General features: G+C 47.9%; 3 protein-coding genes across 3 annotated transcripts in view; 2 read left to right on the top strand and 1 right to left on the bottom strand.

Annotated features, from left to right (window-relative positions):
• The first annotated feature begins 21,099 nt into the window (after positions 1-21,099).
• On the top strand, positions 21,100-35,497 carry LOC103088422 (calcium release-activated calcium channel protein 1). Its single transcript, XM_007448706.1, has 2 exons — positions 21,100-21,443; positions 34,485-35,497. The coding sequence occupies exons 1-2, from the start codon at positions 21,141-21,143 to the stop codon at positions 35,091-35,093; spliced, it is 912 nt and encodes a 303-aa protein (XP_007448768.1). The 5' UTR covers positions 21,100-21,140; the 3' UTR covers positions 35,094-35,497.
• Positions 35,498-39,020: 3,523 nt separating this feature from the next.
• On the bottom strand, positions 39,021-50,191 carry MORN3 (MORN repeat containing 3). The gene is made up of 6 exons (XM_007448707.1): positions 49,849-50,191; positions 45,851-46,008; positions 43,823-43,982; positions 39,977-40,161; positions 39,658-39,738; positions 39,021-39,278 (listed from the first exon to the last, which is right to left on the bottom strand). The coding sequence occupies exons 1-5, from the start codon at positions 49,991-49,993 to the stop codon at positions 39,664-39,666; spliced, it is 723 nt and encodes a 240-aa protein (XP_007448769.1). The 5' UTR covers positions 49,994-50,191; the 3' UTR covers positions 39,021-39,278; positions 39,658-39,663.
• Positions 50,192-70,449: 20,258 nt separating this feature from the next.
• The window catches only part of TMEM120B (transmembrane protein 120B), a 45,898-nt gene continuing 45,713 nt past the window's right edge, over positions 70,450-70,634 (top strand). Inside the window, exon 1 of the mRNA XM_007448705.1 lies at positions 70,450-70,532. Coding sequence (XP_007448767.1) covers positions 70,464-70,532 — 69 coding nt within the window. The 5' untranslated portion in view covers positions 70,450-70,463. The remainder of the gene's footprint in view (positions 70,533-70,634) is intronic.

The raw sequence follows: 70,634 nt of genomic DNA, 5'->3' as shown, positions 1-70,634 counted from the left end.
TGGACCATTTATCTGCCCAATGAAATGCTATCAAATCATTAAAAAGAATAAGAGCTCTATGTATACTGATGTAAAATGATTTCATGATATCCTTAAATTAAAACAAGGTGCAGAATAATACTAAATTGTGATGACCACTTATGTAAACCAAAGGGGATATATCTATAACTACATTTTTTTTTTATATGCACAGAAAATTTTCTTTGGAAAGAAATACAATTTTTGAATGGGGAAAAGAGAAGAAAACTTTTTCTTTGGTACAGTGTGAAATTTTTACGATGTATATGCATTAGTGTTGCCTGATTTTGAACCTTATAGATTTAATTTCATTTTATATGTTGCATTACCTTTTGAATTTTATACTATGTAGATGTATTACCTACTCAAAATTGAATTTCATTTTATTTGTGCTTTTTGAGCCTATGAGTTTCAAAATCAGGCCAATCTAAACCAAATAAATATTATTTAGTTATAAATACATAAGTGGTAAAGCATAAATAAAAGCGAAGGAGTGATTAACACAAAATGCAGGAAAAAACTCAACTCTGGGGCAGGGAATATGAACAGTAAAAGGTACTGGTGATTTTCTGTTTCTTAATCTAGATGGTGGACAGCTGAGTGTAATTCTTTAAGAGTACATAAATATTTTATAAATTTGATTGTATTTATGAAATGTTCCACTATTTAAAAATTGTTTTTAAATTGCTTTCTTTCTCTCCCACCCCCAGTTTCTCCTCTCCACACTCCCATCCCCAGAAAACTTAGCAAGTCTCTTGGGTACCCTCCTAGAAATGGTTTATGCTCTTACGAACATCTACATGTATCTTCTTTCATTATTGTGTCACACAAATATACACTGTCCTTTCCCCTTCCTTTTTCACTTAATGTGATCTGTAGAACTGCCTCATTCTAAAATATTTAAGGATGAGGTAAATCTGAATGTTGTGATACAGAAAAATTCAAGATTGGTTAAGAATCAAAATAAGTCACGGAATAACATGTATGTAATGATCCCATTTATGTTAAAACAAACTATATATAGGTAACGTATACATATGCAAAAGAGAAAAAGAAAGAAAGGAAGAGAGAGAGAAAGAAAGGCTTGAATAGAATAACAAACCATTGTTTGATCACTTCTGAGGAGAGGAGAAAATTTTGAGGGGGTTATATAGTCTATACTTATATATTACTTGCATTTTTAACAACCATTATGCCCTTTTAAATTTATCAAATATTTCAAACATAAAGAAATGCATAGAAATAAATATATATATACCAAGGATTTGTGTATCCAGCACCTACCTTTTCCAAACCTTAGAGTTTTGCCATATTTTGTGTTATATTTGCAATTTAATAAGTACTCTGGGACAACAGATCACACACTGTTACAGTTAAAGTGGTTGTAGTTCCCAGAGACTTTCGTTTGTTTTGGTTTTTGTTTTGCTCCTCAGTCCTTGTGGATTGAAGTATCTGAGTAAGAAAGAGCAGAATTACACATGGCCTTAGTGTCGGGCTTTGGTCATTTGGGGAAGACAGGTTTATGACTAGAGTTTTGCGTATTCTAATCTCTCTCTTCCTGCGTGAGAACTGGAAGGAATCTTGGAAATAACAGGTGAGTTAATCAAGGGGTTAACGCCAGGAAGAGAGTCATAAAAGTTCAAAGATACTTTCAAAACTTGCATCTTTGGATTGATGGACAAGTGTATTAACCAATGGAACTCAAAATGCAAGCATTACTTCATCATGCTAAGTTATCATTGGTTGGCAATACCAGAGGGCTGGACAGCCGGGCTGGCAGTTAACCCTTTCAGGGACGATCATGCCCTTTGCATTCACTTCATTTTGAAAGATGAAGCAGGGACAGATGAAAAGCCTAGGAAGGTCCCCAAACCTTCAAGTGCCACCTTTGGTTCTCATCCCAGAAGAAAGAGTTTCGCCCTGCAAAGAAACACCCGGGGACAAATTTCCTGGAGAAAAGTTTTGAACTTTTAAAATGCAGAATCAGCTGACTTTGCTTACTAAGAAGAGAGGGGAGGAGAGAGAAGTTTGATTCACTTTTTGTGCTGTCAGAACAGAGACCAATGCTGGAGATGATTCCATTAATCTTACAGAGCGATCAGTCATTGAGAGGATTGAATTGCATTTCCTGCCCAAAGATGTAGAGACAGATGACCTTTGCAGCAGCCCTCAGACCCCCCAGTTCACAGCTGGAGAGAGGATGTGTCAGCATTAACTTTCTGTCTCACCCTGCCCTTTGTTCAAAATTCAAACCCTTTGTGTTCAGGCTGCTGCAAGGGTTTTTATAGTTGTTGATGCTGCTGGTTTTGTTTTTTGTTTTTTAACTTCCCACGTCTTGTAACTTCTGAGAAACAAACTCTATTTGGCAGAAGGTAACATCTGGAGGTGCCCCAGAGAGGGAACCAGAATAGACGTGGGGGAATATTAAGAGGGGCCATTGGGGCTTTTGGTTTTCATTATTGCCCCTTCCTGGGCTCCCTGAATGTTGCAGGCTGAACTGGATGGAGCCAGAAATGCAGCAAAACTAATAATAATGCTTCATGTTTACATGGTTCTATTACAAAAAAGCTTTTACATGCGTTACCTCATGTAAAAAAACTGCTAGAACAGAAGTATTTACATAAAGGAACATTCTAAATTCCCAAATGTGGGACTTCCCCAGTGGTCCAGTGGCCAAGACTCCACGCTCCCAGGGCAGAGGGCCTGGGTTCAGTCCCTGGTCAGGGAACTAGATCCCGAATGCTGCAACTAAGAGTTTGCATGTCGCAACTAAGATCCCCCCACGCAGCAGCAAAGATCCTGCGTGCCGCAACCAAGACCCGGCGCAGCCAAATAAATAAATAAATAAATAAATAAATAAATAAATAAATAAAATTCCCAGATGTAATGAGCTACATGACCTTGGACCAAGGGCCCAAAGTGAGCCTCAGTTATCCCACCTATAAAATGGGGGTCATGGTATCAAATGTATAAGAGATAATACGACAATTGAATGAGCCACAGTTCTGCAGCAGGGTGGTCAGTAAATGGTGTCTTCATTAAAATGAAGGCGACCACCTGGACTTCATAACCCTAACTAGTTGGAGAATCAAAATTTGGTTTTCAGGACTTCCCTGGTGGTCCAATAGTTAAGACTCCGCGCTGCCTATGCAGGAGGCGCGGGTTTGATCCCTGGTCAGGGAACTAAGATCCCACCTGCCGCAACTAAGACCTGGTGCAGCCAAATAAATAAATAATATTTTTTAAAAAAGAAAGAGTGGATTTCCCGGTGGCGCAATGGTTAAGAATCCACCTGCCAATGCAGGGGACACGGGTTCAAGCCCTGGTCCGGGAAGATCCCACATGCCGTGGAGCAACTAAGCCCGTGTGCCACAACTGCTGAAGCCTGCGTGCCTAGACCCCGGGCTCTGTAACAAGAGAAGCCACCGCAATGAGAAGCCTGCGTGCGCACCGCAACGAAGAGTAGCCCCCGCTCGCCGCAAATAGAGAAAGCCCACGCGCAGCAATGGAGACCCAACACAGCCAAAAAATAATTAATTAATTAATTTTTAAAATAAAAGAAAGAAATTTAGTTTTCAGGAATTCCCTGGCGTTCCAGTGGTTAGGACTCTGCCCTTCCACTGCAGGGGTCACAGGTTCGATCCCTGGTCCCGGGAACTAAGATCCCACAAGCCGTGTGGCAAGGCCAAAAAAAAAAAAAAGAAGAAGAAATTTAGTTTTCCCCCAAGAGGAAGGCTGCCTGAGATGAGTGCAACAGCCCTGCTTTTCTCTCCAACATTCTTTCTCTCCCCAACAGGTCTCCTTCAAAGTCTGAACACGCTGAACTATTTTGAGTTCTTTGAATACACCTGCTTTCTCTCCTCCAGACCTTTGCCTATGCTCTCTCCACTCAGAGCACTCTCTCCTGCCAGCCCTCCTCCTCTTATTTATAATAGAATAATATAATAGCTATTATTTATCCTCCTGGCGTCATCCGAGATGGCTTCTCTTTGCTGGCCCCTCATAATGCTTATCACATTATTTCATTGTTGCTTATGCTCTCACCAGACAGTGAGCCCTAGGAGGGCAAGGACCCCGTCTCTCTCATTCATTGATGTATCTTCACGGTAGCACAGTGCCAGCACCTACTCTAAAAGTGTCTAATGGAAGTCCAGTCCCCTAATTTTCCTACGCTAGTCCCCAAATTCCTCCCCTTCAGAAAGCTAGGAATAAAAGTACTAAGATTTTCTCTTTTCCTAGCGATCCATTGTATAACACCCTTTGCAGATGGCTTTTTAACCCTCCTCGAAATGACAGTCAGTAATTCACCAATTATTTATTAAGTGCCTCCTAGATTCATACACAGAGCGGACTTTCTAGGAAACCCTCTTCTTCACCCCACAACACCTATCTGTGGCTGAGAGCAGCCTTTTTATCCCGGTGAGGCTAGGATGTTCTGAAATGAGATGGACCGTTGGCTCTTATCCCCAGCCTGCAGAGAGAAATCTTGCCCATTGCAGATTGAGAGCAAGTAAGTTTGCCCAGTTTACCTTAGCACAAAACCCTTTCTCATCCAGAGCACTTCTCACAATTATAATAAAATGCTCATGTATTAATAGTCTACTGTCTGTCTGTCTCACTGAAAGGAGAAGTCTCTGAGACTTGGTCTCGCTCACTGCTTATCCTCAACCCCTAGGGACGGGCTCATAAAATATACTCAACAAACATCTGTTGAATGAATGAGTCCTACAAACTCCAAAATATGTATTTTTTCAGCTTGATAAGCTAAACCTTAAAGTGTACCTCTTTGAAGAAGATGCAAGGGTTCTAAGAGGCCCTCGTGAAGTGCAACAGACAAGGTGGTGGCCTGGGGGAGGCAATGCTCTACGCTTTTCTAGCTCCAAAGCCCAGGCTCTCCACTCTATTCCAGACTGCCTCCCGGGTTCAGGGTTCATGAGATCTGCTGTGCAGAAACCGAGCCGCTGGGCCACCAGGGGGCAGGGGACCAGCTGTCAACGCTGGCAGCTGAGGCCTGCAAACAGGCATCCCACCCCAGACCCCAGACCCTCGGAGTGTGGGAGGCCCCTCAAGCTGGTAATGCTGGATGGGGTGGGGGAGGCCCTATTTGCATGTGAGTGTGGCTTTCGGTGGGGTCGGGTGGCACTCTGTCACTAGCCACTTTCTAAATCTCTCAGCTTGATGGCCTGGAGGCTGAAGACCTAGGGCAGAAGGGGGTGGGGTGCCGAGCCAGCTCTGGGGGCAGGGCAAGGACTGGTGGGCCCCTGGGTCACCAACAGCCCCAAAATGAACTAGGCGGCCTTCATCTTCTGCTCCTAATCTCTAAAATCGATTCGTCAGCCTGAGCCTCGACTCCAGTCTCAACGTTAGCATCTCCCACAAGCGATCGCGCGCTTAATGTCTGCCCCCCAGCAAAGCATAGACACCTGAATACAGCTTTGTGAGCCCTCCACTCACCTGGGTCAACTTACCAGCCTTCCAGATCTTCAACTCTTGGAACTGGAACAAAGTTTGATGCTCCTTTTGTTTCCAACGCGAGGCACTCAGTAGGTGCACAGCAAAAAGTGCATGATGGGTTCCTGTGTTTTTCCAGAGTTCAGACTTAGCCTGTGAGCTGTGTGCCTTTGGGGAAAGTGACTTCACCTCTCTGAATCTCATTTTTATGATGGGAAAAATAATAGATTGTTGGGGGGATGAAATGAGATCATGGAACCACCAGCCATAACACTCCATATTTCCTTTTTCGGCTTCCATTTGCTCTGTAGCACTGATCACCATCTATCATATATTTTATTTATTTTGTTTATTTTTTTTTCTCCTCCCACTAGGATGTCAACTCTGCAAGGCAGGGATTTTATTCTGTTTTGTTTGCCTCTGTACCCCCAGCCTCTCAAACAGAGCCTGGCATGTTGTAAGTTTTCAGTAAATATTTGTTGAATAAATGAATGGATGGATATAAAGTGATTAGTACCCAATAGGTGCCCCATAATGGTAGCTATCGTTAGTTTACCATTCTGATGGAATCTAATTGAAAGCATCTGGAATCTAATTGAAAGCATCGTAATTGGGACAGGGGAAGTTTAACATTGTAATAGGAAGTTAGGCACTCTGGCTGAGAAATCTGTCTGCACCATTTACTAGCTGTGTGATCTGGAACAAGTAACTTCACCTTCCTAAGACTCAGTTTCCTCATCTGTAAAATGGAGGTAATAATACTACCTCCCTGGTAGGATGTGAGGATAGAATGAGATGGTAAATGCAAAGCACTTAGTAGAGTGCCTGGCACATAATAACTGCTCAATAAACAATGGTCATCATTACTCATTACAGTAACACTCAGACTAGGGGTAACTTCTGAGACAATTAAACAGTTTTAAGTGCTTAGCTCTAAGCACTTAAAATAGGTAAGGGTCCAGCAAGCTCAAGTAATGTTTGTTAAACTTTATCCGAGAGTTCCTCAAGGAACAGGATTTTGTTTACATTGTCATGATCTTGGCCCCCAGTAGATGCTAATTAATGTTAAAACATGTTGGAAAAATTACACACTGAGCTCGATGAGTGAGGACATAGAATAGCTATTAGAATAATAATATCAATTGCCTACTATGTGCCAGGCATGGTGTTGGGTGCTAGAGATATGGCAACGAGCTGAAACAAACATGGTGGTCACAACTTTCAGGCTAGTGAAACTCAGCAGAGGGGAGACTTTGTACCAACAGTTGCACAGAGAGAACATTGCAACGGATCGGTGAATCACAGCAGAGAAGTATATGAGGCTACGAGATACATAATATGGGCGGGGTGAGGAGAGGGTTGACCCAGGCTGGGATTGAGAAGGAAATCAAGGAGCTGTTCCAAGGAAGTGAGGCACAGAGCTGAGCTCTGAGGAGTTAGGCTGAGTGTGGGGGAAGTGTTCTCAGCAGAAAAAATAGCAGATGCAAAGCCCTCATGATGGGGGAGTACATACAGTAAAGGAACTGAAAAAAGGCCCATATGACCCAAATGTAGTGAGCTGCTGGTGGGGGTTAGCGATGAAATAAACTGGAAAAATAAGTAGGAACTTTAAGAACTAATTGGGCAGTATCTGATAAAGCTGAAGGAACATGCAGCCTATGATCCTGCAGTTCTGTGCTAGGAACCTTCTAGAGAAACTGACACAAGTGCACCAGGAAGCATGAACAAGGATGGTAGCCCCAGCTGCATTGTATGCAATCTCAGAAAACTTGGAACAACTCAAATGTTCATCGACAGGGGAGTGGACACATTACAGATATGTCTTTCTTGGGTTCCTCAGAAAGCGGAGTCTGAATCAAAAGTTTGCAGTACTACTTTATTGGGAAGTGCAGTCCAAAGAAACATGAGTGCAGAAAAGGGGGAGTGAGGCAGGGAAAGAGGGTGAGTGAATGAGAGTACCGAGAAGAGGCCATATTTACTATGGCAACTTAGGACAGTTCTGGGGAGAGGAAGAAGGGAGAATTATCTGCTGGCTCCTGATCAAAGGTTTGCCCCATGGGGTGTAAACTTCCTTCTTCAGCATTACCCACATGTGAGCACCTAGGCAGTCACTCAGTGTCACACAGGGAAGCCCAGATGGAGGCCATTTGGTCAGAGCCCACGCAGAATCGGTCAACATAGTAATTAATGGTTAGGATGAAACAAGTGGCCAAAGGAAATCACCTGAGAGGGGAGGCGGAAATGTTCTGAAGAAGCCTGTGACAGGTACCTTGTAAGGTGGAATACTGTGTAGCAGTGAAAAAGAATGACCTAGAGCTCCTTGTGTCTACAAGATGACTCTGACCAAAAAATGCTGAACTGGGAGGCAAGTTGCAGAAGTAGGCACAGAGTAAAGTTTACATAAAGTTGAAAAACAGGCCAAAGTAAACAGTGTATATAGAAAAGCAATGTTACAGTAAAGGATAAATCCGAAACTGAGGACAGTAGTTACTTCTGGGGAGTGAGTTGGAGGAGACTGGGTTGGGGCGATGGAGAATTTCAATGAGAAATGCTGGTAATGTTAGGGTTTTTCTTGTTACTATTCTTTTTTTTTTTTTTTTTTTTTTTTTTTTTTTTTTTTTTTTTTTTAGTGGAACACTTCACAAATATGCATGTCATCCTTGTGTAGTGGCCATGCCAACCTTTGTATTGTTCCAACTTTAGTAGACTGAGGTGAGCACTTTTTCTTTTAATTGTGGCAAAATACATATAACATAGGATTTATCATTTAACCATTTTTAAGTGTACAGTTCAGTAGCATTAAGTACATTCACATTGTTGTGCAACTGTCACCACCATCCAACTCTAGAACTTTTTCATTATCCTTGTCTTAGTTAGCTTGGACTAGTATAACAAATTTCCATAGACTGAGTGGCATAAACAACAGACATTTATTTCTCACAGTTCTGGAGGCTGGGAAGTCCAAGGTCAAGGTGCCAGCAGATTCATTTCCCACTGAGGACTCATTTCTAGGTTTGTAGGCAGCTGCCTCCTCCCTGTGTGCTCGTGGAGCCTTTCCTCGGTATGTGTGTGGAAAGGGACCTTTCTCTCCCCCTCTTATAAGGGCAATAATCCCATCATAAGGATCCTGCTCTCACAACCTAATCTAAACCTAATCACCTTCCAAAGATTCTATCACACTGGGGGTTAGGGCTTCAACATAAGAGTTTTGGGAGGGGCTTCCCTGGTGGCACAGTGATTAGGAATCCTCCTGCCAATGCGGGGGACATGGGTTCAAGCCCTGGTCCGGGAGGATCCCACATGCCATGGAGCAACTAAGCCTGTGCACCACAGCTACTGAGCCTGCGCTCTAGAGCCCACAAGCTACAACTACTAGAGCCCGTGTGCCTAGAGCCTGTGCTCCACAACAAGAGAGGCCACCGCAACGAGGAGTAGCACTCGTGCAGCAACGAAAACCCAATGCAGCCATAAATAAATAAATTCATTAAAAAAAAAGTGTTTCAGGAGGAAGTAAACATTCAGCCCAAACAATCCCAAACAGAAACTCTACACCTAATGAGTAAATAACTCTCCCCAAATCCCCATCCACCCAGCCTCTGGAAGCTACCATTCTGTTTTCCATTTCTATGAACTTGACTACTCTGGGTACCTCACATAAGTGGAATCACACCATATTTGTCCTTTTGTGACTGGCTTATTTCACTGAGCACAATGTCTTCAAGTTCCATCCATATTGTAGCATGTGTCAGAATTTCCTTCTTTTTTAAGGCTGAATACTATTCCATGGTATGTATATAGCACATTGTTTTTCCATTCATCCACTGATGGACATTTGGATTGTTTCTACCTTTTGGCTATTGTGAATAATGCTGCTGTGAAAGTGGTAAAGTTTTGTTTCTTAAATTGATAACAATAGTATTATTTTAAACCATATATATGTTTATTTCCTATTTTTTTAAGCTTGGAACTGCATAGTATTCTTCATTTTTATACTTGCTCACAGTGGCACAATCTTTATTACTTTGCATGCCAGTAACTCCAAAAAGTAATTTCACAACTTCATTTTACTATGCCAAACTCCATATTAGCCATTTCTTATCAAAACAATCGGTACATTATTAAAGTTATCTTTGTAAATATTCAAACGAACTAATCATTAACTGTAAGACCCCAATAAAAGACAATGAGCAAATAGTGAATTTTTAAATTATTATTAAAAAAGAAGGGAAGGACGCTGGTGATGGTGGCATAACAGTGGGAATGTACTTAATGACACAGAACTGTACACTTTAAAATGGTTAAAATGGTAAATTTTATGTTATGTATATTTTACCACTATTTTTTTTTTTTAACCACATTTTAGGCTCCGGACGCGCAGGCTCAGCGGCTGTGGCTTACGGGCCCAGCCGCCCCGCGGGATGTGGGATCTTCCCAGACCGGGGCACGACCCCGTGTCCCCTGCATCGGCAGGCGGACTCTCAACCACTGCGCCACCAGGGAAGCCCTTTACCACTATTTTTTAAAAAAAAGAAGAATGGAAGGAGGGAAGGAAAGTGTCAGATCAGGCAAGGTCTCGTGACTATGGTGAGGATTTGTTTTGTTCTGGTTTTTGGCCGCACTGCATGGCTTGCGGGATCTTCCCCGACCAGGGGTTGAACCCAGGCCACTGCAGTGAGAGCCTGGAATCCTAACTATTAGGTCACCAGGGGAATCCCTTATAGTGAGTATTTGAATCTTTAACAATTTCTATGCATTGCCTGAATTTTTATAAGAATAGATTATATAGAAGTCCAGGCAAGGAGTTACACCAAGGAAGGAGACCAAATCCTTCACTGATGGCTGGAAAAGTCAGGCCAAATGGGAGGGTGTGTAGCCTGTCAGAGGCTCCTGGCTCACTGCCAGCATCACCAGGGTTAGGACTGAGCTGCTGCCCTCTTGCCGGAGGTGTGAATGAAGGAACAGCTGCCAGTAGGGGATCAGCAGTAATCAGACAACAGGCATTGACTGAGCACATGCTACAGGCAAGATCCTTCCTGGGTGCCCAGGGGATGGACAGGCAGGTGAATGAGGGGTGAGTCTACCTGACCTTAAAAAAGCTAGTTCCCAGGTGAGAAGATAAGACTGGGAAAGGTACCTGCCAGTACAAGGTGATAAGGGCCCCCTCTGCACTCTTAACACACCCATGTTATAGGCTTATCTTTGTGTGTTAGAGTTATTTATTTACAGGCCATTTTAGCAGGCAGACTGGGGACTCCTTGAGGGCACTCATTGATTCAGACATTTATTTAACTACTGTGTACCCAGGCACTAATTTGGGGCAGGTGGTGTACAGTAGAGGCTTATTAAATGTACATAGCCTAGCATTCAGTAGGCACTCAAATGCTCCTAGAATTGAATAAATAATGCATGAATAAGTAACTTGCACCAGCCCTGGCACACAGTAAGTGTTCAATAAATGTTGAATTGCATAAAGGAAAAACTAGCACAGGGCCTGGCACACAGGAAGTACCCTCCTGCGCTTCTCACCTGCCTCCATCCTGAGCCTGAATCCTGGACACTGAAGCCCTGAGACCAAATTGGACGTCCAGACCATCATCATCACCCATTCATCCATCCATCCATTCAAAACACATTTATCAAGGATACTGTGTACCAGTCACTGGGGATACAGCAGCAACCAAGGCAAGGAAGGGTTTTTCTCTCTCATTTGCTCACATTCTAATGGAAGAGAAAGACAATAAATAAGTAAACAAATTAAAGACAACAGCAACAAAACAGTAGCATTAAGTGCTTATGTTGACATTAAGTATACCTAGGTGATATGAGAGACAGCAGGGAGTGGTGGGTGCGATGGATTAATCACGGAAAGACCTCTCTGAGAAGTCTCTTTATACTTGAACTAAAGTCTAAAAGGGAGGAAGTGGCCAGCCATGTGAAGATCTGGGGGGAATGCAATCAGGCAGAGGGAACAGCATGTGCAGAGACACCTTGAGACAAGAGTAGACTTGGCTGTGGGAAGAACTGTGAGAAGTAAGTAAGCTAAAAGGGGTGGGATGGGTGCTGGAGCAATAGGAAGGCACTAGGTCAGATGAAGCTTTCTCGTACCTTTTCTCAAGGGTAAGGAGCTTGGGTTTTATTCTAACTCAGATGCAAAGCCATTGGAGGGCTTTAAGCAGGCGTGGTAGGCTGAATAATGACCCATGAAGACATCCACGTCCTAATCCCTGGAACCTGCGAATACATTACCGCATACACGGCAGAAGGGGTTTTGCAGATGTGATCAAGAACCTTGAGGGACTTCCCGTGGTGGTACAGTGGATAAGAATCCACGCTTCCACTACAGAGGGCACAGGTTCAGTCCCTCATTGGGCAGCTAAGATCCTGCATGGCGTGTAGCAAAGTCGGGGGAGCTTGAGATGGAGAGATTATCCTGAATTGTCCTGATGAGCCTAATGTAAACACAAGGGTCCTTTTAAGAAGTAGACAGGAGGGCTCAAGAGAGGAGATATGACAACAAAAGCAGAGAGTGGACTAATATGCTTTGAAGGAGGAGGAAGGGGTCACAAGGCAAGGAGTACAGAAGCTGAAAAAGGCAAGGAAATGAACTTCTCCTCAGAGCTTCCAGAAGGAACCAGCCCTGTCATCACCTTAATCTTAGCTCCTTATGATTTATTTTGGACTTCTGACTTCCAGAAGTGTAGGAGAATACACTTGTACTATTTTTAAGTCACCAAATTTGTGTAGTTTGTTACAGCAGCAGTGGGAAAATAATACAACCAGAGAAGGGACAGGGTCAGATTTGTTTTAGAAAGATTTTTTTTGGTTGCTGTTACAGAATGGCTTTAGAAGCAGAGACGTCAGGGAGCAGGTTACTGCAGACCTTTCGGCGAGCGATGATGGTGGCCTGGATAAGATGGAAGAGGTGATGCTGACAAGAAGAGCTCAGATTTTAAGAAAATGTAAAGGGCTACAGTCGACTGGGTTTTCTGATGGATTAGATGTGGTGGAGAAAGGGCACAGTGAAGGGAAGCAAAGACTCCGGTATGACTCCTAGGGTGATCAGAGCCCCAATTTCCTCACCTTCTCCAGGGCCTCTGGAGAGAACCGCAGAACCACATTGCACTTGACAAGCCGTTCCTGGGATGCTGGGCATTTTTATGTGATTAGGCTAGAATAGTTCTTTGGGAAATAAATGCCCTCGGTCTAAAAGGCTTTTACAAGCTAGGGCAGGAGATTAAAGGCGGCCAGGCTGAGGAGAAATTCCAAGGTCAGGAGACAGCTGGGCATGGAGACTTTTAATCTAAACCTTAAATGTTTTTATTTTTCACTCCCTGAACCCAGGGTGTCACTTTAAATACGTATTTGGCAACATCTGCTGTTCTATTTTTCTTTTTAATTATACAAAGAGAGATCCTGGAAACAGCTCAACCCCAGGCTGGGGGAGGTAAAAAAAAATTTGGCAGCAGTTGGATGCAGAGACACCAACTAAAAATCTAGTGGACTGAAGTCCTTTTGAAGGAGTGTGGAGACTACCCTGAACTTGGTGTGGTGAGCCCTGACTCAGGGTTTCTAAAAGGAGAATGACAGTCACCAGCTTAGAACAGAAAGAGGACAGATGGGCACGTCTGCAAGATAAAAATATCACTAGCCCCAGCATTGCTCCAGTACCTTGAGTTTATTCCCAGGCCTCTGTCCTCTTCTTCCCTTTCATCCTCTGAGCAGAAAACAGCTATAACTAGACGATTCATTCACATTTACAGGGTACTGCCTACTACACGCCAGGCACCAGGTTCAACTGTTTCGCCGTGTTGTTGTCTTGTTTTATGCAATCAGCTATTCTGTGAGTAGATACTCATAGATATCATTATCCCCATTTTCTAGATGGGGGATCTGAGGCTTAGAGAGATTAAATATAACTCCAGCTCCCCAGTGTTGGGCCTGGGCTTGTTTGCCCTCAAATCCATTCCTTGCCCTTCCTCTGTTTAGCTCTGTATCACAGGGAGGCCAACCTCTGCAGGCTGCCAAATCAACTGACTTCCTGTATAGATTGACCAATGGGAGTCAGTGATAGGAGCCTGGTGGGCGGGAGGAAGGGAGAAGCCTGGGTATTTCTCCCTCTCTCTGCCTCAGGTAATATTTCCAGTAGCAGCTACATTTCCTATGTCTCCACCTCCCACCAGACAGGCCCACTGTGGGTCCACCTTCTGTCTGGTGACCTCAATCCTTCCTGGGTACCAGAAACACCACCTCCTCCCTTGGTCCCTCCAATCCCAGGGGTGGTACTGGCCTTCCTGCTGTCGCTAATCTGTAGGTTCTTTACCCTCCCTCCCCTGTTTGCGTGCTTCCATGGTTCTTCCATTACCTAGGAAGCAATTCTTTGCATAAATTCCCCTATTCTAGTATCTGTTTTTCCTGGTTGGATTCTCACTGATTTTCTGCCTTTCGTGAACACTCACAAGTTAGCCAATTCATCAGGTTCGGAATGAAACAGTTCCCTCTCCTTAAGCACAGCACATCCCACAAAAGGGAGAATAGTAACCACCATTTATTGAGCATGTGCTCAGTGCCACACAAATGTTCTTTTGTGGAACACTCATAGCAGCCCTTTCTGCCAAACCCCATTAATTACTATTCCCATTTGACAGGTGGGGCTCACAGAGGTTGGGTTGCTTGCCCAAAGTGGTACAGTTATAAACTGACAAAGCTGGGATTCTCATCGAGGAGCTCCCAGCTCCAAAATCTGCTTGTCTTTTTCTAATCTCTGCTGACATCTTGAACACACTTGCAGCTCCCTGATAAACCTATTAGAACTCAAGTCCCTTGGCTGACTGAAGATCCCGCCTCAACTTACTCTAGGGTAAGTATATGAGCTTCCTAGGGCTGCTGCTGTAACAAAGTACCACAAACTGGGTGGCCAAGAACACCAGAAATTTATTGTCTCATGCTTTGGGAGACCAGAAGTCTGAAATCAAGGTATCAGCTGGGTCGTGGTCCCTCTGAAGGCTCCATGGAAAGATCTGACCCAGGCCTCTCTCCCAGCTTCTGAAAGCCTCAGGCAGTCCTTGGCTTGTGGATGGCCGTCTTCTCCCTGTGTCTGTTCATATCGTCTTCTCTGTGGGCCTGACAGTGTGTCCAAATCTCCCCTTTTTATAAGCACACTAGTCATATTGGATTAGGGCTCACTGTAATGAACTAATTTTAACTTGGTTACCTCTCTAAAGACCCTGTTTCCAAATAAGATCACACTCCGAGGTACTGGGGGGGACACAATTTAACTAATAACAGTCTTTCTTGACCCGGGTGCTCAGTCTTTACAGTGTGACCTAGTTGGTCCTATTTTTCTTTTCTTTTTTTTCTTGGCGGCTCTGCGCAGCTTGCGGGATCTTAGTTCCCTGGCCAGGGATTGAACCCAGGCCCATAGCAGTGAAAGCGCACAGTCCTAACCACTGGACCGCCAGGGAATTCCCAGACCTGTTTTTCTAATGGAGGATGCTAGATTTCCAGGAAGACCCCACCCCTTTAAGAGATGCAATGATTCCCAAATCATGTATGTATTCCAAAATTTATCCCAACATTTTACCCCAAAATATATAGAGAGATGTAAAGTACCTAGTATAGCCAAACCAATTTTGAAAAAGGAGGACAAAGTTGAAAGACTTAACCTACTTGACTTCAACACATTTTAAAGCTAGAGTAATCAAAGACGTATATATTGGCATATTAGCAAATAGAGCAATGGAATAGAATAGAGAATCCAGAAACAGACCCTCACGTATTGTCACTTGATTTTTGACAGAATGATCCATGCATTTAAATGGGGAAATTTTACTCCACTCAAAAATCAGTTTGAGGGCTTCCCTGGTGGCACAGTGGTTAAGAATCCGCCTGCCAAGGCAGGGGACATGGGTTCAAGCCCTGGTCCAGGAAGATCTCACATGCTGCGGAGCAGCTAAGCCCGTGTGCCACAACTACTGAGCCTGCGCTCTAGAGCCTGCGTGCCACAACTGCTGAGCCCGCGTGATACAACTACTGAAGCCCGTGTGCCTAGAGCCCATGCTCTGCAACAAGAGAAGCCACCACAATGAGAAGCCCATGCATTGCAACGAAGAGTAGTCCCTGCTTGCCGCAACTAGAGAAAGCCCGTGCACAGCAACAAAGACCCAATGCAGCCAAAAAAATAACAAAATAAAAAAAAAAAAAATCAGTTTGAGATGGATCGTAGACATAAACATACAAGCAAAAACTCTAAAGCTTTTTACTTTTTAAAACTTTTTTTAAATTATTAATTTATTTATTTGGCTGTGCTGGGTCTTAGTTGCAGCACGCATGCATGTGGGATCTAGGGCATGCAGGATCTAGTTCCCTGACTAGGGATTGATCCTGGGCCCCCTGCATTGGGAGCGCAGAGTCTTAACTGCTGGACCACCAGGGAGGTCCCTCTAAAGCTTTTTAAAAATCTACACTTAAAAATTTTAAAACATAGGTGGATATCTCCCTGACCTTGGGGTTGGCAAAGATTTCTTAGCCAGGACAGAAAAAGCACTAACCATAAAAGGCATGAGCACAAACGCACAGTCCCAGCAATGGCTTCTGACCAGGGAGAAGAGTGAGCCCTAAAAGCCCAGGGCCTGGGGAGCAGGGAGGCGGGGCAGGGGCTCCCCTGGACGTGGTCTCTGAGCTTCAGGCACAGAGAATCATTTTGAAATCAACACAAACCCTAATTCTGAATCTTGTAACCAGTCCCCTGCTTCCATCACCCAATTCTTTGACTCTGAAAGCCCCTGGATCACTCACTAATGCTGCCTTCCAGATGTCCTGTGGAGGTGGCACCAGGGCTGGGCAGCAGAGGGATTTCACACATTCTGTGTGACACAGAAGGAGTCACAGGGAGGCCTATACCAGCTCCATAGAAGGAGAACTTTTGAACTCTTAGAAATAACTGGTACAGAAGGAGGGCACTTCCCATCACCAGAGGTATACAAGCACTGGTCTATAAAGGCACGAGCTCAAGAAATGATGGCTCTGGACTTCCCTGGTGGCGCAGCGGTTAAGAATCCGCCTGCCAATGCAGGGGACACGGTTCGAGCCCTGGTCCAGGAAGATCCCACATGCCGCGGAGCAACTAAGCCCGTGCGCCACAACTACTGAGCCTGCACTCTAGAGCCCGCGAGCCACAACTACTGAGCCCACGCACCACATCTACTGAAGCCCCCGTGCTCCACAACAAGAGAAGCCACCACAGTGAGAAGCCCACGCACCGCAACGAAGAGTAGCCCCTGCTCGCCGCAACTAGAGGAAGCCCGCACGCAGCAGCAAAGACCCAACACAGCCAAAGATAATAAATAAATATAAATAAATAAGAGACGATGGCTCTTTTATTATTATTAATTTAGGGGTTTCAAACCTAGAGCAATCAGAGGGTAAGGCAGAGATGATGGGGGAAGGAAATAGAGGCAAGCAACCATGATGGGCTCTGACAGAATGCTCTCTTTTCAAACTGAAAGTGGGAAATTCTTTGAGGCCATTTTGGGCAGGAACGGGCAAGGGATTTCCTCTTCAGCTGGGCATGAGATTTACCCCTCCTAAAAATCTGCCTCGGGAAGGTGACTGGGTGTCCAGACTCAGGGTCAATGAATAGGTATTTGTAATATCTTTATTTTTGCTAAGGGTATTGGTTGCTCAGAGAGGTTAAGTAGTTTGCCCAAGGTCACACTGCAACCGAGTGGCCAAGGGAACAGCCAACCTTAACCACTGCAGAAGACTGAAAGTACTTAAAAACTAAAGCTCATCTAGTTTGGTGGTTCTCAAACTTTACCCAAAAAACTTGCTAAAACTAAACTGGGTGGGTTTTAGTAACTTGCATTTAAAAAAATACCTCTGGAGATTCTGATGCAGGGGTAGGGGTGACTTTGGTGGTAGTTGAGCCCCAGACTCTGGAGACCCACCAACTGGGTTTAATGTCCTGTACGACTACTTACTGGCTCTCTGTGCATTTTTCTCCTCTGCAAAATGGTGATATACACCTGAAGCTAACACAATATTGTAAATCGACTACACTTCAATTTTTTCAAATGGTGATATTAATACGACAGGTTGTTGTAAGGAATTCTCGAGTTCAATATAATATGTTCAATACAATAAAATATTAATAAACAACAAAATAATTTAACATATTTAACACAAGATAATATAGATATACTAACATAACAATGTATTTAATAAATGTATCAATTATTCTATTGTATTAATATATTTTATATTATATATTTATTTATAATAAGTATATAAATTATTTACTAATAAAGAAGTTGGAATAGTGCCTGTCATTCATAAGTACTACTTAAGTCCTAGGTATTTTTTTTACCCCATGTGACGGGGAGCTTGCTACCTCCCAAGGCAGCTCCTGCCACCTTTGGTCAGCCCCAGGCTGTGCCCACTGGCCACAGTGGTGAAGCAGTTTGCGGCAGTCCTTTCAGAGGGATCTCTGTACCCTCATACACAGAGTTGATTGAAAAATTCTATTTGGCTTTTTCAAATACAAACCCCAAAAGGCTGAGAGCACACACCCTCTAGCCACTAGGGGGACCCATACATGGTGCTTGGAGGCACTGCCGCGATGGGCAGCTGGGGTTCCAAGGCTCATTCTCCACTGGCTTGTTTGGTGTTCTTTGGGAAGGTGCTTTCTCTCTGGGGCCTCAGTTTCTGTTAAGCAGGGGCTAGGAATGGGGTAGGTGTATCTCACAGCCCCAACTAGCTCTAACAATAGTGCGGAAAAGTTATTAACCACTGGCCCTTCAGGGCTCTAGGACCCTAGAGCAGGAAACAGGAATTGCCCAGATGCTCACCCCTCTCCCAAGCCACCAACCCAAGTCTTGATAGTATTTTTGTTTTTCTTTTCTTTTGCTCTCTGCACACGGTAGGACTCAAACCGCGCAGAATTAGGAGAGTGGGAGGGGCATGATGTAGGATCTGGAGAAAGGAAACCTGGCCCCATCCCCACCCCAAAGCCCCCTGCTGAGCTGCCACTCCCGCCTCTTTTGTTCCTCCTTAATCAGCAAATCTTTCCTCCCAGCTTCCAGGCTCTTCCCTTCCAGACCTGCTAGCCTCCCTCAGGCCCCATGGGCCCTCAAAACGTTGTGTGTACCCAATTCTGAGTTGGGGGGCTCTTAGAACCAAGGACATTTCATTATCTTTTTCATTGAACCTGTTCCTGTTGGGAATCTCCGGTGCGCCATATCCTGTGAGAGGCCCTGGGTGATAAGGAAGTAATTTAAACAGAGGGGAACTTTGCTCTCAGACACTCATCTCCTGGGGGAGCCGGGGCGGGGGCGGGAGGAGGGGAGTACAGACAAACAGGTCAGTAAATTAAGTGATTTCAGATACTGTAGTGATCAGAACTATAAGGGAAATAAAACAGGGCGAGGGGACAGAACATGAAACGGGGGCAACTTTAAACAGAGAAGGAAGGTCTCTCTTTGGAGGTGATATTTGAGCTGAGACACAGATGGTAAGTGAAAGAGGTAACAAGTACAAAGGCCACCAAAGAAACAAGCCCAATGGGGTGAGATTTAAAATTCCAAGTTTCCCGGTCTCATAAAAACAAAGGTCTCTGGGAGAATCCCAGAGACTTTTGGGAGGAGGGGGCCTTCAGTTTTATCCCATAATGTGGGTGAGTGGAGGGGCGTCCTCTAGTGGTGACAAGAGTTAAATTTCACATAGCTGACCTGGAATGCCGCATGCTTGTGACTTGACTCTGGGCTAATTATGAGTTTCACTCATTCCTTTCTCTCCCGCACTTATTCATTCAACAGATATTTACTGAGCGGTGTGCCAAGCAATAACTGTAGATGCTGGGGGTAGAGTTGTGAAACCGACAGTGAAGGTCCCTGCCCTCCTGGAGTCGATACCCTAGGGAACAGTTCTTAGCTCACTACTCTACCCCCACTTCCCCTCTGCCCTCCAGTATTCTGCAGCTTAACTGGCCTCCTAATGATCCAACGGGCAGATATCGTTGCTTCAGCGTCTTTGCATCTGCTGTTCCCTTCCACCCCTGGAAAGCAGGTCCCTGCTTCTTTGCATTGCTGGTTCGGGTCTCAGCTCAAAAGTGACCAAGTCAGAAAGATGTGAACTTATTTTGTTTGTTGTTTGCCTGTTCTCTTCACTAAAATATAAAATTCCATGAAAGTTACCATTTTCTTGGAATCCCTCAGCCTAGCGTTTGATAGGTGCGCAGTAAACTTACTGAATGGGTTTATGATTCTGCACCCCGGCTTGTTTCAGAAGATAGTGAACTGTAAGTGAATGAGTTGGACAAAACAGACAAAAAAAAATCCCTGCCCTAAAACAACAACAACAACAAAACACCTTGTCCAGAGCATTTTCAATTAAAATTGCAGCCCCCGCACTACCAGTGACCCCTTTACCTGCTTTATTTTTTTCTATACATGTATCACCTTCTAAACTATTATAATTTACTCCTCGGTGTTTGCGTGTCTCCGCCACTAGAATGTAAGCTCCACGAAGCCAAGGGATTTTGTCCATTTTGTTCACCACCCTACCCTCAGTGCCCAGAACAGTGTTGGCACCCAGCTCAATAAATAGAGAATGAATGAACTCCAGATCACAGTCTGCTTTTTTTCTGCAGACCTTGAGTCACCTTGTTCCAAGGGGGAAACGGGCTTCAGGAGGCGCCCAGAGGTGACTTCAGGTGGCGCGACCCAGGAGTCCGAGCTCTGGAAGAAGGGCCACTGGAGCAGCTGTGGAGATGGGAGGCGCCGGCAGCAGGAGAGCGGTGAGGCCCGGGTGCTGGGTCACTTCCAGGAAGAGGCGCGGGCGCTGACGGCGCGGGCCAGGGACTGTGGGCGGTACCGTTCGATGGGACGAGTCACCTGACTCGAGCAGGCCACGCCCACCCCCTCGTGGGCGGGGAGCATGCAAATAAGCCCACGGCGGCGGCCAATCGTGGCGCGCGCCGGGGGTCCGGGGCCCGGGTATCCGGGACGCTGGCTCGCGCGCAGGCTTTCGTCTCTGCAGCCCCGGGCTTTTGCAAGCGGCGTGGCGGGCTTGCAAGCTTGTGCTGTAGTCGCTCCCTCGACCTTCTCGTTTTCAGCGGCCGGCCGGAGCAGGCCGGACCCGCGCAGGGGCCCAGGCGGCGGCTGCCTCAGGCGGAGGCGGAGACGGAGGTGCTGGGGGGGGTGGGGGCCGCTGCCTTCGCAGGCGCCTGGGCCGGCCCGCGCCTTTTCAGCGTGCTCCATGCATCCGGAGCCCGCCCCGCCCCCGAGCAGCAACAGCCCTGAGCTTCCCCTCAGCAGCGGCAACACCACCAGCGGCAGCCGCCGGAGCCGCCGGCGCAGCGGGGACGGGGAGCCCCCGGGATCGCCGTCGCCCCCGCCGCCCGCCGTGACCTACCCGGACTGGATCGGCCAGAGTTACTCGGAGGTGATGAGCCTAAACGAGCACTCGATGCAGGCGCTGTCCTGGCGCAAACTCTACTTGAGCCGCGCCAAGCTCAAAGCCTCCCGTTTTCAGCGGCCGGCCGGAGCAGGCCGGACCCGCGCAGGGGCCCAGGCGGCGGCTGCCTCAGGCGGAGGCGGAGACGGAGGTGCTGGGGGGGGTGGGGGCCGCTGCCTTCGCAGGCGCCTGGGCCGGCCCGCGCCTTTTCAGCGTGCTCCATGCATCCGGAGCCCGCCCCGCCCCCGAGCAGCAACAGCCCTGAGCTTCCCCTCAGCAGCGGCAACACCACCAGCGGCAGCCGCCGGAGCCGCCGGCGCAGCGGGGACGGGGAGCCCCCGGGATCGCCGTCGCCCCCGCCGCCCGCCGTGACCTACCCGGACTGGATCGGCCAGAGTTACTCGGAGGTGATGAGCCTAAACGAGCACTCGATGCAGGCGCTGTCCTGGCGCAAACTCTACTTGAGCCGCGCCAAGCTCAAAGCCTCCAGCCGGACCTCGGCTCTGCTCTCCGGCTTCGCCATGGTGAGCTCGGGCCGCCGTGCCCTGCCCCCTTTCAGGTCTGGCCACTGTCGCCCGCAGCCCTGACGGGGCCCACCGGGGAGCTGGCTGGGCGGGCCAGGCGAGCTGGGGGTGAAGGGAAGAGCTGGGAGAAAGCTGTCGTGGACGCGGGAGGGGTCCAGAGGTGCTGGACAGGAGAGGTGGGCGACACGTGACACCCGATGTAGGAGACTGGGTATCATACACATGTCCAGGGTTGGGGGGCTCAGATACCTTCAGATGGGTAAGCTTGATGCAGCAAGGAGGGAGAAACAGCAGGATCCTCGACGTAAATCTGTAAGAAGACATTCCCACAGATGTTCAGGGGTAAAGGAAAGACATAACGTGGACTGATCTCTTTGGAAGCAGGTATCAGGAGGTTGGGAGGTAAAGGACTCCTGAGGCGTCTCCCTAGTTCCCCCACACTTGAGGCCAGGTTCTTTTATTACCTGGTAGAGGGGATTTCCTCTACCCTGTCTCCTATGCCCCTGTCTCCTATGGCATTTTCCGAGGCCTCAGCCTGGGGGTTTGACAACCGCTCCCCACCTCAGTTTCTTCTCCAGAAACTTGCCACTGAGTCACTGGGTGTGGGGGAGCAGCATGGGACATGTTCCCGTTGAATGGGCTCTTTCTTGATGTAGCCGGTGGGCTTAGTTTCCGCTCCCCATTCGGGCTGGGTCGGAGTGAGAACCAGCCTCTGGGGAGTGGGGTAGGTGAGGCTGCAAGTTGGGCTGAGAAGTGGCCCCGAGGATGCCTTCATGCTGGGGATCTTGGAGTCTCCCGGGGCAGGGAGCTACAGAACAAGCCCTGATTATCACTTTCAGTGACCTCAGCCTGCATCAGTGGGGTCTGCTCCCCCTCCCCCAAGGTTTTTAGCCCAGAGCACTCTTGCCTCACCAGTGAGTGAGGTAAGCCCCTGGCCTTGAGGGAGGGGTGGCTGCACCCTTCGTGTTTTCTTGGGAAAGGAGCGTGTCTGGCACTCTCCCTGTGCTCCTCAAACTAGTGGGCGATGCACGGGAGCAAGAACTTTTTAGAAGCCCTTAGCAGTCCCAGAGCACCCTGGGGCCACGGTGGTTGAGGTTGGGGAAGAGCTCCCCACTCTGCCACTTGCTGCCTGTGCGCCCTCAGACTAATCCTTATGTGGGCCTCGGTTTCTGAATTGGTGAATGAAGGCTGCTACTGAGTTTCTCTGACTTTAAGAATTTAACCGAGGAAGCCTTTGAGAGGGGAGGAGAGAATGTGTGTGTTTGTAAGAAGTGTCACTCTAGCTTTTAATTTAGGTCTATATGAAGGGGTGCTGTTCTATCAGCCCCAAATCCTAGGAATAGCTGACACTCACCAAGCACCCACTAGGTGCTTGGCACTGTGTAGGTTCCCTAACTTATGCACTAAGTCCTCGACCACCCTTTGAGGTAGTTTTTTCATGGGACTTTCCCGAGGCCACACAGCTCACCTGCTGGAGCGGGATTTGAACCCAGGACGGCTGACATCCAGAGCTCTCTTGGACACTTGTGCCCTTTGTGGTGTATGGAGCTTTGAGCCATGTCCTGCCAGGGACCTGTTAGGACCAGGCCTTGTAGGGAACGAGAAATAGAGCAGAAAAACTTCTCTTAAGCAAAATAAAATGTTACAGTTAGGGGGAGGGAGTGACACCAGTGGGTGTCGGCTCTTCACAGCAGCTCTCTGGGTTTCAGATGGTGGGATGCCTATTCCTCTTTTTCTTGGGGTCATAAATTCACAGCTGCCCAGGCCCCTTCCCACTCCAGGAGAAGTAAGGAGCTGATGGGTGACGCTTTCCTGCCTTCTTGAATCGTGTCTTAGAAGCCGGGCCTCCTAATCAGATGTCATCTCCCTCTTCCTCTTGCTAAAAACAGTGTGGGGAAGTCAGGCAGCAGGGGTGGCCAGAGGCACTTGGTGAGCCTTGACTCACCCAGGCTGTTTCTTGGGGACCTTTATTTTACCCAGTCAGGGTGGAGAAGGCTTCCTGACTCCACTGATGAAATCCCCAAAATTCTGCCAGCAGGGAAGGCTAAGCCCCATGACAGCCTCTGTTCTGGGGAAGCAGTTACAGGAGAGTGACTGCGTTTGCCACGAGTCTGGAAATGAGTGGGAGAGATGGCATTAGGGTGGAGAGCGGGTGCTCAGCAGGGCGGGTCTGCCTGCATCCCGATCCCACCAAAGCCACCCAGCCTCGTGAAGGATACTTGGAGAGGAAGGGGTGCCACGCAGCCAAGCGCCATGGAAACTAGAGTGAGCAGGTTTCCTGGACTACTCTCCCTTGGCCTGTGAGTCAGCACAACCAACTTCCTGCCCCCAGAGGGCTTCCTTCCTAGAGACCTGGAACACCAGAAGAAGTGACATGACGTGACCTTTGATTTCCAAGGGTGGGAGAGTTGGTGAGGATGCCAGACTCACCTGTGCACAAGGTGAGATTGAGGGAGGGTCTCCCAAGAGCCTGGAGGGGATGGAGAGACTCCCCTTTCATGGGTGGAAGGGCCTGGCCAGGTGCCCTGATGCACTGGGGAGATAGGCCATGGGACTTCAGACAGCGGCTTTACCCTTTGGGGCCAGTTTTCTCATGTGTGCAAAGGAGGCGCATATTCTGTTCTCCCATGGACTCGCATGCGGAGTCATTACAAGGTCCGACTGGGCCCACGAAGGATTGAGGAATTATCAGGATCTGATGACGTACACCTTAGCTGGACCCTCTCTAGTCTTCAGACAAGATTCCCATTCCTGATGACATTTCCAGAAACGGCAGGCCTTGTCTGGCCTCAGCATCCAGACTCTTAAAACCAGGGGCCCTGGATATAGCACATGATCAGCAGCCTGCAAGTGCTCCTTGAGCCGAGGGTGCCATGACTCGGGCCATCTGTGCCTCAGTTTACCTCTCAGCAAGAGGCAGCCAGCCTCGGCCTGACCCTGTCCCTTTGGGGCCGTGGTGAGCACACGCAGCAATCGTGGTGTGCTGGGGAGGGCAGCCTGTAACGTTAGCCTAAGCAGTAGATAATTGGGAAGGGTAAACAAAATGCTTTCTGTGACCTGGGATCAATTATTTTTGGATTATCTGCCTCCTCAAGTTCTCCACCTGCCAACACCCTTTTGTTCCCAGGTTCCAGAGTGGGTTCAGAAGCTGCTTGGAATTTCTCTGAAAATGAGTTGGAAGGAAGGGCTCAAATCATAAGGCATTATTGAGCCTCTGTGACACGTTCCGAGTTCAGGGGGCGTGGAGATGAGGAACAAATTACTCATGGTGCTCATTACTTTTTTTTTTTTTAATATTTATTTATTTATTTATTTTTGCTGCATCAGGTCTTAGTTGCGGTTCGTGGGATCCTCCACTGTGGCGCGCGGGCTTCTCTCTAGTTGTGGCCCGCGTGCTCAGTAGTTTCGGTGTGCGGGCTTAGTTGCCCCATGGCATGTGGGATCTTAGTTCCCCAACCAGGGATCGAACCCGCGTCCCCTGCTTTGGAAGGCAGATTCTTTATTTTATTTTATTTATTTTATTTTTGGCTGCATTGGGTCTTCGTTGCTGCACGCGGGCTTTTCTCTAGTTGCAGCGAGCGGGGGCTACTCTTCATTGTGGTGCGCGGGCTTCTCATTGCAGTGGCTTCTCTTGTTGCGGAGCACGGGCTCTAGGCACGCGGGCTTCAGTAGTTGCAGCACGCGGCCTTAGTAGTTGTGGCTCTTGGGCTCTAGAGTACAGGCTCAGTAGTTGTGGCGCACGGACTTAGTTGTTTTGCGGCATGTGGGATCTTCCCGGACCAGGGCTCGAACCCCTGTCCCCTGCATTGGCAGGCAGATTCTTAACCACTGCGCCACCAGGGAAGTTCCGGTGCTCTTTACTCATGGTAATCATTGCCATTGTCGATTGGGCTCTTGGAATAGGCTAGACGTTGTACTAAGTATGCTCCTTGTTCTGTCTCTTGTGATTTTCACAGCCTGGGGAGTGAGGGTAGGTGTGGTTCCACAGTGAATGACTTGTCCAAGGTTACCTGGCTGGTAAGCTGCAGGGCCCTGTGACCGTGGTGTGGCCCCACTGCTACGGGAGAGGAAGCACCAGAGAGAGTGGTGGGAGGACAGAGCTGGGAGGCTCGCGTATTGTAGAGCAGAGTAAGAACTGGGACTCTGGAGCCAGACAGCTTGGGTTCAAACCCCAGCTCTACCACTTATAACTGTGAGATCCTGGGGAAGTTGCTTAATGTCTCTGGGCCTCAGCTTCCTCTTCTGTAAAATGGGGGTAATAGTAATACCAACCTCATAGGCTTGGTGTGAGGATTCATTTGTATTTGCAAAGCACTTAGAATGTACCCGGCCCAGGTACGACGGAAACTCTCTCACCCTTGTTCCCATGATGTTGGGACTGCTTTTTTTTTTTTTTTTTTTGGCCATGCTGCAGCATGTGGGATCCTAGTTTCCCCACCAGGAATTGCATCCAGGCCCACGACAGTGAAAGCACTGAACCTTAACCACTGGACCACCAGGGAATTCCCAGGGCTTCTTTTATAAGGGTTAACTGGTTTAGAAGAATGTGATTCCAGCTAAGCCTTGAGGGTGGTAGAGTTAGGGCTTAGGGAAGAACCCTCTATCAGAGGAAGTATTAGGAGCACAGTTACTAAGGCGAGGAATTATAAGGTCTCCAGGAAAAGGCAGAGAGTGTGGTGTGGCTGGAGTTGAGGGTGTGTTGGGGATAGTAGAGGAAGATGAATCTAGGCAGACTAGATGGTGCAGGGCCTTGACTTGCTGTTTGGGACGTTTGAACTCTGGTATCGGCAATGGGGAGCCATGGAAGGTTTTGGAGCAGGGGAGTTCCATGAGGAATTCTTGAATAATGTTGAAGATGTTACTATTTACTGAACACCAGGCAAGAGCCTGGATCCTTTTCTTTCATTCTTACTTAATCCTCAGAACAGCTCTTAAACATATGTACTGTCGCCTCTGCAGAGGCTTACAGAGGTTCTGATCACCCAGCTAGTAGATTTCAAGCCCCGGTCCCTCTGACCTGGAGTCTTTTCTACTCAACCACCCTCTCACCGTGTCCCTTGTGGTTAGTTGAAAACTGGGCCTTTGAAGTCTTCCAGATGGGCAGTTCTGCACTCTGGGCCATGTACAAATGGAACTTTGCTGAATGTCCCAAGGGGAAGGCACTCCCTGCCTAGCTGAGAAGCCTTTTGGAAAACTTCACAAGTGCCTGTGGCACGTGTCTGGAATTTTCAGCCAGGGTCTGTGTTGAGCTCTGCTGATTTCTGCTGGGTCCAGGGCTGATGAAGGAGAGCTCTAGGGCTTCCCAAGGTGGCACTGTGGTAATCAGCGTTGGGAAGGCAATTCCCTGGAGAAATTAAACTGAGAAAATTTAAACAAGAGCAAGTTTCTCTCTGGTGCAATTTATTCTGGGAGGCCTTGAATACGCTCCCCAGAAGGGATGCCTTAAGCTGATACAAACACGGGAATTCCCTGGCAGTCCAGTGGTTAGGACTCCATGCTTTCACTGCCAAAGGCGTGGGTTCAATCCCTGGTCGGGGAACTAAGATCCCACAAGCTGTGTGGTGTGGCCAAAAAAAACAAAAAGAAAACGGATGGAACCACACACTCTTCAGAGGAGAGTCTTCTGGGACTGTGGTTTGACAGCCCTCTTTGGGAGCATTGGTCTAACCCAGGAACAGACCAACTTTTTCTATAAAGTAAATATTTTCAGGGCTTCCCTGGTGGTGCATTGGTTGAGAGTCCGCCTGCCGGTGCAGGGGACGCGGGTTCATGCCCCGGTCCGGGCAGATCCCACATGCCGCGAAGTGGCTGGGCCCGTGAGCCATGGTCACTGAGCCTGCGCGTCCGGAGCCTGTGCTCCACAACGGAAGAGGCCACAACAGTGAGAGGCCCGCGTACCGCAAAAAAAAAAAAAAAAAAAAAGTAAATATTTTCAGCTTTGCAGGCCACACAGTCTCAGGTGTCCCCTACTTTTCGAAAGTTCGCTTTACGCCACCTCGCTTTTACGAAAGACCTACGTTAGTACCTGTTTTCACTAACCTGAAAGAAACCCAAAGAGAATTTTTACTTTTACCAAAAAAAGGTAAAAAGCGAAAATAGCATGTAGCATTTGGTTTGCAGTGAGCCATTATAGAGGCAGCACGCACCCCGAGGGGTGAGACTGGCACCACCAAACTCCTTTCCCTGGAACCGCACTCAGCATCTCGGCATCAAGTCGCCAGAGCTTTGAGCTGTGTCTTTTAGCATCTGTGCTTTAATCTCGGTTTATTTGTGCATCTGTTAGCAAGGTGTCTCCTAGGGTAATTGCTCCATCCCTTTAGGCCACTTCACCTTACAAAAGGTTTCAGAGGTACATTATAGGGGGAAACCTGTACTCAATTCTGCTATTTTAGCTCAAAAGCAGCCACAGATCTTAGATAAATGAGTGAGCATGGCTGTGTGCCAGTAAAACTTTATTTGCAAAGAAGTACACTGAAAGCCAGTTTGGCGACCCCTGATTTAAGTGGTCTCCAAACTTTTTGAGGCACACCCCGCTCAAAATCTTGTCAACACTAGGCTCAGTATTTGTATACATGTGTATGCACACGATGTGTATATGTATACATATGTATGCACACTCTGTGTATATGTATACATATATGTATGGTAATGAATGATATGTGTGCTAATAAAACATAAGTATTAAAAGGTACATAGGGGACTTCCCTGGCGGTCCAGTGGTTAAGACTCCACACTTCCACTGCAGGGGTGCAAGTTCAATCCTTGGTTGGGGAACTAAGATTCCACAAGCTGTGCGGCCAGAAATTTAAAAAAAAAAGTACATAAAGACAAATCAAAACAACAACAAAAGTACATAAAAATACAACATTGAGGGCTTCCCTGGTGGCACAGTGGTTGGGGATCCGCCTGCCAATACAGGGGACACGGGTTCGTGCCCCGGTCCAGGAGGATCCCACGTGCCGCGGAGCGGCTGGGCCCGTGAGCCGTGGCCGCTGAGCCTGCGCGTCCGGAGCCTGTGCTCCGCAACGGGAGAGGCCAGAACAGCGAGAGGCCCGCGTACCCCAAAAAAAAAAAAAAAAAAAAAATACAACATTGAAAAGTTGAAAGGATGAGCTGAAAAAGGAATGTCATGAGAGTTCTTAGGGTTTCCAATGGATTACATAGGATTGTCTTTGGACACTTTAGAAACCCTGGGCTGAAATACCCGAAGGTCAAGTCTTGCCTTTAATATTCGTTTACTGAGGCCCCTAGAGGGACAAGGCCCAGTGCTGGAAGCTGGAGAAACAGGGAAGTAGAGTGGAGGAAACCAGACGTGTCATTACATCTTCAGCACGTGTTTGGCAAGTGCAGTGGCGAGGAGAGTTGGTGGAGGGACACTTAGCACCGTCTGAAAATACTTTGCCCAGACGTTTAGTACCTGCCATCCTCCCTGGGGCAGGGATTCTGCGGTCTTCCTGCTTTTTCTCCAGCAGAGCCACAAGATCCTTAAGGCACATAGTAAGTTCTCAATGAAAGTTGTCCGTGAGGGGAATTCTCTGGTTGTCCAGTGGTTAGGACTCCGGACTTTCACTCCTGAAGGCACGGGTTCAATCCCTGGTTGAGGAACTAAGATCCCTTAAGCCACACAGCGCAGCCACAAAAAAAAAAAAAATAGTCCATGAACGAATGAATGGCCCCGTCCTCACCTGGGAGGCCATGGAACAGGGGTGACTTGGAAGGTAAAAACCTGAGGATGTCAAAATTAGCCAGATGAAGAGAAAAGCTAGGCCTGTTCTCTACCCCCTCCCCCCAACCTGCAGGTTCAACCTGTTAGTGGCTTGTGACATTGAGTGAGTCGCAACCAGCAGGTTTTTTGTGTGTGTGTGTGTGTGTTTTTTTTCATTTTTTTGGAATAAGAGTGGAATGAAATAGAAAGCAGCAGCATGCATCACGTGTAAGAGGAGCCTGGATTAGCATGCTTTAAGGATAATTATTGTTTGGGGAAACTTGTTTCTGTTATAAATGGATATGTGTCTATTTATGGAAACCTTTGGAATACTGGTCTATGGTGGTCAAAAGAGTTTGTAAATTACTGGGTGAGCCCTCAATCCTCTCTTAATAGATAGTTTGCATCGGAGGGGGGGCCAGCAGGCTCAGGCAGCGCTCGGTGACCCAGGGTGACTGGCTTGGCGGCTCCAGTGAACAGGAGAAGCCCAGGCTTGGGAAAGGAGAGTTGTGTCTTCCAGCTGTTGAGCGCCCGGGTCAGGCCAGGCATGGGAAGGCTGCCTTGGAAGGGCCTGGCCTCGGTGCCAGGTGGCAGGGGTCTCCATGGAGCCCAACAGGAGTGAGAAGAGTGGTTGGCATCCGGGCGTGGTGGGCAGACACCCAGCGAGGCCAGCCAGGCCCTGCCCTTCTCAGGAGCCTCTTCTTGGCTCGTGCTTGAGGTTTGGTGTCCCCGTGGCGGGGTGGTGGTGTCAGAGGTCCGCGGACCAGAGTGACGTGGGGCTGGCCGTCCCTCGCCCTTCCTCACCCTTTAGGACCCATATGGCCAGGTTTAAACAGGCCTGTGGCTGGCTGGGAGCTGTTTATTTTAGGTTAACGGCCCAGCACTCTGGCTATATTTACCTTGCGAAGCTGCTTGCAATCTGATCTGATCTCTCTGGGACTCAGCTGGGGCCCTGGGAGTCGCCTGCCAGATTCCGAGAGGCCCCCCCGCCCTGGCTTTTACCCTCCTTGCCCTTGGGGAGATTTCCAAAGTGGGATACATTCTGAAAAAAGCAGTAGTTTTTATTCCTGTGAACAGTTTTCATCAGGAGCCATGACTTGTGCCAGCTGTTCATTCACGCAGCCCCCGGACACTGAGCTTGGTCCCCAATGTGGGAACGGTACACACAGCCCGCCAGCATGCTCCAAGTTCCAGGAATTGTAGGGTCCGGCGAGGATGATGGGGTTTCTTCCGGAGCACGGCAAGGCCCCTTCTCCTCAGAGGGCCCAGCGTCACAGGCTGAGCTGCCCAGGCTCCCCACCAGCCCAAGACCTCGGGGGAAATTCTGGTGTCCCCAGGCCAGGTGTGTCCCAACAGCTGTGTGTACGGCTCTAGAGCCTGGGGGTCCGGCAAGGTGGTCTCTGTCCTGCCAAGGTGACCATCTGGCCAGCTGTGCCGTGAGGCACACATCCTCCTTGTACCCAGGGAGCTGGAGCAGGCCAGGCCCAGAGTGGAGGGGTCTGAGCCCCTCACCCTCCCCAGGGAACAGAACATGGGCACACGGGGTCAGCTCTCAGCAGCCTCAGCTGAGGGCGTGCAGGGGCTGTTTGTCTTCCACCTTAAGCCCCGCGTTTTTCTTTTTAACTAAGATTTATTGAGTACCTTCTGGGGTCTGGCCCTTTGTTAAACCCCTGTCAAGACCTCATTTAATCCCCTCAGTGATTGTCTTAGTCTGTCTGGGCTGCTATAACAGAATACCACAAACTGGGTGGCTTATAAACAACAGATGTTTATTTCTCACAGTTCTGGAGACTAGAAGTCCAAGATCAAGGTGCCAGCAGATTGAGTGTCTGGTGAGGGGCTGGCTTCCGGGTTCATAGACACTGACTACTGTCCTCACCTGGCAGGAGTGGTGAGGGGGTCTCTGCTGGGGGCGACTCTCCTGTAAGGGCACTAGGGCACCACCCCCAAGACATAGTAACCCCCAAAGGCCCTACCTCCTCACACCATCACCTTGGGGGTTATGATTTAAAATATGAATTTAGAGGGTTTGCAGACATTCAGTCTGTAGTAGCAGGTGTGAGGAAAATGCTATTATCCCCTTTGCACAGAGCCTCAGTTTCCTCATTTGTAAAAAAGTAATAATAGTGTTGCTAGTAATCACTTTATTAAGCATATATATATATATATGCCAGGTCTTGTGCTAAGGGCTTTGTATTCATTAATCTGCTGAGTCCTCATAACAGCCCCTATTTTATAGATGTAGAACCTGTGGCATAGAGATGTTACCAGCTGTGTAAGTGGAGGAGCCACAGAGAGGTTACCAGCTGTGTAAGTGGAGGAGCCAGTTCACTCTTAATGGCTCTGTAGAGGTAGAGATACCAGGCTTAAGGGAACAGATTGGTTACCTGTATATGTTGTTCCCCCTGCCCCTGCCGCCGTATAGACCCCCCAGTACCCAGCTCAGGGCCTGATGCACCTAATGGGTCCAGACATTTCAGGTGAGTGAATCAGTAGCCAGTGGACCTGAGGCAGCCAAGCAACAGACTCTCCTGCTGGTCCCTTCTCCGGTTTCAGGTTCCGGGGCAGCAGGCCAAAACAGGAAGAGGAAGTGCTGCGGGGGGGACGTGGCAGGAGGTACGCCCTGCCGGAGGTGCCCCCCTTTTCCAGTGTGGTCAGGCCCGAAGACAGAGACCAGGGAGCCCGGGGTGCAGCCCTTAACCTGCCGTGCCCTGGTGGCCTGCCCTGATGCCCTGCATCCCTCACCCGCATGTGCTAAGCAATCTCAGCATTGGCCTTAGGCCACCAGTGAGTGATCTTAAAAATGGTCAAAATCCTCATGGCACTGCCCCAGATTTATATGGGCTTGAAACATTTTACAGACTCCTGGGATGAAAAGTTTATACAGTCATCAGTTGTGGGAATTCTAAGACAGAAGTCTGTGACTCCTGTTGAAATTGTCTGCAAAGTCATACAACTGTACATACCTGGCTGTCTTAAGGAGTATCCAATATTTTCACCAAATTCTCAAAGTGTCCAACCCCAAATCAGCTCTAGACAGCGACCTTAATTTTGCCGCATACCCTCCTTTTTCAGAGACAACAGGGAAGGTCTTGACCAAGGTCACCCAGGGAAGCAGGGGTGCTTCTGGAGCCAAAACCCAGGGCTGCCAATTTGGCTTTGGTTTTCTCAGGCTGGACAGGAGGATAGAAACCCAGAGGGTTTCGTATAGAGACACTGGGATTGAGGGTGAGGTTTTTAAACTGATTAACAATAGTAATAGTAAAGCCTCTTTTATTGAGGGTTTACTCTGTGCCAGGCACTAAGTATTTAATGTGGGATTAACTCAGTCCTCACAACTCTCTGAGTTATGTACCAGTCTTTTTTGTTTTGGCCACACCGCGCAACTTGTGGGATCTTAGTTCCCCGACTAGGGATTGAACCTGGGCCCTGGCAGTGAGAGCACCTAGTCCTAACCACTGGACTACGAGGGAATTCCCCCAATTTTCTATTTTTTAATTATTAATTAATTGATTAATTTTGGCTGCTCCGGGTCTTAGTTGCGGCATGCGGGATCTAGTTCCCTGACGAGGGATCAAACCTGGGCCCCCTGCATTGGGAGTGTGGAGTCTTACCCATTGGACCCCCCAGGGAAGTCCCTCAATATTCTGTTTTTTTTACAGATAAGGAAACTTAGGCCCAGAAATTTAAAGGAACTTGCCAGAGCCTCACAGCCTAATAAAGGGCAGAGCAGTCAGGGCTCAAAGCAGGCAACCTGGTTCCAGAGTCCGTGCTCCTAACCACTGCCCTACACTGCCTTTCCAGGCCTAAGAAGTCTGTGGAGGTACAAGAAATGAAAGCAAACAGGGCCAGGCATTACAAACAAGAAAGCTGGGAAGGAAGGAGCCCACCCCCTCCCCCGGAGTAAGGAGGGGTCGGGGCAGGTGTGGGGCTCGTGGGTACATTTCAGCATCAGGCCTCCCCCTTCTGAGCCTGGCACACACAGCGAACCCTTTATGAAGGGTCATTCTCCTTAATGGTGTTGCCATTGGCACTTGCTTCCCCACTCCCTCCATCCTTGGCAGGCAGACCCTGGCAGTGTGCCCACTGCCCGGTTCTCCCGGCCCATATCTGATGAGCTGGCTCCTTCACATGGGGGTGATTTGCAAGGCCCAGGTGAGAGGAGGTGGGTGGCGGGCTTGGAGCATGCCCCTGGTGACCCCGGATCCACAGGTCTCCAGGAACTGGGGAGCAACTAGTGCATCAGCCCTGGGGCCCTGAGCCCAGCACTGGGGCTGGAGGAGGGGATGGCCCTGGGGCTTGCCGACTGCACCACAGCACCCAGCCAGAGCCCATCTCTTCTGGGAAGCCTCTCTTAATTCCTTCTTGGTTGGTGCACTGTGTTCTCAGAAAGGGCCTGGGCATGACCTGGGAGGGCCTTCATCCCTTCACCCCACCCCTCTCCTTGTCCCCAGAGCAGGGCGTGAGGAAACCTCTGCTTGGGACTTCCGTGGTGGCGCAGTGGTTAAGAATCTGCCTGCCAATGCAGGGGACACGTGTTTGAGCCCTGGTCCGGGAAGATCCCACATGCTGCGGAGCAACTAAGCCCATGCACCACAACTACTGAGCCCGCGTGCTGCAACTACTGAAACCCACGTGCCTAGAGCCCATGCTCAGCCACAAGAGAAGCCACTGCGATGAGAAGCCTACGCACCACGATGAAGAGTAGCCCCTGCTCGCTGCAACTAGAGAAAGCCTGTGTGCAGCAACGAAGACCCAACACAGCCAAAAATAAATAAAATAAATAAATTTATTTTAAAAAATAGAATAATTTTCAAAAAGAAACCTCTGCTTGGGAATTGGGAGTGTGGTGCCAACAGGGAGGGAGCCTTTTTTCATTCATGTAAACTTTTTTGTCATAGTGAAATTTACATAAAACTTACCATTTTAACCATTTGTGATGATTACTATTTGGGAGGTGTTTGCCATCTACCAGGAGCTCTCACTTAATTGTTAAAATAATCCTGTTGACTGATACGATATCCCTACTTTACAAATAAGAGAGTTGAGGCACAGAGAGGTTCAGTGACTTTCCTAAGGACACGTAGCTCATGAGTGGCAGAACTGGGATTCAAATCCAGGCAGCCCAGGCTCCAAGCCTGTGCCCTCTACCAGTACTTGCTGCCGCTTCTCAACCCTAAGTGGGTGGGTCTTACTTTCCCCATTATACAGATACGGACACTGAGGCTCAGAGAGGCTAAGTGACTTACCCAGGGTCCCAGAGCTTGATGGGAGGAGAGCTTCTGAGCCATGACTATCCGGTCACTTAGCCCACCTCTTCCTCCCCCCCACCCCAGGTGGCGATGGTGGAGGTGCAGCTGGACGCTGACCACGACTACCCGCCGGGGCTGCTCATCGCCTTCAGTGCCTGCACCACGGTGCTGGTGGCCGTGCACCTGTTTGCGCTCATGATCAGCACCTGCATCCTGCCCAATATCGAGGCGGTGAGCAACGTGCACAACCTCAACTCGGTCAAAGAGTCGCCCCACGAGCGCATGCACCGCCACATCGAGCTGGCCTGGGCCTTCTCCACTGTCATCGGCACGCTGCTCTTCCTGGCTGAGGTCGTGCTGCTCTGCTGGGTCAAGTTCTTGCCTCTCAAGAAACAGCCGGGTCAGGCGCGGCCCACCAGCAAGCCCCCTGCCAGCGGCGTGGCCGCCAACGTCAGCGGCAGCACCGGCGGCATCACCCCAGGCCAGGCCGCCGCCATCGCCTCCACCACCATTATGGTCCCCTTCGGCCTGATCTTTATCGTTTTTGCTGTCCACTTCTACCGCTCACTGGTCAGCCATAAGACGGACCGACAGTTCCAGGAGCTCAATGAGCTGGCCGAGTTTGCCCGCCTGCAGGACCAGCTGGACCACAGAGGGGACCACCCCCTGACCCCCGGCAGCCACTATGCCTAAGCCCTCCAGGGCTGGGCACTTTGGAGCTTTGGCCTTAACGCCCTTCCCCACAACCTTGTCCCGGCCCAGCCTCAAGGACAGCCTGTATAGGGGGCTGGGCTTTTGTCAGGGGGCAGAGAGTGGAGGGAAGAGGCTTTTTTTAAAGAGAAATTACTGCACTTTGAAACTTTCCTCTAAGAGAATAAGCACTTCCTGTTCTTCCAGCTCCAGGTTCACATGCTGTTGGGAAGCCACCGGTGGGAGCCAGAGAGGGGACAAACGCTCCCTTTGTCCCTCCTCCCCTGTGCCAGTGCCACCTGGGTGCCTCCTGTCCTTTCCGTCTTGACCCCCCTCCCCGTTCAGTGTCGATTGTGTGCGTGTGTGTGCGTGTGCGAACACAGAAATATACTCATAAGGGACACCTCCTCTTGTGTCTGTATTTGTTGGGTCTGGACTGCCTGGTATTTCTCCTGGTGCCCCAATAGGTGAGCCTCTAAACAAAAAAATTTTTTTCAACATTTTGGGAAATTTCAAACCTACCCCCAAAAGGTCCATGAAGAGTAACTGAAATATATATACAGTCAATTCTTATTCGCATTGGTTCTGTTCTATAGTCACAGAACACTGAATTAGTGAGTATTTCTCCTAAGAGAAATATGGGGTTATGTTCCTGCGAGCCTCTGGTCACAACATTTTTGTCAACCAATCAATACACAGCCTTGTTTTTTGTGTGTTTCTTTTTAAAAACGCCTTAATATATGTTATATATAACATTGAACTTATACGCTATTGCTATCACAACAGCACTATCACTGATTTGTGACTGAAACTTACATAACACACATATTTTCTCCGTAAGGAACATCACAGCCTTCCTGTGCTGTGATGCTGAACACTAGACAGCACTTCATTGTCACCCTTGGGGACCATTTTAAGTAGTGAAATCACCAACAAAAAGCACCAAAATGTGAAAACCGTAGCACTAAATAGACTGTGAAAAGGATACTTGTTTACAGCATGAGCTGAATGAAGGCAGGGGGTCACCTTGTTTGACCTCAGCAAGTAGGCAAATTTGCAAATACTGAAACTGTGAGTAATGAGAATGACAGTATGTTTTCCCCCTGAGCCATGTGCATTAGTTACAGATTTCTTCCTTAAACCAAGGACATTCCTCTACATAACCACAATTCGATGATCAAATTCAGGAAATTTGATGCGATACTATTATCTAATACAACAACATTCGTTTTCAGTTTCCCTCTTGTCCCAATCATGTCCTTTCTTGTAGTGATTTTTCCATCCAGGATCATGCACTGCATTGAGTTGTCATGTCTCTTTAGTCATCTTTTATTTGGGACAGCCTTTCTTTGTCCTTTGTAATATCAACATTTTTGAAGTGTCTGAGCCAGTGTTTTGTTTTGTTTTGTTTTTTTAACGTCTTTATTGGGGTAAAATTGCTTTACAATGGTGTGTTAGTTTCTGTTTTATAACAAAGTGAATCAGTTATACATATACATATGTTCCCATATCTCTTTCCTCTTGCGTCTCCCTCCCTCCCACCCTCCCTATCCCACCCCTCCAGGCTGTCACAAAGCACCGAGCTGATCTCCCCTGTGCTATGCGTGAGCCAGTGGTTTTGTAGAATGCTGCCTCTGTCTTGTTTCTCTGATATTTCCTCATCTGTATGATCAGGTTGTGCATTTGGGGAGGAATTTTTTCTCCATTTTGCAGATGACAAAAATTGATGTCCAAAGAGGATACATTTTTGAGCCTGGAAATCTGGCTCAGAGCCTAGACACTCAAAAAATCTTACGTAGACTGATTCTGGCTTTGCTTAAGAAATCAGAAGATCCAGCAGCAGCATTACTGGGCCCGCCTTCTTGCAGAGCAGCAATGAACAGGAGCTGAGTTGCAGCTACCTCTTACCCAAGAGATGTATTTGCCACAGTCCCCACCACTCCCTATTGTATGACACCAGCCCAGCTTCATATGTTACTCACCTGGCCCCAGAGGGCCTTTGTGTTTGACAGCTCATTCTGTCCCATAAACCTGATACAGAAAGTGGTTTTATAAAAACACAAGTGCTCTGGTTGAAGTGAAAGTTGGTTGTGGGAAAGTGTGGCCTTAAGCTTTTGTCCTGTGCAGACTTGGACATGGCCACAGCAGCTTGGTGGGCTGAGTGGGGGAGGGGGCCCCCTTTATCCTACTGCAGCTTCTTGCCTCCGTCCTGCATCACATACACCAGGACCCACCCCTCCCCTGTCCCCAGAAGGCCCTCTGACTGGGACCGAGTAGGGTGGGGCAGGTGCCCCTGTGTGAAAATCTCCACTGCTCCCCAGAGAAAACCTAGTCATCTTCCATCCTTCCCCTAAGATACCCACCTCCCTGCTTCTGCAGAGACCTGGGTAGGTAATACATAGCTTTCAAACACAGCGGTGAAAAATTGCTGTCCCTCCCCTGTTCCAGGTTCCCAATTCTCCCCAGAGACAACCATTGTTGCCAGTTTATTTTGTTCCCATCTAGAGATTTTATACATAAACAAGTACACATCCTACCTTTTCTGAAAAAAATGGTAGTTTTCTATACGCACTGCCACTGTTCTCACCTTAAGAGCAGACAGGCCTAAGTTTAAGCACAGTCACTTCCTCCCTGAACTTCAGTTTCCTCCTCTAAAATGACACGAATAATATAGCAGGACACCTCATAGGTTCTTGAGGGGTCATGGGAGAGCACCCGTGTAAAGCTGTCAGTGCTGGGCCTAGCACTGAGTCGCTCGGTGGTTGGTTATGTGTCCAGAGGCAGCCAGGCTCAGCTTCCCGGCTTCAGAGGTACCGATTGAGAACCATGCCGTGGGTCGGCCCACCTGCTTGGGATTTAGATGGCAGAGAAAACTTCAGTATCAGTGAATGCTTTACTACATGCTGGGTACTTGCTGAGGGCTTTATGAACATCGTGGTATTTCAGGGTTATTTCATGGTATTACACCGTTGAAGTTGGGTTGAATAATTCTGTAGAGTGTTTACATCATAACATGTTTAGCAGGATCACAACCTCTACCCACTGGGTGCCAGTAGAATTCTTCCCTGCCAGTTGTGACAACCAAAAATGTCTCCAGATTTTGCCAGATGTTCCCGGGGAAGGAAGGGGGACAAAACCACCCTCCCTCGGGTTAGAACCACACCTTATTTCATTCTTCCAGTAACCACAATAACCCCTGGTGGTAAGTACTGTTATTGTCCCATATTAGAGGAGAGGAAACGAAGAACAGAGAGGTTGGGTGACTACACAAGAACACACAGTTAATAAGTCAGTGCTGGGATTCACACTCAAGGAGTCACTGCAGAACTCCTGTTCCTACCCATTATGTAAGAGTTCCTCTTATCTTGCAGGAATGTTGTCTAGAATTATACAAAGCCTTTTCCAGAAATCTGCTTTACAACTAATCTTAATACGTGTTATTTGTTATTTTTACATCTGCTAGAAAATCCTCAAAACACCTCTTGAGATCTCTGAAGTCCCATTTTACAGATGGGGCAACTGAGGTCACTTACTTAGGATCACAAAGCCAGTAAGTCAGAGGTTCTCTGCCCCAGCTGCAGAGAGTCAGCTGGGGAGCTTTTTGAAGGCCCAGGCCTCACCCCAGACAGATGAGAATCTCTGGGCATGGGATCCGGACATTCCTAGCTTTTAAATCTCCCACAGGACTCCAAGGTTGGGAGCCCCTATGTTAGGCTGAGAAGCCAGGTCACATTTTAATGCCAAATCTTAGTGACTAATGTAACCAGATGCGGGCTCTATCTTGGAATATGTCAGAGATCAGAGACCTGGAGGCACCAACCCCTTTCTGCCCCAAGGTAAATTCATGCAACCCATGGGGACCCCTCTTCTCTACCTGAAACCCCTCCTGAGGCTCCCTCGCACCCCGGCCACCTACCACAGGCCCCAGGCTCACGCTGCCAGGCTCTCCTTTATTCTGGGGTGCTCAGGGATGGGGTCCAAGAATAAACGCATCCCTAAGGCCAGCAGGGGAAAGGAGCACTGGCCTCCTACTGGTAAGGAATGATCCAGTGCTGGGGGGAACAAGGTGCCTCCGGAGGGTGCCGAGTGTGTGCCCAAGTACCCCCTTGCTCCACCAGTGGGAGCTGCACCAGTCGGAGCAGTTGGGTGACTCCGGTTTCAATTCCTCCTGAAGTGCTGGTGTTCTTTCTGCAGGGGCAAGGGGGGTGGGGTGGGCGGGGCTGGCGTCTCCAAGATGCTGTATCAATGCTCTCTCCTCGACCCCACTTATACCAACACCAGGACGGGTAGCACTGAACAAGGGCCCACAAGACAGACAGGCAAGTGGAGGCCCGGGGCCCCTCCAGGGCGAGCAGACCACCTGACTCCAATCCGATTAAGCCCAGGGTGCAAATGGGAGGATTTGGCAGGACTTCTGCAGGGAAGAGTTTTGAAGGGGAGGAAGCAAAAGCGACTGGCAGGACTGCGGGAGGCAAGAAACCCACCCTCTCTGGTAAAGCTCCTGAGCTCCTAGGCCAGAGGAGACCCCGGACCACATCAGAGGGTGGCAGGTGTGCCCGCCTCTCACCTGGCATCAATCTCTTTCCTCTGTCTTCTTGAACGTGGCCAAAGCTTCCGCCAACACGCCGTCAGGATCTAGAATTTTGACCTGGAAGTAAGCAGCAGGGGTCGGTTTGGGGAGCATGGAAGGCCCAGGCTGCCAGCCTTCGGGGGCGCTGCCTGCTTTGGGGGGGTACTGCCAGCCTCCCTGGGGTCTCCCTGACTGAAAACAAAACCTTGTCTGTTTCCTGGACGGGCTGGGCTCGGCCAGGCTGGGTGTGGCTGTGGGTGCTGTTTTGTCTCTCCCTGGGCTGCATGTGGCCCCAGGATCCGGGAGAGCTTCCCACCTCAGGAATGGGGAACTGGGTGGGCTTGGGTGCCTCATCACGGCCACAGTCAATCATTGTGCCACACTTGGCTATGCTGTCGACCCAGAGGCCTTCAAACAGCTGGCCATGGTCCAGGTGGAAGAAACGCCCCCACCCATTCTTCATGCCTCTCTGCCAGTTGCCTTCGTAGCGGTTTCCGTTCTCTGGGGGAAAGAACAGGGAGTCAGGGGTCTTGGCCCACAAAACCAGGCCAGACTACATATCCCTGGGCTGGACCCTCGCCACTGCCAGGCTAGACATCATGCCCACCCGAAAACCATAGAGCCCTGGGGTGTGAGCGACTTCCGGTTTCAGACCTGGTTCACATCTCCCCTCCACTACCTCCCGGAACTTAGATGAGCACCATAGTTTCCTAGCTTAAAAAATATAGCTAATAATACTGACAGGCAATGTTTTTCCTGCACTTACTCTCTGCCTGGTTCCATGCTGTTTCTGACCTCACTTCTCACAAAAACAGTTCTGTGAAGGATGAAGGATTCCATTTTATACATGGAACTTGAAAAGCTCCAGGAATTTGACTGATTTGCACAAGGTCACAGACCTAGGAAGTGGCAGAGGCAGGGTTTCAAACCAAATCCTGTTCATATCAGGAGCCCCGGCTCTTAATCGGGAATCAGTTCCACTTCCCATTGGATCGCGGTGGTGGTGGTGTAAAAATAATAATAATAAAGCCACATGTCTCAGCTCAGACACTTACCAACCGTGTGACCTTGAGCAAGTCACTGAACCATTTTGTCTCATTTCCTCATTTGTAAAACGGGGACAAGAGTAGCTCCTCACTCATAAAATTATTCTGAAGATTAAATGAGTTCATACACAGACAGGACTTAGAAGAGTATTGGATGAACTCTAGGTCAGAGGTCAGCAAACTTTTTCTGCAAAGGGGCAGATAGTGTTTTCGGCATCGCGGGCCATAGGGTCTCTGCTGGGCATGGTCAACTCTGCCATTGCAGCACAAAAGCAGCCCGTGGGGACTTCCCTCGTGGCATAGTGGTTGGGAATCCACCTGCCAGTGCAGGGGACACGGGTTGGAACCCTGGTCCGGGAGGATCCCACATGCCGCGGAGTGACTAAGCCCGTGCGCCACAACTACTGAGCCTGCGCTCTACAGCCTGTGCGCCAACGTGCCTAGAGCCCGTGCTCCACAACAAGAGAGGCCACCGCAATGAGAAGCCCGCGCACTGCAACGGGGAGTAGCCCCCGTTCGCTGCAGCTGGAGAAAGCCCGCGTGTAGCAACGAGGACCCAACACAGCCAAAATTAAATTTAAAAAAATAAATTTATATTTAAAAAGACCCAACACAGCCAAAAATAAAGTTAATAAATTAATTTTTTTTAAAAAGCAGCCCGTGGACAATACATAACTGAACGAGCACATCTGTGTGCCAATAAAACTTTATTTACAAAACACGTGTTGGGCTGGATTTGGCCAATAGTTTGCTGAGCTCATACAAGGATGTACTGATTCTGAGCACTTACTATTCCATGTCATGCTAAGCGTTTTACAAATATAAACCTCATTTAAGCTTCACAATAACTCTAGTTAAGCTTTATTTTTTCCTTACTTTACAGCTGAGAAAAATGAAGCAGAGAGAGTGTAAAGAAATTAATTGCCCAAGGTCCCACAACTAGTAAGAGCTTGAGCTAGAATTTGAACCCAGGCTGGCCGGCTCCAGAGTCCAAGCCTTAGAAACGGTGCACTTAGAGCTCCTTCACTGTGCGGGCCACAGAAGGTGCTCACTGAAAGCAGGCTATTACTACTAGGAGATGCACACTGAAATCAGGCACGGAGGCGGATGCACAAGGGATTGAGAATGACAGAGTGGCTGCCCTTAACCCACCCCAGCTGCCCAGTGCCTTGGTTTAGTCAAATCTCTTTGGAGGGACTTCCCTGGTGGCACAGTGGTTAAGAATCCGCCTGCCAGTGCAGGGGACACGGGTTCGAGCCCTGGTCTGGGAAGATCCCCCATGCCATGGAGCAACTAAGCCCATGTGCCACAACTACTGAGCCTGCGCACCACAACTACTGAAGCCTGCGTGCTTAGAGCCTGTGCTCCACAACAAGAGAAGCCACCGCAATGAGAAGCCCATGCACTGCAAGTAGCCCCTGCTCACCGCAACCAGAGAAAGCCTGCTCGCAGCAACGAAAACCCAACGCAGCCAAAAAAAAAAAAAAAAAAATCTCTTTGGAAGTTGGAATCTTGAGTTTTCAGGAGACTGGGCTCTGGTTTGTGTCCTTACCAAGAGTATCTACTTACTACATGGCAGGCACTGGGGAAACAGTGGGGAACAAAACAGACACATTCCCAGTCCTTCTGCAGGTTCACAGTCTGGAGGGGCAATGATACTAGCTTTATCGATAACCTACTACGTGCTAGGCCCTGTTTTAAGCACTTTACACAGACTCCCTCATCTAATCCTCCCCATAGCCCTATGAAGTGGGTACTGCCATTATTCCCATTTTACAGGAGAGGAAACTGAGGCACAGAGATGCAAAGTAGTTCGCCCAAGATTATACACCTAGTTCTAAGAAGGAAAGGAAGCAAGTGCTGAGAATAATGAGAAGAATGTGCTTTAGGTGGAATGTACAAATGCAAAGATCTGGGGGAATCTTCCTTTTTTTTTAAATATTTATTTATTTGGCTGCACCGGGTCTTAGTTGTGTCACATGGGATCTTTGTTGCTGACTGGGGGATCTTCCTTGCGGCATGCAGGATCTTTTAGTTGCAGCATGCGGGAGTTTTTTTTTTTTTTTTTTTTTTTTAGTCGTGGCATGTGAACTCTTACTTGCAGCATGTGGGATGTAGTTCCCTGACCAGGGATCAAACCCAGACCCCCTGCATTGGGAGCGTGGAGTTTTAGCTACTGGACCACCAGGGAAGTCCCTGTGGGAATCTTCTTTCTATTCCAGGAAGAGGGAACAGCAGTGCAAGGGCCCTGAGGCAGAAAGTGGGAGGAATTGAAAGAAAGTTAGTATGGCCAAAAAGAAGGGAGTCCAGGGGAAGAGGAGATGTGAAACTGGAGTGGTGAGCAGGGCCAGATCATGCTGGGCCCCACAGACCACAGTCAGGCCTCTGAACTGAGTCTGAGGGCAATAGGGAGCTATGGAAAGGTTGAAAGCAAGGCAGTGACAAGGTTCAATTTATGAAAAGCTGGCTCTGTTTGCTTTGTAGAGAATGGATTAAGTCCTGATACAAATGCGAGCTGCTCAGAACTCTTTCCTCTGCCTGGGAATGTTCTTCCCCAGCGCAATACATATCCCGCTTCCTTCTCCTTCCATTCTCCATTCAAACAACACCTCTTCAGGGAGGCGGTCTCTGACCATAAGCCAATCTAAACAGCCCTGACCCCAAATCCTTTGTCATTCTCCAACATGTCTTCCTGTTTTCAAGGGGAATTCCTTAGCACTTCTGACCTCAGAACGGACTGCGTAACCTTGAGCAAATGACTTAACCTCTCTGTGCCTTTGTTCATTTGTAAAGTGCGGTTGATGAGAGCACCTGTCTTATAGGATTGCATTGTGGATTAAATGAGCTCAGGGCTGTATAAGTGTAGGCTATGACTATTAGGACCATAAGACAATGTCTTAATTGTTTATATTTATTGTTAGGCTCCCCTTTTAGAGTATAAACTTCCTGAGGGCAAGGACCGGGTCCTGTCATTCAGCTTAACCCAGTCGGGACCGGGCTTCGCGGGGACTTGGTCTGATGGGGCGTGGCCATGTGGGGCCCAGAGGAGTGTGACTTGAGGGCGTGGCCGGGTGGGCGTGATCAACAGGCCATTTGGGGTGGGGCTAGGCACTCACTCAGGCGTAACATGCCCTCCCCTTCTGGCTTGTCGTTGCACCACTGGCCCTCGTAGATGTCTCCATTGCTGTAGTACATGCGGCCCCATCCACTGCGCTGGTTGCCACACCAGTCACCCTCGTAATACTCCTTGGGTCCGAAAAACTGGATCCCATAGCCCTGAAAGCACGAAGGTGTCCTTGTTCACGACGTCCCACACCACTAGGAACTCCCACTATCCTCCCTGGCACCCAAGTCACACACCTGGGCTTCTCCCCTGCTTCCTCCCCCAGCCCTACATCCAAGCTGATGGTCGTATATCGAAAAATCTCCCAGGCCGTCCATTCTCCTCTATCCTTGTGCTACTGCCTTCCTGCAGCCCACCATCATTTCATCCCTTCTCAGTGGTCTACCTCCTCCACTCTCCCGTTCTTCCCTGACCCCATGCATCTGCCATACAGCTCCTAGGAGGATCTTTACGTTGTCTACCTGATCACATTTGCCCCGTCTCCCCAACTCTGATTTGACCCTATTAAATGTCGCAGGTGCCTGACAATCAGATCAAGGCTACGGACTTTCTCCCCAGAAAAATGGACATAAGCACTTATCATGCAGCCGCAGAGAATCACCACAAACTCCCCGCAGATCACCCCTGAAGAGGTTGGGTTATGCAGCCCAAGTCCTCTTCAACATCCTCAGCCCCTACATAACCTTCAAGGCCTCACTCCCACCCCTGTGGGCAGACACACCTTGCTGTTTATTATATCCTTCCTTTTGGTATTTCCTCTCCTTTTTTACTCCCTAACTCCTTGCATCTTATGGTGTCACCTTCTATAGGAAGCCTGCCCTGAATTCTCAATGAACTGCCTCTGGACTTTCTGTAAAAACCTCTATCCTAGCACCATATTATATGTAAAATATTTATTTTGGGAGCTTTATCCCCACTGGCCAATAAACATTTTGAGAGTAGAGATCATGAAATGCTGGGCTCTACAACTTGCCAGTGGTGTGACCCCAAGCAAGGCACTTCACCTTCTGCGCCTTTCTGAGCTTGTTTCCTCATCAGTAAATCAGGAATAATAATGATGATGGTGATGATGATGTTGTTGTTGATGTGAGAGTTTACAATATATCATGTTCCAGGGTTACAGTAGCTGTTGTTCGATAGCAATACTGTATTATTATCTGTCTCCATGACCTATGGTGAGGATTCAGTTGTTGATGGGTTGGGGGCATGCCTCTGGCTGGTTTCTATCCCTCAAGACCTTCCTCTCTTGGCCAAGGGCGTGGCCTCTGCTTTCTTTCTTTTTTTAATTTAATTTTATTTTATTTTTTGCTTTTTTTTGTTTGTTTGTTTTTTGCTTTTTTTGTTTTGTTTTGTTTTGTTTTTTTTTTTGCTTGCTTTCTTTCTTGCTCCCACTCTTCCAAACCCCCGCTGCCACCTCTTATCCAGTCCCAACAGAAGGGGGGTTCTCAGAAAGGGATGCCAGGGGAAAAGAAAGCCAGGAAATGAGTGGGGAGGTTGGGAGGAGACTTTGGCCCCTCACAGCCTGGCTGGCTTCTTGTAGCCACAGGGTTTCATGGGCTCCTCCCTGGGCCCTCTGCTCTTGCTTCCTGTTTCCTGGGTTTTGTTCTGAGAAGCCTTGATGTTCCCCCACCCCTTCCTTCTCCCACCCACACAGCAACCCTGTTCTCCCCTAGATCCCCCCACCCTTTTCTCCCAGGCCTCTCTGACTGCTTCCCACCCACCCCAACCCCCCCATTTCGTTTCTTTAAACCTCTGTTTATGATCTATGTTAAAATTACTTAGCATAATTCCTGGGAGTGAGTAGTTGTTCAATAGATAAGAATTATTATTACTGTTGAATGCTTACTACATGCCAAGTACTTTGCAAGATCTTAGGGATTCAAGGATACTCTTAAGGAGTTCATAATCAAGTGGTGAGACAGTGAAACAAAGAATTACCCCCCCCCCCAACCCCCCCCCCCACACACACAGCCTGCTTTCAGCTTGGCCCACACCCCAGGGCATGATGGGAACCACTCACACATTTCTTATCGCCTTTCCACCAGCCTGAGTAGACTCTCCTGTACTTTCCAGTCTCTTGGTCAGAAAGGCTGAGGGTGCCATAGCCATCTCTCTTCCCAAATTTCCAGTCCCCCTCATAGATGGCTCCGTTCTTCCTCCAGACCTGTGTTCCTTTCCCTAGGGACACAAAGATGAGCCAACATGGTAGACATGGCCTTTATGGGGCTGGGGGTGCCGGGAGGCAGGTGTTGTGTCTGCCTGGGCCTCAGGGGCCCCTAGACTCAAGAACTGGGTCAGGGTCTGTGCCCGGTCTCCAGACCCCCAGCACCCAGGAAAACCCAAAAAAAGTTCTATTTCTATAGCCCTTTGCCCTGAAGCCAAACTGACATAGCAGACCCCAAGTAGAAATCTGCCCCTTCAATGTTTCACCTTCATCTTTTTTTAAATTTAAATTTTTATTTATTTATTTTTGGTTGCATTCGGTCTTCGTTGCTGTGCGTGAGCTTTCTCTAGTTGTGGTGAACGGGGGCCACTCTTCGTTGTGGTGTGCAGGCTTCTCATTGCAGTGGCTTATCTTGTTGCAGAGCATGGGTTCTAGGCGCACAGTCTTCAGTACTTGTAGCACACGGGCTCTGTAGTTGTGGCTCACAGGCTCTAGAGCGTAGGCTCAGTAGTTGTGGCGCATGGGCTTAGTTGCTCCGTGGCATGTGGGATCTTCCCGGACCAGGGCTTGAACCCGTGTCCCCTGCATTGGCAGGTGGATTCTTAACCACTGCGCCGCCAGGGAAGTCCCAAGCTTCATCTGAATGGATAATACTGAATGGATACACCAGATGGTCAGGATTTTTAGAAAATGTTCTGCATATTTCTTCAGTTCTCCTGAACACACACGGATACCCATCTCCTACTACTCCAACCCCTCTGTGTCCTCCACTCCCGTTTTCCATTCTGCCCTCCAACCACTGTGGTTTCCATGCTGTTCTTGGAACCCACCTGTTATACTTTCGCCTCAGGCGAAAGTACCTGCTTCTCCTTTAGCCTGGAAAACTCTTCCCTCTATATTTGCTCACTCCCTACCTCCTGCAAGTCTTTGCTGAAATCTCACTTTCTCAATGAGGCCTACCCTGACCATCCCGTTTAAAATTATTCCATATAAGCTTCTTTTTGTGTGTGTGTTACGCGGGCCTCCCACGGTTGTGGCCTCTCCCGTTGCGGAGCACAGGCTCCGGACGCGCAGGCTCAGCGGCCATGGCTCACGGGCCCAGCCGCTCCGCGCACGTGGGATCTTCCCGGACCGGGGCACGAACCCGCATCCCCTGCATCAGAAGGCGGACTCTCAACCACTGCGCCACCAGGGAAGCCCACATATAAGCTTCTTTTAATCCCTTACCCTGTTCTGTTTCTTTCCATATCACTTGTCAGCTCTTAACATAATAGATAATTCACTTATTTATCATTTATTGTCTATTGTCTGTCTCTTCCAGGAGAATGTACACTCCACAAGAGCACAGACTGGTCTGTTCTGTTCACTGCTCTATATCCAGCACGGAAGAACAGTGTCTGGCATGTTGTAGGTGACCAATATTTGTTGAACAAAGAGATGAATACAATATTTGCAGAATACCTATGCACGCCAACTCATGTCTTGGTCCTTGGTAGCTCAGGAACAAATCCAACATTGTCCCTGTGAGCTTTTCGATCTAGTGCAAGTAACTTAACTCTCTGAGCCTCAGGTTCCTCATCTGTAAAATGGGGATAAGAGTATCTCATGGGGTTGTTCTGTTCACTAAATTCATTAATATATGTAGAACACTTAGGACAATGCCTGCAAATAGAAAAGATGATATCAATGATTTTTGCCCTTGAGGTAGGGTCCAGTCACATTGCAGGGGATGAAGGGTTATTTACATCTGTCCTTCTAGTTTACTTCCTTTGGGGACGCAGCCCTCCCTCTCAGTCCTTGAAGTTTGCATGGGGCTGACTTCTCCTCCTGGCAAGCCTAGCCAATCAGTGTATTCTATCCACCCAGGCCTCTGTGACTGGTTCAGTGAAGGGCATGTGACCAAGTTGGTCCAATGAGACTGTTTGTCTCCCAGATGAAGGCAGAACTTACCAAGGCCTAAGAGGCCCTATATGATTGGCCCTCTTAACCTGCCCCTTTCTCCCCTCCTTCTCTGTGTTCCAGCCCACTGGCTTCCAGTCCGTTCCTTGAACAAGACGTAATAGTGAAAAACATCCCAACATCTCTGATTCCACTATCTAGAAGTCATGTTCCCCCCTGCCTGGCTAATCATTTTCATCCTCTGGGCTCGGCTCAAACATGTTCTCATGGCTCCTTTCATGGCTTCTCTCTGGTCCCCTTTACATCCTGATGATACCACTTTTAGCTGTGTGGCCTTGAGTAAGTCACTTCCTCTCTCTGAGCCCCAGTTTCCTGATCTGTAAAATGGGACATTACCTACTGTGCAGGTTGTCAGTGAGACTGGAAGGACCCTGAGTGTTGGGATTCTTCCAGATGCCCAGTATAGGGCCTGGCACAGACTAGGAGCACAATGAGTATTAGTGGAGTGAGTGGTCTGGGTAACCACTGGGGCCACCCTATCCTTGCCCTGAATGACGGCTCTCTTGACTGCTTCCAGCCTGCTTATACTACAGCAACCCACTTCAGCTTTGTCAAAAGGTGAGTCAAGAGAGGGGGCATTGGACCTGGGTTCTCTGACAGATCTGCTTTCTGCAGCCCCAGCCCCATCAGCTCTATGCCTCCAGAGTCTGAGGGGAGGCAGGACTCACACAGGAGGGCTCAGAGGGCCACACCAACCCACAAGGTCATATCACAGGTAGGGCAGCCAAGTCCAGAGAATGGGAAATGACTTACCCAAAGTCACACAGCTGCTCACTAATAGAGCCAGGCTCAGAACTTCAGGGTCCTGACTCCTAGTTCAGGGCTCTGTCCACACTGCAGGCTGCCCACAAGGACTGAAACATGCAGGCAGACATCTTTAACCACACGTAGAGCTCCAAGCAGCTACTTAAACCCTGGCCTTTAAGTCAGTGCTGAGGGTGAGTGTTGTGTTACACAGTGGGTGAGGTCAACTTTGGGGGCCTTCTTGGACAAGGAAGCTCTAAGTAGTGATCCCTGCCATGGTCAGCCCCCCGAGAACACGCCAGAAGTTCCCTTCTGCACAGACCCTTGGCTAAATACTTGATAGATGTCATCTCTTAACAGATAGGTATTATTCCCATTTTACAGATGGGGAGACTGGGGCTCAGAGTAGTGTAGTAGATCTCTCAAGGTCATATTTACTGGAGCTGAGATTCTGACCCAGCTTTATGGACTCAAGCAGTTAACGCAGGAAAGCAGGAGAGAAGAATGGTTAAGAGCAGAGAATTTGGAATTGCAAGACTGGACTGAGAAGCCATAACACCTTTTTTGAATAAAAACTATTTTTTTTCTTCAGGGCTTAGTTTGTATCACAAAGAGCCCCATACTCATACTCCCTGCTAGTTAAACTGAGCCCAGCCCAGTTAAAGTCAGAGCTCCAGCCATTTGGGGTGGGGGGTGGACGTATAGGGGGTGGGGGGGTAGGAAGTGGGGGATGGCGGGTGTCCTCCCTCCCCCACTACTGGTTTGAAGGGCTGAATTTGAAGACCAGAATCCCAGTTGCAAGCTGCTTCCTGGGGGCCACCTTTTCCTCCTGCTAGCCAGCCCCATGCTTAGCCCAGGTGTCAGAGGTAGAGAATGAGCTGGTGTCCTGAGAGTCCCGGCTGAGGCTGTGGCTGGTGCCTAAAGACTGCTCTGTCCCCTACTGGTCCCTTTGCTCAGCTGAAACCAGGGCCGAGGTGGGTTCCAGAACCCCAGCAGGAGGAGGCCCCTGGTTGGTCCAAGTCAGCATTCACTCCTCAGAGATACATGTTATATCCCCAGTGAGCTATGCAAGCTGCTTCCTTGGCCCCGGTTGCCCACCATGGCCCAGACCCCATACTCACTGCCTGAGCCCCCGAAGGTCCCCCACTTACCGTGTTTCATGTTGTCCTTCCACTTGCCCACATAGTGATCGCCATTGATAGCGAACACCTGGTGCCTCAGGCCGTTCTTCTGGGCCTTCCGGTCCCACGCTTTCCACAGGGGCTCTGACTTTGGCGGGCACTTGGAGATAGGCATGGTGGCTGCTTCTGTGGGCCAGAGGGTGCCGGCAAAGGGTTAGGGACATCAGGGGCTCAGTTTGCCGTAAGTAATGCCAGGATCCTGGGGCTTCCCAGGGAGACACTTGTCTGAGGTCAAGTGGGATGAGTCACGTGTGTTCTGAGTCCCCAGGGCAGATGAGCAGCCCTTGCGGGGTATTCTTTTGTGCTGGACTGACCCCCCCCTGGGAGGCTCTCTCTTCCCTTGCCTCTCCAGGGGCCCCTTGGGGCGGGGGATGTGATGGCACAATTGCTTGGGATGGGAACCCAGGGAAACCAACAGAGCAGAGGGGTTTGTGATGACATCAGGAAGAAGCTGCCCTGGAGGAGAGGGTAAAAGTCACATATTTAATAACCAGTATGACCAACCAGAGTGGATGTGGGCCTGGAGCCCTCAGTCGTGAGCACTACAACCCACTCTGGGGAGCTGGGGCCTAGCCAGGCCACTCTGTCTGGGCTGGCAGACAGCCGTGATGGCACAGCCCACAGGGGCACCCCCGCTACCACCACTGGCTCAACACCCAACACGTTAGCCCCCTGGGTCCTGCCCCCTATGCCTGGTGGACAGGATGGTAGAAAAGCCTAGGGGCTGGCTTTGCAGGGGTTTGTGAGCCGTCAGGAGAGCCCATCAACTAAAGAGACTGCCTCTTGGGAGACCCTCTGTACCGGTTTGCCCGGGACTGAGGGGCTTCCTAGGACATTGGACTTTCAGTGCTAAAGCTGGAACAGTCCCAGGCACACCAGGATGGTTGATCGCCCTCTGCCCTCTGCCCTCTGCCCTCTGCCCTCTGCCCTCTGCCTAGGCACTCTTCCTGTCTGCCTGGTTAGGTTTTTTCATCAGACCAGGGCTCTCCTCCCCACCCTGCCTGATGGGGTTTCAGAGAGACTTTGGGTCTCTCCCCAGACTGGGAGCCCCCCATCTATGTTCTTCATGTCCCCAGTGCAGACATTCATGTCTATTTGTTTGTCTCCAGGGGACTTGTGCAAGGTGACAAAGATGGTCTCCAAATCTGGGGATCTCTGTTTCCCCTGGGCAGGTACCATCTATCCTGCTCCATAGATGGGAAATACACACACACACACACTCAAGCAGTGCTAGCAGCCAAGGATGGGGGTGGGGGAGTGGAGGGATGGGGGAATGAGGGGATGGGGGTGGGGGACTAGAGTGAACTATTTAACCATCAGCAGGCAGAAGACTTTTTTGTTTTTGTTTTTGTTTGCCGCACCTCGCACCTCGTTGGCCTGTGGAATCTTAGTTCCCCCACCAGGGATAGAACCCAGGCCCCCTGCAGTGGAAGCACGAAGTCCTAACCACTGGACTGCCAGGAAATTCCCAGGCAGAGGTATTGACCAATGAGAATGACCTCAGGGCTGAGCAGGTTTCAGGAGATCTTGGTGCCCGAGGCATCCACCCACCCAGGACCAGCATCACAGGTGTGCAACCTGAACAGTTGCACAGGGCCTGGTCCTTAGAGGGGCATGTACTTGGCCTTGGCTCTGTCGCTGTTTTGAAATTCTTAATACTGTATGAGCTACTGCCTCACATTTTCATTTTGCATTGGGCCCTGCTTATGAAGGAGTTCCCTGTAGGGCCACAGCAGGGGCCTCAGTGATTCTGACTAAGCTGGCCAACTGTACTGGCTAGTACGTATTTTGACAATCATGCCTAGGAATTGGGAAAGTCACTCCAGGCAAGGAAAACAGCCAGGGTGAAAACTGGGCAGAGGGAAACAGTCTCAGGTCCTAAATGTAATGTTTTTCTTTTTTCTCCCATTTGCATGTACCATGTGTACTATGATTAATCTTTATATTGAAGTTAATTCACTTAAAAAATCAATACATTTATCCAAGGAAGATTTTGCAAACATTACTTAAGTCTTAGCTAGACACTGGGGCTTACAGTTGAGATTAGCAAATGTTCAGAAAGGTGTTAATGCCATATTAGCCCCAAACTGACACTTTCTCCTTGGCTTACTCAGAACCATAGGAGAACCCAGAATCTAATAACTTTCTTACGATGTCATTGGGTGATACTTAATGCTTCATCAGTGTAACTCATCCTCTGTCCCACACTTTCAGGAACGTAGATTCTACCCTACAGGAGGTTGTGGTCTTAATACATAGAGCTCCTGATAGGAAAAGAAAGCTTTGGGGAATTCCCTGGCGGTCCAGTGGTTAGGATAGGACTAGGCGTTTTCACTGCCAAGGCGCGAGTTAGATCGTGGCCGCAAGCCACGCTGCGTGGCCAGAAAAAAAAAAAAAAAGGTAAAATTCTGACACACGCTACAACATGGATGAACCTTGAAAAAATTTTGAATGAAACAAGCCAGACACAAAAGGACAAATATTGTATGCTTCCGTTTTCACGTGGTACCCAAAAAAAAAAAAAAAAAAAAAAAAAAAGGAAAGACGGCTTTGCCACTCGGTGCGCGTACTCTACTCGTGTTGTTTTGATACTGAATAACAATAATTACCACCATGGAAGGTGGAAGGAGCAGGGCCTAGACGGCTGGGGGTCAGTCGCTAGCCCGCGCCTCGTCACACCTACGCCGGCTCACCTGCGCTCTCCTGCGGGGCGGATCCTGCATCTGGAGTCCTGGGCCGAGAGCGGTGGAGTCGCCGCCCGCAGCCTCCAGCCTCAACAGTAGTCCGCAGCGCGCGTTCCGGCGTCCCAAGCCCTGCCAGGGTCCCTATGGCAACGCGGGGCCCCAGCAAAGCCAGCCGGCAGGGCCCAACCCTTCCTGCGGAGACTGTGAGCTCGGGGCCGCGTGTGGGGAAGGCTGTAGATCCTCGTCGCTTTGGGCCTGCGGAGGTCGAGCACTGGCTGGTGCACCAGTACTGGTGGGCGAGCCCGGGAGACCTGATATCCGCGGCGCTTGGGCCACGGTGTGCCCCGGGAGGTTACTGCCCTCCCCACCCCCTCTTGCCTCCCGTCCCGGTTTCCCCAGAGCAAATACCACGCCCGATGCTGGCAGGAAAGTGTCAAAGGCTTTTCTGCCTTGTTGCAAAGACAAAGGGGCACCATTAAAGGGAAAGCCAACATTACACGTGTTCTTTGTTTTGTGATGGTTTATTAGACTCCTCTGAGAATCTGAGGGAAGCTATATTGCCCCTCCACCCCGGAAGATGCATACGATTTACATAGACACAAGTCGGCCCAAGTCATTCCTCAGCTCACTTCCCTACAGTGGCTCCCCAGACCACTCAGAGTAAAAGCCACAGTGCCTACAGTGTCTTCAAAGCCCTGTGTCATTTGCCCACCTCCCTCCCCTTTCCTCTCTGAGTTTGTCCCCTACTCTGTGCGCCCAGTCCCACTCTGCTCTAGCCTCACACTTGCTTCCTTGTGGTTCCTGGAATATGCTAGGCGTGTTCCTGCCTCAGGGCCTTTGCCTCTTCTGTGCCCTCTGCCAGGCCATTTCTTCCTCCAAATAGCGGCCTGGATCACGCCCTGCCCTCCAGGGCTTTATTCAAATCACCTCAGTATGGAGTTTCTGGACCACCCTACTTAAAATTGGAATCTCCATATATACTTTCTGAAATGTTTTCCTCTTTCCCAACCTCATTCCTGTTTCATGTTCTCTGTAGCTCTACATGAACACACACACCCACCCCTTATTTGTTGTCTGTCTCTTTGAAGCCAAAAAAATTTTTTTTTTGTGGATGTGCCAGGCCGTTTTCAGGGATCTTACCCGACCAAGGATCATTGAACCCGTGCCCCCTGCAGTGGAGGCATGGAGCCCTAACCTCTGGACCACCAGGGAATTCCCAGAATATTTGTTGAGGTATAATGTTTGCTCTAGAGTTCCCCTCAGGATCAGGCTGCACTTAACTTGGCTTCTTCACTTACTCCCCCCCCCCCACTGTCTATTAGCCAGTTTCTACTGGAAGCAGTTCCTTAACAAATCATATAAATATTATATATACATTTTTTCTTTTTTACAAAACTGGAGCCAACTTGTGACCATAGAAGAAACACAACGGACCCAGAGAACGGCACAGCTTTTCCATAATGAAATACATTCAAGAACATCATTTTAACACCTGAATAGTTTCTTCACCAGTCTCTTGGTGATGGGCATCAGATTTATTGCCAATGTTCATACGTTGTTTGTTTCCATTCATATGAAAGGTCCAGGATAGGTAAATCTATAGAGACAGAAAGTAGATTAGTGGTTACTTTGGGAAGGGGGAGATGGGGAGATGGGAAGGTGATAGTTAAAGGGCAGGTTTGTTTGTTTGTTTGTTTTTTGCAGTGATGAAAATATTCTAAAATTGACTGTGATGAAGGATGCATAACTCTGTGAATATACTAAGAACCATCGAGTTGTACATTTTAAGCTGGTGAATTGTATGGTGAATTCTCTCAATAAAGCTGTTTTTAAAAGTCTCCGGTGCAGAACGAGCGCCCTCTACGGGCTCTCAGATGTCCAGAGAGAGTCACAGGCCACTGTTTTTTTTTTTTTTGAGACTTCTGCTAAATTAAAAATCAGAGAAATGCCTAAAGAGGGTAACACAAAGTGCAGAAAATGTTATTTAAATTTTTACTGAAGTATAAAATACATACAGAAAAGTGGAAATATACTCAGTGTATAGCTTGATAGATTTTTGCAAACTGAGCACACCATTCTTGTCACGACTGACTCTCTGGGACTCTCTCTTGGGAACGATGCCAAAAGTCTAAATTTGAGTCCCATCGTATATATGAGGCCATTTTTTTTTCTTTTTAGAGTTTATTGCAACTTTGGGAAATTAGTGGTAAACCATATGGTTTTAAAAAACAATATGGGGCTGCCCTTAAATTCACATAAAAATAGCATTTTAAAAACCATAATGAAATTTAATCCTTTTACACAGGTTAACAAAATGCATTACAAGAAAAACTAAACACTGGGTTTAACAAAAGCAATATTTTTCAAAGTGAAACAATGGAAATATTTTTTCAAATTTTTTACAAATGGTCACCTCTGGGTCCATTTATCACACTAGGGGATCAAAGTTGTTTAAATACAGCTGTGCTCAACTGAGCCACTTACCTGCAGCACAGTAGTACTAGAAATCAATCCTAAGGTCAAGATGTAAGACCATAAGAGACTAGATCCTAAATGTTTTACAGCCTCCTCAGTAAGAGGTGTTTTCGTTCCCCAAACAGAATGAGGTCACTTCTGAGTGACTCTATGGGACCCCTCTTTTCCTCTCCTTTCTCTCCTTCTTTCTTAATCTCTAGGGTTATGCCATCAAGGGATTTTATAAAAGTAAAAATTCAATTCCTCAGTTGTACTAGCCACGTTCCAAGTATCCAGTAGGCACTTGTGGCAACTGGTTCTCCTAGGGGACAGCGCAGATACAGAACATTTCCTTTACCATATAGAAAGTTCTGTTGGACAGTGCTGCTTTCAGGGATGAGCTCTGATCTCTTGTTTTATCCCTTCCTTGCAAGGTTTCCTTTCACTGCCCACAGCTCCCCATTTTTTTTTAAGTTGGTCAAGGAAATGCTCTGTCAGAACCTAACATAATGTCTACCGGGATAAGCCAGTGGAAATTATGGTGTTTGAAAATAGTTCTTAGGCAAAGAAATACAGCTAATAAATCATCCCAAGGAAATATGCACAACCTCACCAGCAATTAAAGAAATGAAAGTTAAAATAACCCTGCCATGCATTACATACTGTCTAGACTAGAAAAATGTGTAAAAATGATGGACTGTGATATTGCCAACACTGTGGGGAAAAATGCACCATTACCTACCACTAGCCATCCTGAGAATTAGTTAAATCCTCCTGAAGAACCATCTGGAACCATGTCACAGAAACTATAAAGCTATTTTCTAATTCCACTTAACGACTACTGACTACTATATATTTAATAGATAGCTGGAATGAGGCACAGTACTTGGTACTTTACAGAGTTAAAAAAAAAAAATGTACGTGTGTTTTCACAACAATTCTATGAGGTAGGTAGGTAGCCTTACCTTCATTTTAAAAATCTGCAAACTCTTAGGTTCACAAAAGTTAAGGAAGATACCCAAAGAGCAAAGTAAGTGGCTGAGCCAGGATTCAATCCTAGACTTTTTGACCTAGGAAGACCTGCTCAGAACACCACATTGCCTCCCATTTCAGAGAATTGCCTCCAAGGGAATGGTACAATTAGGGCGGGGAAAGAAATTTACGCAAAAATAAACATATTACAGTAATTATGACACGTATTACAAAGGAAAAATTGGCAAATGCACACAGAAGACAATGTAAGCTGGGCCCGGCACACAGAAGGCGCTCAAAAAAAAAATTTTTTTAAAGCAATTCGGGGGCTTCCCTGGTGGCGCAGTGGTTGAGAGTCCGCCTGGCTATGCGGGGGGACACGGGTTCGTGCCCCGGTCCGGGAGGGTCCCGCGTGCTGCGGAGCGGCTGGGCCCGTGAGCCATGGCCGCTGGGCCTGCGCGTCCGGAGCCTGTGCTCCGCAACGGGAGAGGCCACAGCAGTGAGAGGCCCGCATACCGCAAAAGGCACCATGGGATACTACACCTGCACCCGGGACTTCCCCTCCGCCTCACATTTCTTTCCTGGCCAAAAAAAAAAAAAAAAAAAAAAAAAAAAAAGCAATTCGGTGAAAAAGATCTCTGTCCCTTTAAAAGTCAGAGGCGGGTAAAACAGAGAGAAAGGAGGCGGGTTAAGAGCTGACGCGAGAAGCAGCTTGTCTTATTTAAATGAGCGTGCGTAAAGGCTTGCCCTGGTTCCTCGCCACGTTCCTCACTCAGTGCGCGTGCGCTGCCTCAACCCTGAGGCGGCTCTCGGCTGCTCCTGCCTATTTAAGTGGGCGGAGACAGTCGCGTGAGTTCCGTGGACCTGCCTTCTCCCTCCCAATTAACCAGCCCCGCCCCCTCTTGCACATGCGCGTACTTCGGCACTAGACCAGGAGGTCGGTGAATGGCTCCAGGAGTTGCGTCTGCGCTGTGGATGCCTCTGCCGGAAGTGGGCGGGATCGTGTTGCAAAGCCGAAAGGGCGGAGGGAGAAAGCGCGGCAAGAGTGGCTGAATGGAAAGCTGAATTTCGGGGCCGACCAAATGCCCTGCTGCACGATTACGGAAACTAGAAATGTAAGGCCAGAATGTGATCACTGGAACTTAATTTTCGATTTTAGAAACGTTTTACAAGACTATGCTTTTTTACATGTGTGTTAAGTAAAGGTTTCAGGGAGAAAGAATTTTCCCTGTTTTCTTTTTCCCCATGACTTTTTTTTTTCCTCTCCCCGCCGCATCGCGGGGCTTGTGGTTCCCCCACTAGGGATGGAACCTGGGCCCCTGCGGTGGAAGCGCAGAGTCCTAACCACTGGACCGCCAGGGAAGTCCCCCCCGTGAATTCTTATATTCTAAAAGACTTCAGGACTCAATAAGGACACATTTGGGTGACTATGTGCCAGGTTGAAAAGAAGTATTATTTAAAAAAAGAAAAAATAGGGCACACCTTCTCGCCCACATAAAAGTATGTCCTCGTCAGGAATCCCAGTCAGGAAATCATTAGGAAGAGATGTCGAATAAGAGCCAGAAAAGAAACAAATCTGCATAGAGGTAAGTGTGATTTTGTGACGTAAAAGTTAGAAATGTTTTGGAAGTCCCCTGTGTCAGTTCATCAACTTGATTCCTTGTGGTGGAAAACGTGTTATCTTTGGAGATTCAAAGATGAATATAATTCAGCCCCTGCCCTTGACGAGTTCACACTCAGAAAGGAAGGACGTCAGGGTACAGGGATACGAATACCCTGGGCAAGGTCCTGGAGGTAAGCATGATAGTGTGACTCCGGACACTGTCTTGACCAAAGTGGAAGGATGGCCTCACACAACATGGGAGATCGTGTTGAACGCCCTATGAACGGAGTGGGGGTAGACTGGGAGTGAGGAGGTCCAGATGCCAGGCTGAGAAAGGTTGGCTCCAAATCCAGTGGCGAGGAACCACTGTGTTTTCTTGAACTTGCTCTGCTGGCAGGGAATGAGGCAGAAGGTGACTTTTTTACCACAGTGATTGGTTGAACAGGAGGAGTTGGGAAAACTGTCTAAGAAAGTCTCAACCTGGCAGGCAGTAAAACCTCCCCAACTGCCAAGTTATGAATTCTAATTAAGGATGCAAACCATGAAAAGGAAAGGAAAGGTGATTCTTGGGTATCCTTAGGAAGTTGCTCAGACAATTACTGGGCTTTTCTCGTTTGGGTAGCCACCTTCTCTTTAAACTGTTTTCTCCTTGAGACATAGCATCTTAGAAGGGTCCCAAGCCAAGAATGGACCTGCCCTGAAAGGAATGAACTGTTTCATAGGTACCTCATAAAAAACAGAAAAATAATGAAAATGCAAACAAGGAAACCCGTAAATGGACTCAAAATACACCAGTTAGTACAACTCTCCTCACAGAGGAGTCACACAGGGCCTCATGCTCAGAAGTGCCTTTTGCTTGGCTTAATATTCTGCTGTCACTGTTTTGAAATTCTTAATAATTTTTTATTTTATTTATTTATTAATTTTGGCTGCATTGGATCTTCGTTTTTGCGCGCGGGCTCTCTCTAGTTGCAGCAAGCGGGGGCTACTCCTCGTTGCGGTGCACAGGCTTCCCACTGCGGTGGCTTCTCTTGTTGCAGAGCACGGGCTCTAGGCGCGCAGGCTTCAGTAGTTGTGGCATGCGGGCTCAGTAGTTGTGGCTTGCGGGCTCTAGAGCTCAGGCTCAGTAGTTGTGGCTTGCGGGCTCTAGAGCTCAGGCTCAGTAGTGCACAGGCTTAGTTGCTCCATGGCCTTAGTTGCTCCACGGCATGTGGGGTTTTCCCGGCCCAGGGCTTGAACCCGTGTCCCCTGCATTGGCAGGCGGATTCTTAAACCACTGCACCACCAGAGAAGGCCCTATATTATTTTTTAAACTTAATACTTTAGTTGTTTTATGCTTAAAAGTAATTCATGCTCAAATGATTATCCCCCAAATCAGGATAGTGGGTTACCTTAGGGGAAGGGAGGGAGAAGGTTAGGATCAGGGAAGAGGGGTCTGGGGTTATCTAAGGTGATGGCAATGTCTTCTTTTTGTTGTTGTTATTGGCAATGTCTTATTTTTTTTTTTTTTTTTTTTTTTTGGTTTTTGCGGTACGCGGGCCTCTCACTGTTGTGGAGCACAGGCTCCGGACGCGCAGGCTCAGCGGCCATGGCTCACGGGCCCAGCCGCTGCGCGGCATGTGGGATCTTCCCGGACCGGGGCACGAACCCGCATCCCCTGCATCGGCAGGCGGACTCTCAACCACTGCGCCACCAGGGAAGCCCGGCAATGTCTTTGACCTGGGTCTTAGTCACACAGATTCTCTTTATGATTACTATTTAAACTGTACATATACAATTTATGCATTTTTCTGTATACATTATATGTCACCATAAAAAGGTAATATAGTCTCATTGTTGAAAACGTGGAAAGCAAAATTTTTTTTTACTAAAGATGAAGAATGTTGACATATTTCCACCACCCCAGCTCTGTGAGTAGTAGTTTTTCAGGTGAAAGAAAAAAAGACTATTTGTGAATAAATCTTTGTTGATTTTTGCCTTTTGTTGGAAGAAAAAGAAATTCTGTGAAGTTGCCAGCAGGTGGCGCAATTAAATAAGATTTAGTCTTGCAGGCTCAAAAGCAAACCAAACCAAAACCAAAAAGCAGCCAACACTTCCCCTGGTGATTGGAAAACATTTTGGTGAATTTCCCACTACCTACAGTCTTCCTCCAATATCCACCATTATACAAAAGAACCTGGTAAATATGGCTTCATTAGGGAACTGTCAGACCTAATTCTTCAAATGCATCGAAGACACTGGATGTTTTCTCCCTGTTGCTTGACAGAGGGCCTCCAAAATAACAGGGTTGGCTGGGACCCAGGATATAGGGCTTTTTGTGTCTGCAACAAATGAGGACAGCAAAGATGTCTAATAATAAAGACATTCCTCAAACATTCTTAGATGGCTTTTGAGACGAATTAGGAAGTGTTCAGTTTCTAAATCTTTATCAAGCACTTCCTTCCACTCACATCTCTTTGATAATGGCCACTGGAGGTTGGGTAAATTTTCACATAAGAAAAAAAGACGTTTTAATCTGGACACCAAGCCAAAGAAAGAGATCAACATGCTCATCATCCTTCTCATTAAGATACACTTATTTGGGGGACTTCCCTGGTGGTCTGTTGGTTAAGACGCCACGCTCCCAATGCAGGGGTTCAATTCCTGGTCAGGGAACTAGATCCCGCATGCAGCAATTAAGACCCGGTGCAGCCAAATAAATAAATAAATATTTTAAAATATTTTTAAAAATAAAAAGATATTTATTTAAAAATAAAAGATTTATTTGGGGCAAGTTTGGCCTGAGGACTGGGGACAGGATGGTGGTGGCCATGGGAGATTGGTTACATATGAGGAGGAATGATCAGATAAGTAAATATATTAAGGATGATAGGAGCCAGGTTTCCCACTGCTGGAGAGGGGCATAGTGAATCTGGAAAGGGACAAACTAGAATGAACTCTGTGGACTGGAATTGGATATTGGTGTGAAGTCATGGTTTTCAATATTTATAAGTAGAGATAAATAAAGGTGTAAATGTGTACATATATACATGCATAATATATAAATATAGACCCTAGATCTGTCCTCAGAGAGAAGAGAATAGTGACATCCCATAGTGATGAACACACACATCCAGTACCCAGAATTTGGTTTCTAGGGAATTTCCTGGTGGTCCAGTGGTTAGGACTCCACGCTTCCACTGCCAAGGGCCTGGGTTCAATCCCTGGTCAGGGAACTAAGATCCTGCATAGCACAGCCAAAGACAAAAAACAAAACAAAACAAACTTGGTGGGACTTCCTCTGGTGGTCCAGCGGTTAAGACTCTGTGCTCCCATTGCAGGGGGCCCAGGTTTGATCTCTGGTCAGGGACCTAGATCCCACATGCTGCAACTAAGACCTGGAGCAGCCAAATAAATAAATATATTAATTTAAAAAACCAACTTGGTTTCTAAATGCCATTCTCCACTGGAACGAACCAGCAATGCTTGGAGAAATGGCTGATTTCAGAGGTGGAACCGGGAAAGTATAAGACGTGCTTGGAACATCTTTTTGTGTGAAAAAGTAAGGAAATGCAGGCTTCCCTGGTGGTGCAGTGGTTAAGAATCCTCCTGCCAATGCAGGGGACACGGGTTCGAGCCCGTGGGTCTGGGAAGATCCCACAAGCCGCAGAACAACTAAGCCCGTGCGCCACAACTACTGAGCCTGCGCTCTAGAGCCCACGAGCCACAACTACTGAGCCCGTGTGCTGCACCTACTGAAGCCCACGTGCCTAGAGCCCATGCTCTGCAACAAGAGAAGCCACCTCAAAGAGAAGCCCGCACACCACAGTAAAGAGTAGCCCCCTGCTCACTGCAACTAGACAAAGCCTCGGCATGGCAACGAAGACCCAACGAAGCCAAAAATAAAATAAATAGAAAATAAATAAATTAGAAAAAAAAAGTAAGGAAATGCTTGAAGAATGATGGGGATCTATCAAAAGGACACAGAAGTCAGCTAAAAGTGAATCTCAGTGGCAAGTCTGTGACAACTTGAGCATCAAAATTGTTATAGTAATGGATTATAACTCATTGACTAAAATAAAAAACATGAGTTCATGCTGATATAAATAAATGGAAAGTTTGATGAAGAACAGGATATTTACGTAGTTAGAGTATCTCCCATAAAATACTTGCAAAGGGAATAAGAGTAACTTGACAGGGGAGAAACCAGGAGAACACTACCTTAATCAAGCAAAGTGAATGTCGTCAGTAGTGGGACACATTGGAATTCTGTGCCACCTGTTGAGCTGCAATGAGGAGAAAATAGCATCACTTCTGCGGTTGTCCCAGCAAAGATACCTAACCTCAGTCTAATCAGAGGACCTATTAGGCAAACCCTAAGTGAGGAAAATTCTACAAAGTAACTGCCCGGTCCTGTTCAGAGATTTCAAGAGCAGGAAGATAAAGGAAGATTGAGGAACTGTTCCATATGAAAGGAGGCTAAAGAGACATGACAACTACACACAGCAGGTGAGCCTGGATTGGATCCATTTACTGTGAAGGACGCTTTTGGCACAATTGGGAAACTTGAGTGGGGTCTGAGGATTAGAAGGAGTAATGTATCAGTGTTAATATCTTGATTTTGATGCTTGTACTTTGGTTGATTAGGAGAATGTTCTTGATTGTGGGAAATGCCCACTAAAGTATTCAGGAGTGATGGGGTGAACTGGATGAGCAATCTATGCTGAATGGGTTTGAAAAATAAGTTACTTGTACTGTACTTGCAACTTTCCTTTAAGTTTGAGATTTTTTGGCTGTTAAAAAGTATATGTATATAAATCAACACACAGAATGGGAAAAATAGGGACTTCCCTGGTGGCACAGTGGTTAAGAATCCGCCTGCCAATGCAGGGGACACGGGTTCGATCCCTGGTCTGGGAAGATCCCACATGCCACGGAGCGACTAAGCCCGTGCGCCACAACTACTGAAGCCCGCGTGCCTAGAGCCTGTGCTCTGCAACAAGAGAAGCCACCGCAGTGAGAATCCCGTGTGCAGCAATGAAGAGTAGCCCCCGCTTGCCGCAACTAGAGAAAGCCCACGCGTAGCAATGAAGACCCAGTGCAGCCAAAAATAAATAAATAAATACATTTATTTTTTTTTTAAAAAGCCCACAGTGAGATACACTTCACACAAAATCACTAGGTTGGCTAAAATGTAAAACAGAGACAATAACAAGTGTTGACCAGGATGTGGAGAAATTGGAACCCTAATACTTTGCTGGTGAGGATGTAAAATGCAGCCACTTTGGAAAACAGTGTATTGCTTCCTCAAAATGTTAAAGTTACCATCTGACTAGGCAATTCCTCTCCTAAGTGTAATACAAAGTGAAAAGAAAACGTGTCCACACAAAAACGTGTGCACAAATGTTTATAGTAGCATTATTCATAATAATCAAAAAGTGGAAAAAGAATTTTCCATTTACAGATGAATGGATAAACAAAATGTGTAACTCCAGTCTGAGCCTGAAGGCTTTAGAACCAAGAGAACTGATGGTGTAAATCCCAGTCCCAGGGCAGGAGACTGATGTCCCAGCTTAACGGGTCAGGCAGAGAGAGAGAATTCTCTCTTCCTCTACCTTTTTGTCCAATTCAGACCCTCAGTTGATTGGACGAGGCCTTCTTATATTGGGGAAGAGAAGCTGCTTTACTCAGTTTACTGATCCAAAAAATCTCTTGTGGAAAAACCCTTGCAGACACATCCAGAATAATGTTTAACCAGATACCTGAGCATTCGTGGCTCAGTCAGTTGAGACATAAAGTTAATCATCTTGATAGCTCAATAAAGCTATTATTAAATATATATACATTTTACTGTTCAAAACTGTCAAGGTCATGAAAAAAACAAGGAAGACTGAGATACTATCACAGACCAGGAGAATATGGAGACATGATATTTAAATGTGGTGTCAGATTGAATCGTGGAACAGAAAAAGAACATCAGTAGAAAGACTGGTCAAACTTGAATAAATCCTGGAGTTTAGTTCATAGTAATATGCCTTTGTTAATGTCTTAGTTTTGATAAAGATGCCATGGTTGTGTAAACTGTCAACACTGGGGGAAGTGAGTGAAGGAGAGTACATGGGAGCTCTCTGCACTATCTTTGCCGTTATGGTTGTAAATCTAAAGTACCCCAGGACTTCCCTGCTGCTCCGGTGGTTAAGACTCTGCACTCCCAATGCAGGGGGCCCGGTCCGACGCCTGGTCAGGAAACTAGATCCCACATGCCACAACTAAGACCCAGCGCAGCCAAATAAGTAAATATTTAAAAAGGAAAAAAGAAAAGACTCTGCTTCCACTGCAGGGGGGCGCGGGTTTGATCCCTGATCAGGGAACTAAAATCCCACATGCCATGCGGCACAGCCAAAAAAAAAAAAGTATCCCAAAATAAAATGTTTGTTTTTTTAAAACCCAAATATATAAAGTTAGTGCTTTCTGGTGCTTACATATCAGGCACTTTACCTACATCATCTCATTTAGTCCTCACAACAATCCTACAGAGCAACCCCCAACTTACAGAGAAGGCGAATTATGTACTCAGGGTCACGCATCTGGCAAGTGGCAGGGCTGGGATTTGAACTCAGGTCTGTCTGATTAGTAAATCACACAGCCTCAGCCAGCCAGGACTTTACAGTCCCAGGTAGGCCCAGTAATGCAAATAACTGAATAAGGACATAAAGGACATTTTGATACCTGGAGAGTAAATATTAAACAAATAAATTTTAATAGATAATACTGTTTACATTATAAACCTGTGAACAGAAAGATAGGGGTTTAAAATTTCTATCAAACACCTGAACAACATTTCAGGAAAAAAAGATTATAGGGGGGTGGTGGTGTGATGAATTGGGAGATTGCGATTGACATATATACACTAATATGTATAAAATGGATAACTAACAAGAACCTGCTGTATAAAAAATAAAATAAAATTCAAAAATTAAAAAAAAAACTGGGTTTAATCTACTGTGTTCAGACTACTTTTTTTTTTTTTTTTTTTTTTTTTTTTTCTCACTGTTGTGGCCTCTCCTGTCGCGGAGCACAGGCAGGATCCGGACGCGCAGGCTCAGCGGCCATGGCTCACGGGCCCAGCCGCTCCGCGGCATGTGGGATCTTCCCGGACCGGGGCACGAAAGCGTGTCCCGTGCATCTCTCCCGTTGCAGAGCACAGGCTCCGGAGGCACAGGCTCAGCGGCCATGGCTCACGGGCCCAGCCGCTCCGCGGCATGTGGGATCTTCCCGGACGGGGGCACGAACCCGCGTCCCCTGCATCGGCAGGCGGACTCTCAACCACTGCGCCACCAGGGAAGCCCCCAGACTACTTTTAAAACCCTTTTGCCTCTACGTTTTCCCTCTATCAAAACTGCTCTATTTAGTGCCACCAATAAATTTTTGTTGGTTTGTTTTCTTCTTTTAAAAATTATTTTAAATTTTAACAGAAATAAAGAAAATTCCATCAGTTTATATGGTGGACTATTTCGTTGTTGTTTTTTTTTTCACTTGCTTCAATATTATTTATTGGAAGAGAAATTCTTTCAATTCCCTTCTTTCCTTCTTCCCTCCCACCATATGCTGGACTATTTCTGTTATACTAAATTCACCCAATCTCTTTCAGGCTACACGAATGATCATATAACTTTAATCAGTATATATACATTATTTGGAGATCTACTTTTTTACTTAACATGCTTTAATGTACCTGTTTAAAGGTATCCATTTAGTTCCCATAATGATTTTTAACAGCCATATAGTATTACATGAAATAGACAGGTTATAGCGCTTTTTTTTTCCTTTTTTTTTTAGTTTTTTGGCTGCACCTCGTACCATGCGGGATCTTAGTTCCCCAACCAGGGATTGAACCCGGGCCACCGCAGTGAAAGCGCTCAGTCCTAACCACTGGACCGCCAGGGAATTCCCAAGACAGACTACAGCTTACTTAACTGTTTTCCTCTTGTGGGGCACTTGGGATGCTTCCAGTGTGTGGCTGATCTGAAAAATGCTGCTATAACCATCTTTGCACAAATTGCTTGTTACAGTCTTGGGGACTATTTTTTTTTTTGTGGGGGGGACTATTTTGAGCAAGGGCGTTTGTGGGAAGCAGACGAAGGAAAAGTCCCTGGAATTTTCACTTCTCCCTGTGCAGCTGCTCTTATTTTAGAATAGGCTCTTGGCATCCTGCAGTGCATAAGTAACACAGCTACCAGTAGCTGGATGAGCTGGGGAAAGTTCTTTCACCTCTCTGTACCTTGGACTCTTGCTATTTCAAGTGTGGTCCTTGAACCAGTAGTATTGGCTGGGAGCTTGTAGAATTACAGAATGTCGGGTCCTTCCTAGAACCTACTGAATCACAATCTGCATTTTAACAAGATCTCCAGGAGGTGGTTTAAAGCACAGTGAAAGCTGGAGAAACCATGCCTTAGAGTACTTACCTGTCGAATAGGGATAATAAAGGTCCTTCCTCATAAGGTCGTCGTGCATTACACATATACATAATGCATTAATACATATACATAAAGTGTATAGAAGAACGCCAAGCACATAGTAGGTGCTATGTGTTCCTTTTTTTTTGGCCACGCCACGAGGCTCGTGGGATCTTAGTTCCCAGACCAGGGATTGAACCCTAGCCCTGGGCAGTGAAAGCACCAAGTCCTAACTACTGGACCACCAGGGAATTCCCATTTGCTACTTTTATGACTCTCCCCAGCTGACTGAGCAAATTCTACAGCTGGTAGGTCCCTAAGTAGAGTGCCTTAAAATAAGCAAAGAGGAGAGATATCCCCCTGGTGGTGTAGGGAGGGGGTGGGGGAGGAATCTTGCAACGCACATTCTCACCATTCTCACATATCGTGGTCAAAATCCCTAAGAAGAGGCACATCCAGCCTCAGGAAGCTGATGAGTGAGTCTGAAAGCTCTTTGGGCAGAAACCGGGACAGGGTGGCAGCCAGGTAAGATCCGATACTTCTGGCACCTAAGCAGCTACACTGATGGGGGTGGCCAGCCTGTGCCATCTACAGAAAGGCTTGCGAATAATGCACGTAAAGTCCTGACCCCACAGAGAACAGTCCCTAAGATTTGCAACCTGACCGCTGGCCAGCTTGCAGAGAAGGTACATCTGCCTAGCTCTCCCTGGGGGGCAAGGCCAGCCTCTTCAGCCCAGGATCGAGCAGCTGCAAGCATAGGTAAAGGGGGATCGTCGTCCCAAATCCTCTGCTTGGTGACATTTAATTCATCCTTCAAGGCTCTGGATTTCCTTTTTGATTCTACTAACCCCAATTAAATAAACTATTTTCTGTTTTTTCACCAAGTGAGTGATTCATCTGGTTTTGCAAACTTCATGACACATTGTATCAGGAGTCTCAAGCTCAGCTGTCTCCAGCCTACATGAAGTAGGCTGGGGCAGTACAGCTGAGCCTGCAGGGTACTGTGGCAGCTGGCGAGCCTCCTGTGAAGGGGACATGTGTTCCTCTGGTCCAGCCCATTGCCAAGCACGAACATGAGCCCAGTGTGGCCAGATCTTTCCACTTTCCAAGAGAAAGTAAAAGTCTGGATTTTTATATGAAACTGTCATCTTTTTCTTAATTAAAAAATTTTACATTTAAAAACTTACATTTAAAAGTTCTATATTTAAAAACTTAATTTAAAAACTTTTGTTTATAATCCAGCCAAACTGGAAACATCCCAAAGTTACCTAAACTGGTGAATGGATAAAGAAATGGATCCATCCATACAATGAAATACACTCAGCAAAGGAAAAAGGAATGAATTACGGAAACATACAATAATCATCTGAATCTCAACTGCATCATGCTGACTTCTGCTAGCCAAGTAATATGGACCAGATTTACTTTCTCACCTGAAACAATAAAAAAATGGAGAGAATAAATATGAAATGATGTGTTTTTTCAAGACACTGGACATCAGTCGATGGAGGACGGTGATCCCTGAGACACAGGAAACAAGTGGGGTTAGCCCTGTGATTGTCCAGCTTATTGTCTTTTTTTTTGGCTGTGCCATGCATTATGTGGGATCCTAGTTCCCCAGCTAGGAATCGAACCTGTGCCCCCTGCATTGGAAGCATGGAGTCTTAACCACTGGACTGCCAGGGAAGTCCCCCAGCTATTGTCTTGAGAGAGTTTCCAGGCCATGGTACAGGGCAGGGGGACCCCAGGTGGAGCCTGGCAGACCCCCTGAGTTGAGACGACAGAACTGAGGGTCCAGGGAAACCAAGGAGGTTAGAATTCTAGAGAGGAGACAGCTGCACATGGAGAATCCAGAGGTCTGGAAAGAGTCCCCTCTAGGATCAGCTGAGCCCTGGTCAACACATGCTTACAAGTACAACTACCAGAGGCCAGGGAGAGAGCTACCTGAAATGATAAGAGGTAAGAGTGTGTGACACCTACACAGGCCTAGGAATACAGCCTGCTCCTGCACCAGCCAGACTGGAAAACTTCATGATTCATGGGCACTGGTCTTGCCTCAGTAGTGGAGAAAAATTAGCTCCAGACTGAGCACTCTTTTGGTCCCAGGTAAATGTTAAAAGCAAGATTCAGGGCTTCTCTGGTGGCGCAATGGTTAAGAATCTGCCTGCCAATGCAGGGGACACAGGTTCGAGCCCTGGTCCTGGAAGTTCCCACATGCCGCAGAGCAGCTAAGCCCGTGCGCCCCAACTACTAAACCTGCGTGCCTAGAGCCCATGCTCCTCAACAAGAAAAGCCACTGCAGTGAGAAGCTCGTGCACCGCAACGAAGAGTAGCCCCCGCTCGCCACAACCAGAGAAAGCCTGCGCACAGCAATGAAGACCCAATGCAGCTAAAAAAAAAAAAAAAGCAAGATTCAAAAGGATCAAATGGTTTCCAAATAACCACATCCAATATAAAGCTCAAGAATATTTTTTAGAACTACTAAAATACAAAAGAAGTAGGAGGAGGGGGAGGAGGAGGAAAAGGGAGGTGGAAGGCAACAAGGTAGACTTCACAACATCTGACATCCAGTCAACAACAATCAGGCTTGCAAAAAAATCCTGTTTCACCCTTTTTGAGAGGTGTTGTTATGGGTTAAATTGTCTCCCAAAAAGATATGTTGAAGTCCCAGCCCCGAGAGATGAGAATCATAAATCAAAGTTGGTCATTAATTAGCTGGGAATCTTGAGTAAGTCACGCTCTTTTTCACGCCTCAGATAAGAACTGCAAATATTTCTCTGTGTGCTCTTGTGCATTTTCCCCATTCAGAGTTCTCAGAGGGGTCTATGAACCCCAAAAGTTGAGAACCTCTGCAGTAGATGATCTTTAATGTTTATTCCTTCAACAAGTATTTATTGAGGGCCTACTGTGTGCTTTAGGGATCTAGTGATGACCAAAACAGAGACAAGATCCCTAAGATCTCATGGAGATTATATTATATACCCATGGAGGGAAACATGCAACCAACATCGAGACAAACACTTTCACATAATGGTAAGTTGTATGAAGGAAATAAAGCAGGTGAAATGTGACTGGGAGGAGGCATGACCCATTGGGTGTTCAGGAACAGTTTTTTTTTTAGAGGTGTTGTTACAGGTTGAATTTTGTCCCACAGAAAGATATGTTGAAGTTCTAATACTCACTCCCTCAGAATGTGACCTTATTTGGAACTAGGTTTTTGCAGATGTAATTATTTAAACTGAGAAGAGTTCATGTTGGAGTAGGGTGGGCCCTTAATCCAAGGAGACTGGTGTCCTTATAAGAGGAGAGGACACACAGAGACACAGGTGGGAAAAGAGGCCATGTAAAACAGAGGCAGAGATTGGAGGGGTGAAGCTACAAGCCAAAGAATGCTGAGGGTTGACCACCACCACCATAGGCTATGAAGAAGAAAGAGAAGATTCTACTCAGAGTCTCAGAGGGAGTATGATCTTGCTGACTCCTTGATTTCTCACTTCTAGCCTCCAGAACTGTGAGAGAATACATTTCTGTTGTTCAAGCCACCCAGTTTGTGGTACTTAACCCAGTTTGTAATTTGGGCAGCCCTAGGAAACTAATACAGATGTCATTTGAACTAAGGCTAGAATGATGAGAAAAAGGCAACCATATGAAGATTTAGAGGGAAGAATATTCCGTGCAAGGGCAGGAAGAAAAAACAAACAAAAACCGTGGCTGGAGAGTACTTATCAAGAGGGATGAGATAGGAGATGTGACTCGAAAACTAGGCAGGGATAGATCTTGCAGGACCACGCCCGGGAGGTGAGGGAATTTGGATTCAATTAGCATTGAGGTGGTTATGTCACTTGAGCGACAGAAACTGCTGTCAAGACAGTCACCTAGAGTCTTAGAGGGCAGGATCTAGGATGTATTGGTTGAAGTAAATAATGACAATGTGAGATGACAGGGCCCTCTCTCCAGGCCGTCGTTGGCTTTGGCTCAGTTAAGGCAATGCTCCCTCCCCGCAATCTCCCTTCTACCTCGCGATCCCAGACACCCCCAATACACACAATTTAAGTAAAATAAGCTCTACAAATGCGGTTTGCGGACAAGTTCCCCACCGAAACTAGGCGAGAGAGATTCTGCAGGCGCAGAAGCATTCCCAAGGTGGGCAGCAGTAGTCCCTACCAAGTTCTGCAAAGCTACAGCAACGCCCCGGCAAGCGCCCGACGCGCGGGGGCGGAGCCGGGGCGGAGCGTACGCATGCGCAGGGCCTGACTCCCGGCGAGGGGTGGGGCGGCACCAGGGCCGGGGCTGTGACGTCAGGTGCGCGCGTGGCTCCCGCTGCGCAGGAACAGCTGGTGCCTCGGAAGGCGGCCGGCGAGCGGACAGGCGTGGGCTGCTGGTGGCCGGCCGCGCCACTCTGCAGGAGCAACCACCTCCGTCTCGCACCACTGCACCATGGCCGGCCAGCTGGAGCGTTGCGAGCGCGAGTGGCACGAGCTGGAGGGAGAATTTCAGGAACTGCAGGTAGGACCGGGCCACCTAGTCCTGAAACTCTGCTACCTGATGTGCAGGGTATTCCCCTTCCTGCTTGCCCAGCCCGGGCGGTGGGAACCATTAGGGCCTCTG

Source organism: Lipotes vexillifer, unplaced genomic scaffold (genome assembly GCF_000442215.2).
Source record: "Lipotes vexillifer unplaced genomic scaffold, Lipotes_vexillifer_v1.1 scaffold21, whole genome shotgun sequence".
In the NCBI taxonomy this organism is placed as follows: Eukaryota; Metazoa; Chordata; class Mammalia; order Artiodactyla; family Lipotidae; genus Lipotes; species Lipotes vexillifer.
This window is presented reverse-complemented; position numbering and strand designations above follow the sequence as displayed.

Excerpts from the sequence above, each read along its gene's own strand:
- LOC103088422 (XM_007448706.1), top strand. The coding sequence starts at position 21,141 with ATGCATCCGGAGCCCGCCCCGCCCCCGAGCAGCAACAGCCCTGAGCTT. Across the intron at positions 21,444-34,484 it reads TGCTCTCCGGCTTCGCCATG|GTGGCGATGGTGGAGGTGCA; the intron begins GTGAGCTCGGGC and ends CCCCCACCCCAG.
- MORN3 (XM_007448707.1), bottom strand. The coding sequence starts at position 49,993 with ATGCCTATCTCCAAGTGCCCGCCAAAGTCAGAGCCCCTGTGGAAAGCG. Across the intron at positions 46,009-49,848 it reads GAAGGACAACATGAAACACG|GGAAAGGAACACAGGTCTGG; the intron begins GTAAGTGGGGGA and ends TTGTGTCCCTAG. Across the intron at positions 43,983-45,850 it reads GGAAAGGCGATAAGAAATGT|GGCTATGGGATCCAGTTTTT; the intron begins GTGAGTGGTTCC and ends TCGTGCTTTCAG.